The 72089-nt window shown below is 41.1% G+C and overlaps 1 protein-coding gene across 1 annotated transcript; it reads right to left on the reverse strand.

Moving 5' to 3' along the window:
- Positions 1-10181: 10181 nt before the first annotated feature.
- gal3st2 (galactose-3-O-sulfotransferase 2) lies at positions 10182-52050 on the reverse strand. Its single transcript, XM_078243262.1, has 4 exons — positions 51920-52050; positions 27684-27788; positions 13014-13653; positions 10182-11627 (listed from the first exon to the last, which is right to left on the reverse strand). Exons 1-4 carry the CDS (start codon positions 51973-51975, stop codon positions 10632-10634), a joined length of 1797 nt encoding a protein of 598 aa, XP_078099388.1. The 5' UTR covers positions 51976-52050; the 3' UTR covers positions 10182-10631.
- Between the last annotated feature and the right edge of the window lie 20039 nt (positions 52051-72089).

Consider the following 72089-nt stretch of genomic DNA (forward strand, 5'->3'; position numbering starts at 1 on the left):
ACATTGCCGCCAAAGTCAAATCACTTTTTGACTTGGAAAGCTCCGCTCTTGAGGATGAGATTCTGACATTGCAAAATGACATTGAGATCAAAGCCAGATCAACATCCGCTCAACCTGGAGAGCATGTAGTGTTCTGGAAACTACTGGTGGAGGAGAAGTATCCCAATCTCAGAAGATGTGCCTTGAACCTGACAGCTCGTTTTGGATCAACTTATTTGTGCGAGTCTGCTTTCTTGCACATGAAAATCATCAAGTCCAAGTACAGATCAACAATGACTGATGACCACCTTGCAGCCTGCCTACGCCTTGCAACCAGCGCCTACACTCCTGACTACGAGAAGCTAGCCTCCTCCTCCCAGTGCCAGGTCTCCCACTGAGGTAGAAAGTGATTTCCTTTTTTCAAACTCAGAGATCTACCTGTTTTGTATCTGCTTTATTTTTCTGTTTGGTTCATATTAAGGTCAGTTATAACTATTGCTCATCATGCAGATTGGCATGTGTGTGTGTGTGTGTGTGTGTGTGTGTGTGTGTGTGTCTGTGTGTGTGCGCGTGTGAAAAAGAGAGGAGCAGAGAGAGCGGGTTTGTGCTACTGCGCACTATGCAAACTGGCAAATGTGTGAGAGGAATTTGTGTGTGTGTGTGTGTGTGTGTGTGTGTGTGTGAGAGAGGGAGGGTTTGTGTTGTGATGTCTAGTAGTTGTGTGACAACAAGAAAAAGTGTTGTGAGGTTAGTTACTGCAGGCTGGAAACGATGTGTGTGAGTCTGCGATGTTGACACTGGACTGGTAGATCTCGGGAGGTTGGCTACTTGAAAAGTAGATCTTGGGTCAAAAAAGGTTGCGCACCCCTGCTCTAGAGTATTGCAACACACAGCTCCATCTGCCGCAGTTCAAAGGGTGTAAAGAGACGGTGGACTTCCTGAGAACTATTGATGCTGCCTTCGATGTCCTCAACAGCAAGAATCCTCTAGGGAAAGGATACAAAGCACCGCTGAGGACATCTAACAAAGACCGCACTGAAGAAATCCTTCTGAAGGCACAAAAGTCTCTCCTGGAACTGAAAGATCAGACAGGCAAACCGCTGCATGCTGGGAAACGAAAAACTTGTGTAATTGGTTTCATTGCCAGTTGCATAAGTGTATGGAATGTTTTCCAGGAAGCTGTGTGTAGGCCAAATGCCTAATGCCGTTACCTCCTCACTTACAAGCTGAGTCAAGATCATCTTGAACTGTTCTTTTCCTCTGTCAGAGCACGTGGTGTATTTAACAACAACCCTACTGCAAGACAGTTCACAGCTGCATACAAGCGTTGACTTCTGATTCCACTGTGCATCCCTTTGTTGTCCTGAAGACTCGTGGAGGTTTGCAGAAACCATCACCTTGGATAATTGCTGTTTGTTCAGAGGCAGAGCGTTGCTTTCAATGGGTTTTGAGATCAACATCTGGCAAGCTCCCCCAGGGATATGGCTTAACATCAGCCATCACATATCAAGTTCTGGATTACAGTGCAGACAAGATGTTGTTCCCAGAGTTGCATGACCACGTGTTTGAAACCAATGTTGAGGAAAATCATGTACATCTACTGGTGAAAATGGCATCCTCTATATACTGTAAAGTAAGGATGCACCACTTAGCCAGACGTGAAACTGAGAAAATGACAAAAGACATTGTCAGGCATAAATACACCAAGTTGGTCCATTTTCATCATCAGTAGTTACATGCTGCTACATGCTGAGGGTTGCTTAAATGAACAGCTTTCTTCTTCTGTGTTTTTATATAACTGTGTTATGTAATATACAACCTTCTGTATACTGTAGTTTTCACTGTATATACCTCTTATTTATTTATTCAAATTTATTTTTATTTTATTGTGCTCAATCTGTACTTTCTGTCTTGTGCTGCTGCAATACCTAAGTTCCCCTCTTGGGGTCATCATAGAATTGTCCTATCTCTAACTGTATTGTTTTAGCAACCCAACACATGGTTCTCAACAGTGGACAGACATATGTGAATGTGAACTGCAACATCCCAAGCTTTCTTCTAGTCAGTGTCAGTTTTGTGGTTTCTTTCTAAATGCAGTGGCTGACAGTTATAGTTGGTGCATATAGTGTTCGACATACTACATGGAGTATGCTTAACGCGGCACAAGTCCGTAATGAACATGTACAATGCATCAGAAAAATTTATTACAAATTCTTGTTTCAATTTTGCGCTAACTCACTGGAAATTAATATAGTTAATAGTTTGGTCTGTGCTTTCTATTGCTTCGAACTATATCTTGTTCAAAAGATAGCCTTTTTCAATTAAAAAACATCAAATAAATTTCGTACAAAAAAAATAATTTTGTAACTGTTGTTTCTGTTAAGATATTAAATATATTCCCACATTGTTTGCACTCAGTTTACGTGTTTTAACTAAGTTCCTCATACGTTCAGCAAACTTTCATGGTAAGGACAGATACATTAATGTATGACTTAATGCCTAAATAAGAACGAGAATAATTAATGTGGTACTACATGAACTATCAGGAATGTACAAGAACAAAGAGTATCTATTTCAGTGTTAGTAAGACAGGCCTTTTTTATGTTACCTAAGCTGTTCAACCAATCTCATGATAACTACCCTGCAATTGTAGAATGAATCCGGTTAAAATGGTGAATTTATGCGGTCACAATTTTCTCTTTTGCAACATGTTCTCCAGTTTCAACTGCTGGCCATGGTCTATTATCTGCTTGATGACTTCTCCCACTCAGACAGCGATGTCCTTGTCCGGTCCAAAGTTCATATTACTTGCCTGACTCTTTGTTTGATCCAAAGATGATTAAAAACTACTTTAAAATTTTAACTGTGCAAAAATGTAATTTGTTTTGATTTCTGATCCATTTTCTGGTATATAAAATATTACACACTTTCATATAGCCTACTGTATGTAATATATAAACATATGCTACTTATATGTAAAGTTACACGTTTTGCTATTTCTTAATAAACCCTTCTATCATTGTTGATGTTGTACCGTCTTTGTCTCATATTACGATATGAAAGGAAATTAAATGCTTTTATTATTATCACCAGGAGGTAAAACCGTCGTGTTACCGTTATCCCATGCTAGCTACCACTGATGTTAGCTACTAGCCGATAGCCCCAGCAGTTTTGGGAAATGCTAATGACATTACATCCACATAACAGGCCTTACAGCATACATACATACATCCCTCGGGTGTATCATGAGAGAATACAATGGATGTATTAGATAGAACACATGGTGAATTATAGCCATTAGCTGCTGGAGCTACATCCATTTTTACAGCTTCATATGAGCATGCACAGTGCAGGCGACGCGGGCGAGCGCAGTTCCGCGGGTCTGCTTGCGTCCATTATGCGCGTTCGTCATACCTAGTTTAATAACTCTGGATTCGGCTACTAGTGAAAGTTAAAAATGTTAAACATGACGTTTTAAACAAGGACCCTTTAAGTGTTCGGGCTTGTAAGTTGATGTACCCCCAAAAAAATTATCCGCTGAAATATAGAAGTTTCTTTCGCCATGCAAAGTCTATGTGAAAAGTCTTTCTGGGCCATGGGGTGCGCTCTTCCTGGGGGCTTGGTCTGCCCTCAGCATTGTCGGCAAACTTTTTTTTTCTTTTTACTTTATTGACAAATTGTCAAGTTTCCAGTTGACTGAAGATGTATAGTAAGTTATTGTTACATTATGTTGTTAATAAATGTTTTAAATTTGACAATGTAGTGTGGTACATTGCGAACAAAGGTCAGATATTATATTGCATAAAAGTCTAGGCTAAAAATGGCATAGCAACCTGTGCTTTAAAAAAATTTAAAAATTTAAAAATTTAAAAATTTAAAAATTTAAAAATCGAGAATCGAATCGAACCGTGACCTTAGAATCGAAAATGTAATCGAATCGAGGATTTGGAGAATTGTGACACTCCTATTCTTGACGCAAAAGCAATTGGTTGCTCTTCACCGGACAGCACATCAGAAATTACTGCTCCAACACCATATGGACTGGCGCCACAAGCAAGCCTGAGAGGCTTCTCTGGATCATAGTGTGCAAGGTACTTGCTATTCTGGAGATGCTGTTTACAGGCCTTGAATGCATTTTCACATTGTGGAGACCACTTCCATGGTGTTTCAGCTTATAGCAGCTGGTGAAGTGGGTGCAACAATGTGGACAGATTTCCCAAAAAATTATTAATAAGAAATCCCAAAAATGATCTTAACTCCGTAACATTCTGTGGAGCTGGTGTGTTTACTATGGCCTCGACCTTGCTTGTGGTTGGGTGCAGTCCCTGTGCATCTATTCTGTATCCTAGGTACTCCACTGAGTCTTGCGGGAATGCACACTTGGAAAGCTTGATTCTCACACCATACTTTTCCAGTCTTGCCATCACTTGATCCAAAATTGCTAGGTGTTCTCCATATCCATCTTTGAAGAGATCGTTGTGCTTTTCAAGCATTGCTTGCAGAGTGAGCTGTTCATTTTTCTTGCCGCCTTGAAGACTGAAGATCTTTCCCCAGTTCAGCTTTATCTTCAGTAACCAATTTATTCCCAGTAGTGGTGGTTTACTGCCTTTCACCACCACAAATGGCAGCTTCCACTCCTGTCCCTCATACTTCACCGGCACAAAGATTTTTCCAAGCACAGGAATGGTGTCTCCTGTGTATGAAGACAGATGAATGGCCACTGGCTGCAGAGAACAGTTCTTCAGATGCTCATGATAGAGAGACTCAGGAATCAATGACACGGATGCGCCTGTGTCAACTTGCATATTCACTGGTTTCCCAGCTAATTCTACTTTGACAAAAATTCCATCTTTTGTTCCTTGAGTGGTGTACACCGTAAACAGGTCAAGGACGTCATCCTTACAATCATCAGTTTCTCCAGTTGCAGACTCTTTTTTGGCATACAGTCACCAGAGGTGTTGAAGACTCTGTGACCTGCCCCTTTTGATTTATCAGCATGTTCTCTCAATTCTTTTGTGTCTTTGTAAGCCAACTCAAGAGCAAGTGCAATATCGCAGGCCTTTTTGAATGTAAGATCTTTTTCAGATAATAGTCGCTTATAATATCCCTCCCCTGAGAGGCCGCAAACAAACTGATCTCTGAGGGCATCATTGAGAAATTGTCCAAACTCACAAGTGCTCGCTAATTTCTTCAGTACAAGAATGTATTCAGTCACTGTTTCATCTTGCTTTTGCTGTCTTTTGTATAATCTGAATCGTTCTGCAATCAAAATAGGCTTAGGCTTAAAATGCAGGGACAGGGCATGTGTTATATCGTCATATGACACTTCCATAACCTTCTAAGGTGCAATCAAGTTTTTCAACAGTCCATATTCAGTGGGACCCAATACACTCTTCGCCATCTTTTAAATCGTTCCAAATATGAATCAAAATGTTCTTTCTTACTTTCAAATTCTGGGACTCTTCCTATCAATGCCATCTCTTCAGGTGTTTTCTTTATTTAATTTCCTTACAATCTCCCCTCTTCCAGCACATTTCTTCCTCTGGCTCCTTCTGTTAATCTCTGTTTTTCCTTTATAACTTGCTTTGTCTTGCGAGATGATTTTTTTCTGCAGTTACATTCAGGGATCTGTCCCTTTCCTAGCTCTAATGGCAAGCATAGCCGTTTCAGCAGCTAGCAGTTTCGGTTTCTTCTGAACCAGAAACAGGCGGAATGTTGCCTTTCCAAGGAGTTTCACTTGTCAGATATCTTCAGTATCCTTCACTGATGTGGATTCTTTAACTTTATTACCTCGTCATAGTATTTGTGGAGATATAACACACGCAGACATGGAGCCAAGGTGAGTGCCGTTTTTGCTTCGTAGTTCAGAACAGATACAGATAAGCCCAAGGTGAGAGTGGCCCATCCCATTACCGTATTTACTCTAGTACTGATACTATCATTACCATACTGTATAAACTACTACAAATGCTAATGCCAGTATTTTCTCCTTTTGAAATTTCCGGCCTGTGGCCCTTTGCTGCTTTTCATCCCCCATCTCTCTCCCACCTTTCCTGTCTATCCACTGTCACTATCAAAAAGAAATTTCCGTTCTGTGATGGAATTTCTTTTTTTGGCCTGTGTGTTGTTATCAACTGCCCAGTTTGACAGCCAGGCCGGGTTGCCAGATATACCTGTTAAAAACGTAAACCCAGCTCGCTACAGCTGTAACGTTGGTACCGCCATGAAAGCAGCAAACAAACAAACAAACAGGATCAACAGAGATAGATTCTACCCGACCTAAAAAAAACTGCATGTTTCAAACAGTTCCGTGACCAGAGACGCAACAAACCCCAGGTAAATATTGGAGATGTATTTGAAAGATGGAGACAGCTTAGAGCCCAAAAGGACACCAAGTTGGCTCATTTCCTCCTGAACAGGTAAGCATTAGCTTCAGGCTAATTTATCACGGCTACAAGGGACTAGGGTTGGGTACCGTTTCGATTTTTACAATTCCGATGCCGAACCGGTACTTTTAAAACGATTCCGATTCCTAACCGAGTCCTAAACCGATTCAAAGAAAGGCTCTTTTTTTAAAATAGAAAATTATTTAAATTCAACAATATATTAATGTTTTAAAGTACTTAAATATATAATAAGTAAACCTAAGTCACCTAACACATAACTACAATAATTTAACAAATAACAGTTACACTATTAACAAGTAACAACAAAATGAATGTTGTTGAGTTGGTATGCCAACCAGCTTCAAACTTTAGCAGTCTTTTTTTGCAGAAAAATGACCATATTTGCCTTCTCTGGCAAGATACAACACCTCTCCTGATGTATGGCATGTCCTGCACAGGAGAAAACTCTTTCAGATGGTGTCCAAGAGGCCTGTACACACAGGTATGAGTTTGAAAGGGCAGACAATTTGGGGAGGCTGTCCCGCTTCCCCCACCACCAGGCTACAGGGTTGGCAGAGCAAGTGTAATATGTTTACTAGTGATCACGTGCAGTGAATGGTTTATATGCTTTCACGTCTGTTTTGGTGAGCCCAGAGGGAAAATATGGCATTTTAAAAGTACCCTACATTTACGATAGCTATCTCACGGTAGACTACAGAGAAAATGTGATATTTTTACGTCCTTTTTGGAGCATGTACAAAAAGCCATCTATCAGCAGTGATTGCATGTCGGAGAATAGCACGGACACGCGCTTCACACCGCGAGCGGGCATGTGCGCCACTCGGTGGAACAGGGAGAAAGAAAAAAGAGTCTGCTGCTGTCTGGAGCGACAGAGGGAAAATAGTTCAGTTGGAACTGATATGAGGAACCAAAATTTGCATTCTAATCCGGTCCGAATACTACCGTTTGCGTAGGAACTTAGTAGGTTTCGGTGTCCAACCCTACAAGGGACGGGCATTTTATGTAATTTCAACATTTGTGTACCTACATTGAATTATATAGTACCCGAGTTGGTTACTCGCAAAAACAATTGAGACACAGCCAGTGAAGTGATTACGACTGTTCCTGGCTAACGCCACCATGCTAACCCTGCTAACTGCTCGCTAACGTTACTGAAGGACCAGGCAAGCGGGCCACGGCTGTTTACAATGTGTAGCCTGTGAGTTATTTTAAGCTAAGAGAGGGGGACTGTAAATCGGCAGTGTGTTTAGTGATTGTTGCCGTAATTCTAAACCAATAAAGTGTGTTCAATCGGGTTGAGAGGATGGCAAGGTAGTGTTGTTTTTAGAGGTTCTCACCGTAATTCTAAGTCAGGGAAGTGTGTCTGTCCGTCGAGTGGAGAGGACGGCGACGCTGTTGTGTTTTAGCGGTTCCTACCGTAATTCTAAGCCGAAAGAGTGTGCCTGTCAGTTGGGTACAGAGCTCCCCGTGAGCATGGGCTTTTATGACTGTCAATATAGCTAGCATCTAACGTTAGCTACTCCGCTGTGCTGTGAAGTAATGTCTGGCTATGTGAGACAAACATCTAGCAACATTGCTGTAGATGCTGCGGTCTCAGCCTGGCAACCTCTGTGAACTTCGAGTCTAGGGAGGAGGGGGCGGGGGAGACAACTCTCCAGTATTTAGAATTTGTACTGCAGTAACTATTTTAAACACTAGGTGTTAGTATTACATATTGCACCTTTAACAAAAACATCTATTTTATTGGTGTGAAGTCCGACTCGACAAGCTTTCATACATGCACACAAACACAGACAATATTCCCCCTAAAAAAAATATAATAAAATTATATTATAATAAATTGATTAATGTATGATTAGGTGAATAAGTGCCACATTACTTAAATCATGCCTACATGTGTGCTGACTTAGCTGAGATACTGTAACATTAAATGAGAAGTTATATTCCATTAAGTTTTTGTATTTAAAGTGCCCACATTATGAAAAAATCACTTTTTTCTGGGATTTGGGGTGTTATGTTGTGTCTCTGGTGCTTCCACACGCATACAAACTTTGAAAAAAAAACATCCATGCTGTTTTGAGTGAGATATGGGTTTATGAATGTGTCCTGACTTCAGTCTCCGGGTGGGCTTTCTACGTAACTAGCCGAAACGAGGGTGCTAGCATGCTGACCGTTAGCATGCTAGCGCTAGCATGCTAGCTCGTTCTCAATGGCAAAACACTGCTACAACACACACAAATTCACCCTAATCTACAAAATAAATTGTATAAAACTACTTACATACCCTGTTCTGCAGGTATTCCACGCAAAGTTGGAAGTGCGCCCTCATTTAAAATAAGTCTCCCAGCTAATCCTGCCTTGTACAGGCCGAAGTTGAAGAAAATGATAGCTAGCAATTGTGAGCTTACCTAGCTACTACGCATGTGCGACTGCCAACAAAGATCTTACAGAAGTTGAGAGGTCTCACTCTGTAGCTAAAACAGAGACCTGACACAGTGTGAAAAGAGGATCTGCAGCAATGGGCAGTACAACAAAAATATGGTGTTTTTTGAAAATTAATTAAGATACAAGATACAATCTCAAATTACAATTATGAACCTGAAAATGAGCATAATATGGCCACTTTAAAACTGTCACCTGTGTTTTCCTTTACATAAATATGACGTTTCCACCATAAATTGGTGAAGACAAATTCACCACAAGGCAGGAAATTAAGTGTAAAACGCTGAACATTTTCTGGTGAAAGTCCCCCAGACCCCCTTGCTTCATATGCGTACCAATATTGAAACGAAGCCTACCACACTATAGACCATAGGCTGTTATTTCAACCAGCAACCTTTTGGGCTACTAGTGTGTTGCCCATCTATGATTTCTACCAGCCCAGCCTAATAAAGCAGGCTAAAAGTGGCACTGAAACCATAGACTGTATAATATTAATGGACAAAGCATCCGGTTCGGCGAAGTGCTGCAAATGCGGAAGTGCCTTAAACCTGCATTCTATCTGAATTCCAGCAGGGGGCGACACGTGCGGTTGCAAAAGGAGGTCTGTTTCTGTAGAAGTCTATGAGAAAGTGACCCACTTCTACACTTGATTTATTACCTCAGTAAACATTTTCATAATGAGTTTTACGGTCTCAATCGCTAGTTTTAAGTCTTCTGCAACACAGAATGATGTTCATTTTTTTAATTATGGTCTTGTTGATTTTAAAATCAGCAATAAAGCAGGGGCTGTTTTAGGGCGTGGCTATGATGTGATTGCCAGTTAAAGTGTAACGGCAAACTCAACGACTAATAGCAGATTACCAATGGTTTGTGGAGATCATGCTCTGTCCATTAATATTATACAGTCTATGGCTGAAACACACCATTATGTATGTAACAAAGTTGGTTTAAGAAGCAGTCATGCACATTGTTGTTTTCTGATAGTGTAGATATTTATTTCCCTACACATTTCTTGCACTTTTGAAATGTACATTTTAAAAACCTATGAAGGATTTGCCATTGCCCTCTTTGAAATGTTCTCATTAATAATGAACTAATTTAAAGAAATCTACTTGAAATTCAATTTTATTTATGGTGTCAAATTATAACAGAAGTTATCTCAGAACACTTTACAGATAGAGTAGGTCTAGACCACACTTTATAATTAACAAAGAACCAACAACTCCCCCCAAAAGCATTAACATAGCTGTGCACTTGATTTGTTTAAGTTTTTTTTTAAACATTGCCATAGCAATGTGTACTCCTACAGTTCAATTCATTTGAAATTTTATGTAAAATTGTATGATTCAGGTATCGAAATCAGAACTGAGAAAAATGGATCCGTGCATCTCCAATCAAAATATGCTCATTTGGTGCAAGTCTGAATTTTTGTCTGGTGCCACCATCAGGCCAAATTTTCCACTTTATACAAAAGAAATATATTTTTCTGACTACCACAAAACATACATTCATGTTATTGAAAGGATGAACCCTTTACATTTATAACACTATGACAGTCCCTTTACCCCCACCTTAAGAAAACCTCTACCTTTTTATCGTCACTAATAGCAAGGCTATTAGAACAGCCAAACCATGTTTTTTTTTTTTTTTTATATATCAACATGTAGGTTTCATTATGTAGGTTATAATGGACACTGCAATGGCAGTGTAATTATAGAAAGTGAGTATTAGACGGAAGAGCTGCTTCCATACCTCACAGTACAAACAAAACATTGTCCCGTGACTATTAGTCACAGTTACCAGTCATAGCATACTTGTTTTGTTGTTAGCTTCTGTGTGTGTTAACAGGGCACTTGTGGAGGCCTTTTGGTGCTTTAGATTTGAGAATTTGCTTCTTATAATTTGTCTGTGATGGGCTTCCCTGGCCCAGGCCATTCCCATCATACCAGTTCTGTCTGAGCGTTGACGTTGTGGAGCAACCATCCTTGTTTCTTGTCTATGCTTAGCAGCTAGCTCTGGGAACTGCTGGGTGTATAGACGGTCTGTGTACTGCAATTCTGGAGTTATAAGTCTTTGACATTTTATTTTGGTTTGTCTGTCTATGTGTGGGTTTAGGTTATAGCCCTGAATTACAGCTGCTCCATACTGGAACGGCTTTAGCCCGGCATCTTTAATCTGGGACGGGTCGACTGCCCCGCCATCTTTCAGGCAGCTGTTTGCTAGCTTGGCCTGTAGCTCTCTCAACTGAGATACTTCCCTCTTTATCTGCTCTTGCCCAACGAGACTATCCACCTTGTGCCAGAAGGTGGTGTTAAAGTGCAGGTAGATCCTCCAGTCCAAAGCATTCCACCTCTTGATTTTCTCTGCAGTGTTTGGTAAAAGTGGGTGACGAGTTTGTTCACTGCGACCGTTGAGCTTAAAGGAAACCACGTCTTCCAGGGACCAGCAGAGGGCATGCTTGAGCAAGATCATGGACTCATCAAAGTATTCAGAAATAAGAATAAGGTGGAAGTCCCGCTCAATGGCTGCAATAGCCATGCTGGCTCTCTCCTCCAGGTCTTCAGTATCAGCTGCAGCATTGTTGTCAAAGCCAAAGTCGAAAGCCAGGATATTATGAGCGTAGTGGTTGTTTTTCACTGATGAGTTGTAGTTTCTCCAGCTGTCTAAAAAGCTGTCCAGGCTGTGAGTCTTGTGGAAGGCTGGGATGCTCTTGTAGTAGATAAAGATGGACTCCATCATGGCCACAGGATGCCTCAAGATGGAAAAGTAGAAGGTATCCTCAGGCATCACTTTTGCCACCTGGGACATAACATATGAAAAACAAATAGTTTGAGTGGGTAAGTGCTCCGGTATTTAAGACTACTTTGGACAAAAAAGGGTAAAAGTGGTTCCAGCTGTCATTACTAATTTATATTGTACCATACCATATGTTGGGCCCATACCTTAAGTGGGGAACTTGTCATATGTACCTAAAATACAGCACACCCAGCCCCCACATGGAAGCTTTTGGACTTCACTGAGGTTGCCTAAATGAGGCCCAAATACCAGTCCATCACTCACTAAAGAGGGTTCCACATAGACATGTTGGCAGGACTATCTGTAATCTGGCTACTCAGGTCTCTTTTGTTTCTCTACAACCCTTTGACAATCACTGTTACAGGTAATCACCAAGCCAGTATGTCCATTGGGGCCCCTCAAGGCTGAGTAATGCATTACCATTAAACCCCATTAGGGCAACCTTAATTTGGACCCATTCAAAATAATTTGACACATTAAAAGTACAGTAGGGGCTCCACTAATGTGTCTCCAACATGTGTTGGGCTGCAAGTCAAATTCAAACACGGGACGTTGCCAAGGACTTAGCCTACATGGAGCCCACACTCTACCCGGTGCTAGAGGTCGCTCCTGTTCCTATATTTTTTGTTATGAATTACAGACACTGTACAGGAGTTTTTTATTTTGCTTAATTGTAACTTGCTTCTAATAGCGATGGCCAAATTAAGCATTATAAAGCTTCGTGAACCGTTTTATTTTCTGAGGCCACTAGATGGAGCTCTTGGATTCAAGAAAATGGCTCACAGAATGGCAATGCAGTGTGATTTAACCCTTTGTTGGCTCTTACTCTTTAACAGAAAGGTCGACCTCCTTAGAAATCCTTACCATAATGTTGTCAGACACTTAGAATATTAATCTGAGCCTGTCAGTGGCAAAATGAGCACTTTTGTGAACCTACATACAAGCTGCACAATTACCCTTTTAACTTACATTGTAGCTTGTTTTGCCGTTGCCAACTGTAGCGATTTTGCTTAATACTGGATACACCATCAAAATGTCAAAGAGTGTTGTTCTTATCAGTCACTTAGACACAAAAACATAGGAAAATAGGGTCCAGGTAAAAAAAAAAAAACGTTTTTCAATTTAGTTGACTACCATATTCATAAAAATGATATTAACTGGAATAATTGAGCAGTTGACAAAATGTGTTTCCAAAAGGCATCATATTTCATCCGGGTGTTATTCCAGACCCACACAGTTTCATCGTACCCACATTTCACAATTTGTTTCCACATTTAGCCCATATGAAGTCCATGTGGACATGTACTGTATACAGGGCTATAAATTCATACATATTAGTACAAAACAGGGTACAACTACCCAACTTTTACATTCTCTGATGAAGCTCACCTCAGATTTTGCAAACCTCATGTGGTTGCACATGATGTGGAACTCCCTTACACTTCGGCTGCTGACACCTTCCACAAAATGTGAAGCAAAGAAGAATGGGTAAAACAACTGGCTGTGTTTGTTCAGAGGTAGGGCAAAGGTCAAGTTCCTGCTTTCACCATAGCGATACAGGATATTTAAGATGGTACTGCTTGCTGTTTTGTGTGTCTTGAGAAAAAGAATGTGATACTTTGGGTGGCAGGTAGATTTCATATGAACACTGTTGATGTGAGCCTTTAAAAAACTTGATGGAGTGGGAGTGTCTGCAGTTAAACCTTTTCTAGTACTGCCTAGAAGTCCAAGGCTTGTTACATGTTTAGGTAGAAGCAGCGTCACAAGTGAAACTTTTCTTGCCTCCATCTGAGAGCCTGTAGCAAGGTTATCCACATGTCTTGACTGGATATAAGCCGATTGCTTTTGATATCCCTCATTTTGATGATGACGATCTGCAGTTCTGTCTGTCTGTAGTGACCTCAGGTCTGTCTTTACTGCCTGTGAAGACTCAGAATGGACGATTTCCCAGACATTTTGTGCAGTAGAAAACAGGTGCTGTTCGTTGACAGTCAATCTCAGATGTGGGAGTCCTGTCAGCTTGTCATTCCTGGGAAAAGTCATTGAAATATTTTACAACATAGTTTTTTTAGGTCCTCAAATACTCATTAAACCAGCAAATTAACTATTATCTTGTTATCGTGTTAGGTTGTCATGTGAATTAGAATGTTGCTTAAAGATAACACAAAAAAGATGATATATTATAAACGTAAAGTCCTGACAAGGATTGAAGGATTTCCTGTGATTATGAATTCTTGACTTGCCCTGAATACATCACTCCAAAGATTCCTGGGATTTCTCGCCCTAAAAAAAATGTGATTTTAAACACAAAACTGTGAATAATTTATCATACAATGATGAAGGAACATTTGGGAAAATCTGTTGCATGTAGCCGTTCTGTTTCTGTTTCATTGGATTTTGAAATTAAAAAGAATGAATTTCTAGCACTAAATATTTATGCATTGAAATTATGTATCTGTATTTTTTTGCCTCTAAAATTTTACTCTTCAAATTTTCAACAACAAATTCTCACCTCTATTTTTCTAAGTTCATGAATTGAGAATCCAAAATTCAACATAACTCAAAAATTCAAATATTCAATATACCAAAGTCAGACGCAAAATACAATGTATGTAAATTCAACTAATATATTTTCAACTTCCTCAAATTCAACAGGCCAAATTCAGCTGATAAATGTAATGATTAGAGAGAAATCAACGGTGTACAGTTTGAAATTGATGGCCAATTGCACATTTGCTCCGATGTTGTCGGACGTGAGAAGCTCCAGTCTGACGTGACAGCCAGCTGGTGGTGGCCGGGATCGCTCACTCCCTGGCCGACCAGTGATGCTCACAGACCTTGCTGTCTGCTGGAAGTCTATCAATGGACAAAATAACGAAACACAATTATCCATTATAAGATAAATGGCAACCTGTTGTTATCTGCCTTTCGCAAAAGCTCCACAAGCGATTGTGGGTGTAACTTTTAACGAGCTGGTCGGCTGAGAGAGAGACACACACACACAGGCGAGGGAGAGCAGAGAGATATGTCTCTCTTTAACATACTTTTATTTAACAAGGGTTGTAAAAAAAAATCTGCTCAAACTTTTTTTATTGACATGAACAAAACAGTTATTTTTAAGAGTCGTGTCATTCAGGTCTGATAATGCCTCTCTGAACACTGGTCTGTCCTACAGGTGTACATTAGTGTTATGTGGAAATATATTTTTTTTATATAGCCTAGCAGTGCACTTATAGCCTACATGCCCAGAGGCAACAGATGGGAATTATCTTTACATCTGGCGCAATACATTTATTGTTCCTGTTTTATGCCAATGAATGAAAATTATAAGCTTTGGTGTCTCCCCTTAAAGGACAATTCCAGGCGCAAAACGAACCTAGGGGTAAATAACAGATGTGTACCCACTCGATCGCTCTGAGACATGTTTTCATGCTAATCGAATGTGTTTGTAGCTTGAAAGAAGCTAGCGCGGACCGCTGATTATCTTACAACGCTAGTATTCGGGGCACAGGGAAAGTAAAAACAATTAGCTATTTTGTACCACTAAAAAGGCTCAAAATATCACCAAACTTCAACGGTAGCATAATGAGGATCCCTAAATGTTAACTGAAGCATTGAGAACATTGTAAGTGTACAGATATATTGAGCAAATTGCTTTTGATTTTAGTTTGCATCGCCAGCTGTAAGTCATGACTGGTTTTCAAGACGGCGGCCGCATGTAAACATGAACGCGAGTGTCTTTATAATCTCTCTTTTCAATAAACTGTCTGTACATTTACAAAGTTCTCAATGCTTCGGTTAACATTTAGGGACCCTCGTTAGGCTACCGTTGAAGTGTGGTGATATTTTGAGCCTTTTTAGTGGTACAAAATTGCGATTTGTTTTTACTTTCCCTGTGCCCCGAATATTAGCGTTGTAAGCTAATCAGCGGTCTGCGCTAGCTTCTTTCAAGCTACAAACACATTTGATTAGCATGAAAACATGTCCCAGAGAATGATCGAGTGGGTACACATCTGTTATTAATCCCCTAGGTTCATTTTGCGCTGATTTGTCCTTTAAGTCTAAATAACATATGCCATAATTTATTATTTGCACATAGGCTATGTTAAAGAGAGACCTATCTCTCTGCCCTTTCAGGCGCTGCTACTCCTCTGACTCCTGCTCTGGCTGCTCAGCGAGCTCAGTAAATGTTATGCCGCAATTGCTTGTGGAGCTTTTTAACTCGAAAGGCAGCTAACCACAGGTTGCTGTTTATCTTCTAATCAGTGTTGGGAGTAACGTGTTACAAAAAGTAACGCAATTACAGTAATGTATTCCTTTTTGTTGTAAACGCAGTAATATAATGCATTACTAATTAAATTTTGGTAATATTATACTCGTTACAATCTCAGTTGTACTGCTGAGTTACAACGCATTTTAACGCAACATTTAGTTTAGAATTCACCAACACCGCAAAACATTTCTTCACAGGAGAAAAAAAAGCCATTAGTGTTATTTCCTGTTGCTGTATTCGATGGTTGAGATGACTGCAGAGACAGATACATTTGCGAGATGGTCATTATTTTTTTTAGGAGTTATTACGCTGCGTTGAAGTGGTCAGAGCCAGAACTAGAGACGGTACGGACAACATCTGTGTCCCAACAGGTGAAGGTACGTCAGCGCGGACAGCAGTGTGTCCGAGCTGCTGACAGATAGAAACATGTCGGGAATTAATGTTTAGGCTTGCTATGTAATATCATTGCATTTTATCAGCCGTGGAGTGTAATTATGCCTGTAGTGGAATGGCTTCAAATGACGACCAAAAACGCTTGTCTTTTACTGTGACCATTTACTGTTCAATATGTTGCAGTTTAACAAGAAAGTGAGCAACTTTAGCTTATCGGACATGTTTTGCATCTAGCGTCTCACGTTCATCTCAGTAAGCTAACAAGAGTACACAACAGACAACTTCCGTGTAGGCTACTTCAAAATAAAAGCACTTCCTGTGACGGTTCGCAGTAAAACTAAATTACTGTTAAACAAATAAGGTTGTGTACCTTTTCACATATCAGCTGTAAATCAAGTACTGTACACTATAATTGACCATTTCCTTTAGACTGTTGTAAACTAAACAACATGAATTTCTTATTTAAGTGCTTTAAACAAACATTTTACAACAATGCTGTACTTCAATACAACTGTAAGGTACTTTTAATTGAGTATTTCCATTTTCTCCTATTTGCCTGTTGTACGTTTTACTTATCTATTTTATAGCTTTAGTTACTTTGCATATTCATATTAATTATACAAAATATTATGAATAATCTATGATGTATTAAAGTGGATAAAGAGGAGACTTATTGATCCGGTGGTGAAATTCACAACCTAGCTGCCAAGTCAAACTTCCGCTGTTATTTTGGTGAAAGTAACTCAAAAGTAATGCAAAAAGTAGTGCAACACATTACAATTCAGAGACAGTAATATTGTAATATAACTGATTACTCTCAAATGACAATAACTACTAATGTATTACATTTTGGAAGTAACTTGCCCAACACTGCTTATAATAGATAATTGTGTTTTGTAATTTAAAGAAATTGTCAACAAACTTGTCCACGAGTCTATTGAGAGACTTCCAGCTGACAGCAAGGTCTGTGAGCATCAATGGCCGTCCGGCCTGCGATTGATCCCGGCTGCCACTAACTGGCTGTCACGTCAGACTGGAGCTTCTCAAGTCCGACAACATCAGAGCAAATATGCAATTCGCCATCAATATTTGTAAAAATGCCCACATTCGAACTCTGCATAGTTGATTTCTCACATAAAAAACTCTCATAAGTGAATTTAGTGGTGAAATAGCAGACGGAAATTGTAAAAGGTTTCCAGTTGTTGGCTGCTGCTACTATGGCAAACTACCGTTCTAGAATCGATTGCTTTTACTTGGGTTCCCAGACATTAATACTGAATTTTAAACATTACATTTTGCAGCTGAATTTGGCCTGTTGAATTTTAGCAAGTTGAAAATTAGTTGAATTTTAAACATTGTATTTTGCATCTGAGTTTGTTATATTGAATTTTTTTACGATGAATTTTTGATTCTGAATTTATGAACTTTAAAAAAAAAAATCAAAGGTGAAATTCAGATACATAATTGTAATGCATAAATATTTAGTGTTAGAAATTCAATGGCTTTTTTTATTTCAAAATCTGATGAAACAGATTTACTTCCATATGAAGGCCTGCATGTCTAGATTATATAATTAATTAGCTTAATAACTGTGTTTCAAGCTATGACAGTAATGAGGTTTGGAGAAAGCATTTAGGTTTCAGTAAATATGCCCTGAGTTTGGACACACATACACACTCTAAAGTTCCTGGCTTCCTGCAGGTTTTGGTCCCTGGAAATGCAAGCAGATTTTGGCAAGAATTCCCAGTAAATATTGGGATCTTATTCAACCCTATTCCTGACCCATGGTTTAAAATCTGATAAGATATGCTAGACATGACATTTGAATTGTTTTATTTTATTATAGTTTCAGTCAGCCAACATGGAACAGAATATTATGTGAATGTATAAAATGCACAGCGTTTGTTTGTTGCCAAGGCTCTGACCTTGTCACTCTCCACAAGTAACATTAAGCTCAGCGCAGCAGGTAGTGTGGAGTGACCATACTAACTTCTCCCCTAAGAGTCTAATACCTCTTTCAAACCAACAACCAGGGTTAGACCAGGGTTATCTGACCTATGTTTAACCCTTCTTTTGTCAATTCAAACCAGTCAACAGGGGTTGATCCCTGATCATGACAATTCAGATATGACCTGGGTCACATCTGGGGAGCAATGCATACCAATGACCTCACTGCTAGAAATTGGCAGGCTTTACACGTCAGCTAACGTTGTCACATAATCCAGTCCAGCTGTACACCAACAGAACTAATGTTTTGTACTTTAATTCCTCAGTGTAAAGTACGCTCTCGCCTACATTCCAATGCACAAATAAATGACCATCAAACACCCAACACATTGGGCCCTATTTTAACGATCTAAGGTGCGTTTAGGGCGTGAACGAATCTACTTTTGCAAGTTTAATGGCGGAAAAAAAGGGTCCATGCGCCACACACATGGTTCAAAAGGGTTGTACCTACTGTCTTAATTAATCATAGGTGTGTTTTGGGCATAACATGCAATAAACCATTCCCTTTAAAAGCCAGGTGCATTTGTAGCCGGGTTTGGTCAGTGGGTAGAGCAGGCGCACATATACTGAGAGGTTTATGCCTGGTAAGCAGGAAGGAGAGATTTTCAGGAGAAGAAACTGATCTCCTTGTGCGTGAAGTGAAAGTCTGCGAGCAGATTATATATGGCACGAGCACTATGCCACCAAAAAGCGCCACGAGGTGAAGCAGGCGTTAAAAAAAATAATGAAATGCTGCGTTATTGACTTAAGACCAGGTTTTTGTTGGTCAATGGCACGATCACTTTCCGCTGCCTCAAGATAGCAATACGCCAAGAATGCACCTGAACACACTTCACTGTAAGACCAGCACACCTATGGGCTCACAGATGGGCGCAGGTGCATTTGCTATTTAAACAACATGGGAGCTGGATGGGAAATTGAGACTTGCGTCGGACTATTAAATAAAAACAGAATACAATGATTTGCCAGTCCTTTTCAACCTATATTCAATTGAATACACAACAAAGACAAGATATCTAATGTTCAAACTGATAAACGTTTTTTTGCAAATATTCACTCATTTTGAATTTGATGCCTGGAACACGTTCCAAAAAAAGCTGGGACAGGGGCAACAAAAGACTGGGAAAAATTAATTTAAAAAAAACACCTGTTTGGAACATTCCACTGGTGAACAGGTTAATTAGATACAGGTGAGTGCCATGATTGGGATTCACAAGCAAGGACGGGGCAAGGTTCACCACTTTATGAACAACTGCGTGAGCAAATAGTCCAACAGTTCGAAAGGAATCTAGGGATTTCATCATCCACAGTCCATAATATCATCAAAAGATTCAAAGAATCTAGAGAAATCTCTGCACGTAAGGGCCAAAGCCAAAACCAACATTGAATGCCCGTGACCTTCGAACCCACTGCATTAAAAAACCAACCTCATTATGTAAAGGTTGGGCTCAGGAACACTTCAGAAAACTATTGTCAGTTAACACAGTTACCTACAAATGTAAGTTGAAACTCTAAAAAAATAAATCAACAACAACCAGAAACGCCACTGGCTTCTCTGGGCCTGAGCTCATCTGAGATGGACTGACGCAAAGTGGAAAAGTGTGCTATGGTCTGGCGACTCCACATTTCAAATTGTTTTTCTCAAAATCATGGGACGTCATATCCTCCGTGCCAAAGAGGAAAAGGACCAGATTGTTATCAGCGCAAAAAGTTCAAAAGCCAGCATCTGTGATGGTATGGGGGGTGTGTTAGTGCAACTTGCACAGCTGTGAAGGCACCATTAATGCTGAAAGGTATGTACAGGTTTTGGAGCAAAATATGTTGCCAAACAAGCAATGTCTTTTTCAGGGACATCCCTGCTTATTTCAGCAAAAACAATGCCAAGCCACATTTTGCAAGTGTAACAACAGCGTGGCTTTGTAGTAAAAGAGTGTGGGTACTAGACTGGCCTGACTGCAGTCCAGACCTGTCTCCCATTGAAAATGTGTGGTGCGGACGTCCGGTGTTGCAGTGTGATGGAGTTGTCTCGTTTTTCCCCTCGCTCCCACCCTCTTCATCTTTAACCCTCTTTACAGTCCAGCCAAAACGCTACAACTAGCCACTAATATTTAACTATATTCAGCAGCACTTTGCCACAACGAGAGGATGTCCAGCAAGTCGAAGAAAGATGACCAGAAGAGGGGTGATTTGCTGTCGAGCGTCTTGCTAACAGCTATGTTAGCCGAACACAAGGCCTCGCTCTTGGCTGAATTCAACACGGCGTTTTCCAAACTCAAGGCAAAGCTAGATAACATCCAGACCAGGTCTGTCGCGATATGCAATAAATCAATTAATTGCATGATAAATAAAAATTAGCTCGATAATTTTTCCCGCTGCGATAATTTCCATTTGCATGCTTGTTTGTTTGTTTTCCTCGTCTCTCTCTCCCAAAGAGACTGGATGACCTCTCCGGTGCATCGGTGACCACTCTCAGTTCCTTAGCGTAATGAGGAGTGAACCCTCGTGTCAGTCATTTGTAGAAAAAAAAAAAAGAAAAAAAAAAGTGTAGCGATTTTGATCAGTTGAAGAGTCAGTTTGGCTGTACAGAGAGAAGTGAAGGACAAACAAGGCAGCTAGATCATGATCATAGGTACAATTGGTGGGGCTAACTTTTCCATTATGAATATTAATGCCCCAAATGAAGATGATCCTAATTTTTCATCCATATTGGTGAAGGAAGCTAAAGGGATAATTATTGCTCCTCATGGCCTAATCCAATGCAAGGTTCTTCATAAAGTCCACTACTGTTAGGGGCTTGTTCTGACCCAGAACGCAGAGATTTCACACACAGACAATAAAAGCAGTCTGTAAATGTTTTAATGAACAAAATGGTACTCAGAGATACAGTGTGGATTTTGTCTGAGCGGGGAATCTCCTGGCTGGTCCGAGTACCGAGGCGAGCCGAGGGGGAAGGATCCAGGTCGTACGAGACTCGAGGCAAGGAAGAGTTCACAGAAGTTTCCACAGGAGGAGGATAAGGCTGGAAGCTTGTAGGCACAGCAGGTCTGAGTGGTCACACATGGGTGTAGATAACGAACTGGCGCCGAAGAGGTGATCAGCCTGGGTTTAAGTATTGCTGGAATGAATCTTGTAGATGAGCTGCAGCTGTGAGGAATGGCTGTGCAGTGTTGGTTCGGCCACGCCCCTTGACCTACTTTCCTTTGAACACACCTCCAGCACTCCAGGTGGAAAAACACAGATACACACAGACAAACAGAACAAAAACACCCAAAACAGGGCGGAGAGAGAGAGCTGCCCATAACAGGACCCCCCCCAACAGATTGTCAGGGTGAGCTTGATGGAAGTCCTTCACGAGTTGTGGATCCAAAATAAAACTTCTGGGAATCCAGGAACGCTCCTCTGGTCCATAACCCTCCCAGTCGACAAGGTACTGGAGCCCCCTGCCCCGCCGCCGAACATCCAAAAGACTTTGGACAGTGTAGGCCGGGTGGTTGTCAATCATGCATACAGGTGGTGGAGGATCTGCAGGCGGGCACAGAGGACTGGACGAGACAGGTTTCAGTTGCGACACATGAAAGGCAGGATGACACCTCATAGTCCTTGGCAACTTTAACCGCACAGCAGAGGGATTGATAATCAAATCAATAAGGAAAGGACCCAAAAACCGAGGTGCCAACTTGAGCGATTCAATCCGCATGGGAATGTTCTTCGAAGAAAGCCACACCTGTTGTCCAGGCTGGTACTGGGGAGCTGGGGTCCTGCGCCGATCTGCCGAACTCTTGTTCTGCTCTGTGGTCCTGAGCAACGCTTCAGGGGCGTCACGCCAAACCTGATGACAGCGACGTAAGCTTTCCTTAACAGAGGGAACCGCCAATTCCTTCTCTTGATCTGGAAACAGAGGAGGTTGATACCCCAGCGACACCTTGAAAGGGGATAGGCCGGTAGCACAGGTGGTTAGGGAGTTGTCGGCATACTCGATCCAAGGGAAGGCGTTTTGCCCAAGAAGATGGATGCTGAGCCGCCACACAGCGAAGAGACGCGTCCAGGTCCTGGTTGGCTCTCTCAGTCTGGCCGTTTGATTGTGGATGGAATCCTGAGGAGAGACAGTCGCGCCGAGAGCAGAACAAAAATCTTTCCAGACTTGAGAAATGAACTGTGGGCCTAAGACTAAGAGACTACCGCCTGCCTCACTGGCAGTCGGTAATGCTACATAGTGAGCAGATTTAGAGAATCTGTCCACAATGGTGAGTATTGTATCATTACCTTCGGACGCAGGGAGACCAGTGACAAAGTCCAGGGCTATGTGTGACCAGGGACGACTCGGGACCGGCAGGGGTTGCAGCAGACCCGAGGAAGACTGGTGGGATGCTTTACCCAGGGCACAGGTGGTACATGCTGCCACGAAAGCCCGGACATCAGCTTCTGCTGACGGCCACCAAAAATGTCTTCTCAGCAACGTAAGGGTACGTTGCATTCCTGGATGGCAGGCAAAATGGGAAGAATGGACCCACTGCAACACTTCAGACCGCACAGATACAGGGACATAGAGCCGGCCAGATGGTCCATCTGCTGGTCCAGGGTATGATACTTGAGCCATCTTGACCAGAGATTTGATCTCCCAGCGAACTGCGGCCACAACGCAGGTAGAGGGCAGGATGGACTCTGGTTCACCGGACTCCGAGATGGAAAACTGGCGGGACAAAGCATCAGGTTTTACATTGCGAGATCCTGGACGGTAAGTAAGAGTAAAGTTAAACCTACTGAAGAATATGGACCATCTGGCCTGGCAAGAGTTTAGTCTCTTTGAAGACTGGATGAAAGTTCTTGTGGTCGGTCCATACCACAAAAGGCTGTTCCTCCCCATCCAGCCAATGCCTCCATTCCTCCAGCGCCAGTTTCACGGCCAGCAACTCCCGGTTTCCCACGTCATAGTGTCTTTAGCTGGAGATAACTTCTTGGGAAAAAAAAGCACAAGGATGGAGTTTTTGATCCGTGGGGGAGCGTTGTGATAGAACCGCTCCAACACCGGAGTCTGAAGCATCCACTTCCACCACAAAAGGCAAAGAAGTATCAGGATGAATGAGCACAGGGGAGGTGGTACTCATGGCTAGATCAGCGTCAGGAGACCACACAAACGGAACTTTAGGGGAAGTGAGTTTGGTGAGGGGACCAACCACCTGACTAAAGCCCTGAATGAATCTCCTGTAGAAATTAGCAAACCCCAGAAAATGTTGTAGTTGTTTGCGAGTCTGGGGAATGGGCCATTCAGATACTGCCTTAATCTTGTCGGGGTCTGCTGAAACCTGTCCCTTTCCAACAATGAACCCAAGGAAGGGGACTGACTCACGGTGGAATGGACACTTCTCCGCTTTAACAAAAAGTTGGTTTTCCAACAGACGTTGCAGGACAAGACGGACGTGGGAAACGTGTTCTTTAAGGGACTTCGAATCAGAATATCGTCAAGGTAGACAAAAACAAAACGATTTAACACATCTCTTAGCACATCATTCACCATAGTTTGAAATATAGCTGGTGCATTTGTGAGTCCAAAGGCATTACCAGATATTCGAAGTGTCCAAGTGGTGTATTGAAGGCTGTTTTCCACTCATCTCCTTGCCGAATCCTGACGAGATGATAGGCATTGCGCAGATCCAGTTTAGAGAAGACAGTGGCGCCCTAAAGTGAAAATCTATACAGCGGCGCAGCGTCTTGTCCTTCTTGTCCACAAAGAAGAACCCTGCCCCCACAGGTGATGATGGACGAATGATACCCGCGTCCAGGGACTCTGCGATATATTTCTCCATAGCCTCTCTCTCAGGTCTGGACAAGTTGTAGAGTCGGCTAGCAGGCAAGGGAGCTCCTGGAAACAACTCAATCGCACATAGGGTTTATGGGGTAGCAGAGATAATGCTTTCTCCTTGCTGAACACTTCCGCTAAATCCAGATATTCTTTGGGAACTGATGACAGATCAGGCAGTTTCTCTGATACAGAAGGGGTGTTCACGTTGGGAGGAATAGCTGAACCGAGACATGAGGAATGACAAAAACTGCTCCAACTGCTGATAGTTTTGTGTTGCTAGTCTATTTGAGGGTTGTGTAACCTAAGCCATGGAAACCCGAGAATGAGAGGGGATGAGGAAGCTGACACTACTTTAAAAGTGATTTCCTCTCGATGGTTACCGGAGAGAACGAGTGTAACTGGGATGGTTTGTTGCGTAACTTTAGCCAGTAGCTGACTGTCAATGGTTGTGACATTGATAGGGGATGGGAATGATTCGAGGGGAAGGTCAGCCTGCTTAGCCAGATTAAAGTCTATGAAGTTATCTTCTGCCCCAGAATCAATAAGGGCAGATAACGGTAGTGACAGCGTACCCAATTGGAGAGTTGCAGGGAGCGACAGACGAGGGGATGTGGGCTCAGTTACAGGAATGGGGCTCACTAGTGTACCCACTCTCACTAACGAGCCTCCTCTTTTGGGCGTACAGGACAATTAGCGAGAAAATGGGAGGAGTTGCCACAGTACAGGCACTCACCTGCCTGTTGGCGGCGTAAGCATTCAGCTGGGGAAAGCCGAGCTCCACCCAATTGCATGGGGACGGGCAGGGAAGAGTTCACAGAAGTTTCCACAGGAGGAGGATAAGGCTGGACGGTGAGGCTGGAAGCTTGTAGGCACAGCAGAGGCGGCAGCAGGTCTGAGCGGTCACACATGGGTGTAGATAACAAACTGGCGCCAAAGAGGTGATCAGCCCGGGTTTAAGTATTGCTGGAATGAATCTTGTAGATGAGCTGCAGCTGTGAGGAACGGCTGTGCGGCGTTGATTCAGCCACGCCCCTTGACCTACTTTCCTCTGAACACACCTCCAGCACTCCAGGTGGAAAAACACAGATACACACAGACAAACAGAACAAAAACACCCAAAACAGGGCGGAGAGAGAGAGCTGCCCATAACAACTACACAAATGCAAAATTGTCTAAAATATACTCCACTGTCCGGGACGCCTGAAACAGGTGTAACCAGACTCCTGCCAACCATACTCATATGTTCTGGTCTTGCCCTAAATTAACAACTTTTTTTGACACCATGAGTAGAGCCTATGAGCACATTATCCCCCCTAACCCTTTGTAAGCCATTTTTGGAATTTCCCCTGACGCTAACCTCCCTGTTGCACTGAGGCGGGCCCTAGCGTTTACATCTCTGCTAGCGGAGACTGATCTTGCTCAACTTGAAGCTTTCCTGCCCACCTACACACGACTGTTGGATTAAAGAGGTGCTCGACAATTTGAAGCTTGAAAAGCTTAGATCTTCTTTGATAGGCTCTATCTTGACATTCCTAGTGACAGGAACCCTTTCCTAGAACTCGTTGACTCCCTCAGCATACTTCCTGACTTGGAGGACTGAGCTCCTTCTGGACTGCTGCATTTGACGCCAGGTGGGTAGGGGGACTTGAGGGGAAGTGACATATCAGTTCCACCATGCTATGTTCACTTTGTTCACTATGTTGTGACACTTTTTGTTAAAATTCAAAATTCGAATAAAAAAAGTTGGAAAAGAAAAAGAAAATGTGTGGCGCATTCTGAAGCATAAAATACAACAACAGAGACCCTGGACTGTTGAGCAACTGAAGTCGTACTTCAAGCAAGAATGGGAAAGAATTCCACCTCCAAAGGTGCAACAATTAGTTTCCTCAGTTCCCAAACGCTTATTGAGTGTTGTTAAAAGAAAAGTGGTAAACATGCCCCTGTCCCAGCTTTTTTTAAATGTGTTGCAGGCATTAAATTCTAAATGAGTAAATATTTGCAAAAAAATAAAATGTATCAGTTTAAACATTAAATATCTTTTCTTTATAGTGTATTCAATTGAATATAGATTTAAAAGGATTTGCATATCATTGTATTATGTTTTTATTTGTGTTTTACACAACCTCCCAACATTGGAATTGGGATTTGTACAACAAAGAAAGGCACCACCTTGTGGCGCTACTAAGCATTGCAGTTATATTTCTGTCTGTTAGGAGGACGAGGGGAGAGCATTTGTCTTTGTTTGATAACATTGAAAGTAAAGTTAGGCTTTTTAAAAAAGAACGAGAAAAAGAGGGCGTGAGCCAGCAGACACTGAACTGCAGGCTGCAGACCGATGTTTGTGTTCCTGAGTTTTCACAGGCAGCTTTTTTTCAAATGCAACTCCACTACAATTCTCCAAAGTTGACGGTGGACACCCGGGCACTTTCACCACTATCAGAGGTCTTTGCTCATACTGCTGTTCTCATAGGCCAGGGTATGCAACCTGTGGCTCCGGAGACACGTGGCTCTTTATCCGCTCTCCAGTGGCTTCCTGTGGCTTTGACAAAATGTTATATGGAGATGAGTAACGGTTATTTAATTTTCATTTATCATTTTGTAGGCCTTAATTCGCAATCGCGCCAATTCACGCAAATTCAACCAATCACTGTGACTTTAGTGTGACTCGCAATTCTGACCAATCACCGCAACTTTTCCACAAATTTGACCAATAACTGGAGTATCCCGCAACTTCAACCAATCCCAGCAGTCCCACGTGCCAGACTTTACGTCAATATAATGTGACTCTGAGTGCCACTGACCGAGCGGGAGTGAGAGAGAGATAGTTTCCGATATGAAGACGAGACTCGAACATCTCACATTTACTAACAAAATGTACAGCGAAAGACCATGCAAAACATTTCAGACCGTCCTGCCAAACTGAATAGATAGAATAGATTTTAAAATCAATGTACAATGAAAGGTTTTTTCACTCTTAAGTCAGCAGCTGCTGTTTCTATCCTGTTGCTCCAGTCCAATCCAGTTCCCCCCGCTTCTGACGCGCACACACACAAACACTGAGCCTTTTTGGTAAGGTTACTAGGAAAACTCAGCCCAGAGTAGTTTCATTCTGCCCAAAACAAGTTTCCTTTTGATTTTTAAGGAACTATACAAAAAAATTGCAACTTTTTTTGCAACTTTCACTGTCTCCCGCAACTTCATTGCAACAAACATACAAAAGACATCGCAACTTTTATCGCAATTATATGTCATAGGGAATTAATTGAACTCTGCCTGTGAAAACCCAGAGTACAGCACAGTGTGGTGTTGTTGTTTTTTTAAAGTCTGTGGCAACATGTGACGACTATGCTCCCCCCCACCACCCGATTTCCAACCAATGACATAGTTTGTCCGGCCCCATTTCTTAGCAACCCTGGTCATGCACAATTCACATTGAAATCGACCTGTGACCGACCCTCCTCGACTGGTTTAGTACCCTTTCAAACACACAGTCAACCCTGGTTCAACCCTGGTTGAGCCCTCGATATGAAATAGCTGTAGAAGTGGATACAGGGTGGAGGTGGGGCAGGGCAGCAGGAAACTTTACCTGGCCTGGTGGGCGACAAACGTCTGAATGGCAATACAGACCACGAGCAGGATTAGCAGTATCCAGAGAGAGTGACGCCTGCTGCACACCCCTCTCCTCACACACCTGCAGGGAGAGCACACACACACACACACACACACACACACACACACACACACACACACACACACACACACACACAAATTACTTTACTGCAAATTAGGCTTCAGCTAAGCATTCATCAACCGGCTTCATATAAAGCCACTGTTACCACTAGGTGTTGCACGTGCCACAGCAACTGCTCCAGAGTGAAACTGTAATGAGACTGAGAGTGCCCATAAATGTGAGTGTAGCGGCTCCAGACCACGTGCTGGCGGTAATGCACAAGCTGGTTTGCTACCCGCCCAACAAACACTTAACAAGCAAAATAAAGTGGCTCCACAATCAGCAGAATCTTTCACAAAAAAACATTTTACTTTTCTTCTTTTAAACATCAAAAGAAAACTGTTAAAATATCAAAATGTTATAAATAGGGCTCAATGATTTACAAAATAGCCTACAGGACATATCAATACAAATAGACTTTGAGCTATAGTACAACTTGAAAAACTACAACTGTCTATGAAGAACAGCAAACATATCAAAATGTATTAAATAGGCCTCACAGGTGGCCGGGTTGGGTCAGTGGGTAGCGCAGGTGCACATATATTGAGAGTTGAGGTTTATGCCTTGATGCAGAGGTCCAGGGTTTGAATCTGACCTGTGACAAATTCCTTCCCCTTTTCTCACCTAGCTCTCCTGTCAAAATTAAAGGTGGAAAAGACCCAAAAAATAATCTAAAAAAAAAAAAAAATAGGCCTCACTGAATGCAAAAATATAAAGGCATAAACTGATGGCTTAGGCTGATCAAACAGTGCAATCACAATGGAAAATGTAAAACTGTAAACCTCAACAATCAAAATGTCAGTGAAAAGTAAATGTCCGACTGCAGGAATGTGCAATATGAGAAATGCTTTAAATGGAAAAAACTGTAAAACATATAAATATATAACACTGCAAAACTGTGCAAAGAAGATAAAGTAATGGCATTTAATGAAGCCTGCATAGCATTGGTTTAGTCGAGGCTTCCTTAAGTTTATAAGTTCTTGGCCAAAAACGGCAGCATTTTTAGGGGTAACACCCACTTCGTGGAAATGGAGGAGAAAGACAGTCCAAAACTGCAGACAGTTCTCTTAAGTTGCGAACGTTTCACTGGATCACACACTGGAGAGAGAATAAATTTGAAGTTTGAGCATAGCAGCTTGAAAACACCACTTTGTGGGAGGAAATATGTAAGGATTACCAAGATGATGTGGAATCCTTCCAGAACAGCTGCCAGCAGCAGTGGATACAGTGCTTTGCGCATTCATTGCAGCTTGTTGTGAGAGACGGACCAAAGAAGACACAAATTCTGAACAGTGCAATAGCAAAGGTGACAAAATTCTGTAGTTTACTCCATTCTACGTGTGGACTGGAGGAAACATTTGTATGTAGCAGGAGTATGGAGCAAATCACATCATCCCCTTAGTTGTATCCACAAAATGGAACACAACTCTCTCTGCTTGTGGAGGCAGTCACTGACCTGGATCATCAAAGCCTAAATTCTCTCCTGGAAGCCCAAGGACATCAGCCAGAGAATGGAGTCAGCTGAAAGAGCTTGTGGAAATTTTAGTCCCATTTCTTCAAGCAATAGACCTCATACAAGGGGAGAAAGTGGTGACTGTTAGTGCGCCTCTCCCTTGTGTACTCTCACTCAACAGCCACCTCATTCATATGCTGAATGCATCTCGTCACCTGGTTGGTTTAGTAAAAGCACTGCAGAAGACAATGCTGTTTTCAGGGGATCTTTGCAAATGTCAAAATGGATGAAACAGCTCAACCCCCCATAGAGCTTTCCTTGTCTGCAGTACTAGACCCGTCCTTCTGCCTCTTTTGGCTAGAGCAAGATACACACATTATTTACCAGATTTAACAGATCATCTTTTTGAAATCTAACCATTCTGTTGCATAAACCTTTCTACCTCTTAGGCCACTGAAGGACACCTACAAGCCAGAAATGTGTTGTGGCCCATACCCACTGTGTTAAAAGAAGAGAAAGGTTAACTACTCTGATCTCATCATTTAGATTTTTTAGAATCTTTTTTTATGTTTCTAACCATTTTGTAAAAAGTTACATGTCATAAGTTGGTCATTTTCGGTATTTGTTCTTATGGCCCCACAGAGCCTACACAATTGAAGGAAAAGTTTGTCATTATGATTCAGCAACAGACATGCGAGTCCTTTTTTCTTTAGTCCCTCAATATTTAGTCTGTACTGTACTGTATGTTCATGTTACATGGTAAAATACAGTTATTAACTTAAAAGTAAAGCATTCTTGGTGTTTTTTGTAATAGCCTTTTTACACTGATTATATACCACATTGTGCAAAAGCTTTGGGGTGGCAGTAGCTCAGTCTGTACAGAGTGTGGACTGCACTAGAGAAAGTATTAATTCTCAAGAGATGTTGGGGTGTACTCATTTACACTGAGTACTGTATAATATAGATGATCAGGCTTTTTTTTTTATAGATTTGGAAAGGAAATTACAAGCTGTAAGGAACCACAATATTGTTCTAGGGGGCACTTATAATTTTATAAAGGATCCAGTCCTGCGCTACAGTGGGGTTGCACCACGCAGGGCCCCCAGAGCCTCTCTGGATTTGTAAGATTTAAGGCTTGGTTGATAGTTGGAGAATTTTTAACCCAGCTGGGAGAGACTATTAAATTTTTTCATCAGTGCACAAGATATTCTAGGGTAGACTTTTTTAATGTCCAAATCACTGGCTCCCTCTGCTATAGGATGTGTGATAGGAAATATCATAATCTCTGATCATGCATGGGTGTGCCTAGACGTGGGTGCTGCCTCAAAGTGAAAGAAGTTCTTATAGGTGGCGCCTTAACTCCTCCCTTTTACAGGAGCCAGAAAATATAGAATGGCTTAGGTCTGGTATACAACTTGCTTCATTTTGTAAGATGAATAGTGCTAAAGCACTGTTAGAATTAGAAAGTAAAATCAAACAAGCTGACACGGAGATTAAGCGAAGAATGTTGCAGGATGGTCTGAGAAAACTGGAGGGGGGGAGGACAACAAGAATAATAACTACAACTTGCAGGAAGAAACCCTGATCCCCCCTGCTGTCAGATCTTTTGGAAAGGTCCAAGACTGGGGCCTCTGCATAAAAAGTAGGCTCCACCTTCTGTCCCATCTTTTGTTCACCAGGAAAAGAACTGCAGCCAGGTAACTCAGACAAATGTATCTGTATCTCACAAATGCAAGCAGCTGCGCAGCACCAGACACATCTGTCGATAAATTAATTTGCATTGAAAACATTTCCACAATTCTTTACTCTGTCCATCAGTTGTTTTTTTATGTCATCTGCCATGCCATGAATGTGCCAGCTTACTCTGTCATTTGCCAGCGGAACATTGTGAAGTATGTTAGCTATTTGTTCATCATGCATAGCTCTTGTCATTGCTATGACTGCTGGGCGGATGAGGTTTCCGGTAATAGTACGAGGTGTTTTTGATTGACCTGCCAGATATGCTACTTTATATGAAGCTGCCAGGGCCTTAGCAGGGACTGTGAGTGCTTACTCACTGCTGTCTTTTGGCGCCATAGTTCTCCCTCTTTGCATCAGAAAAACTTTCATCAGAGTTTGTTGGACGTAGCGGTGTGTTTTGTTTTGAAATGTCTCTTAAATTTAATTGGTTTTAAATGGTTTTAATGCGCAAGCACTTCTTGTTGTGAGCTTGGGGCTCTGTTGGAAGAGGCAACCCTACATTTCACAGATGCTGTCGACTCACCTTGAGACACTTCCTGTTGCTCCGAATCTTGGTCTTGAGCTGGTCCACTTTGTTTGAGAAGCCATCAATCCATTGCCATCTCATACCATAACTAACAAGCTTACTGGCTGCTACTAGCTTCAGAGGCGGGACCGTTCATTAAAGTTTCTAGTGCCGCATGAAGCCAATTTCACAATTTTTGTAATGTCTAAGCACTCATACGCGCATATGACACACACTCAATAACATCTATTCTGTCACTAGTACATACAATTTAATGTATATACAATTCCCATGGTAAAATATGTAACTTTATTTTGAATATATAGATAATTAAAGCTGCAGTTGTTATTGATGCCATTGCTCCCATTAAGGTAAAAACTGTCTCTGATAAGAAAAGATCTCCATGGAGAAACGCCATTGCCTACTGGTAAGAACAGAAAAAAAGAGTGTCGAAAAGCAGAACACAGGTGGCGAAAAATTTATCTCCAGATCCACTACAACACCTATAAAGACAGACTTCACATTTATAATTTGGAACTGAGGAATGCAAGGCGGTCCTTCTTCTCGGACATTATTGCCAAAAACAATAATAATTCACGTGCTTTGTTTGCTACTGTCGATAGGTTAACAAACCCTCCAGTACCAGTAGCATCTGAACTTTTATCCACCTGGCCTGCAATGCCTGCAATGATTTTGCCACCTTCTTCAAAGACAAAATTCTGAAAATTAGACAAACAATCAGTGCTTCCATATCAAGTACAGGGTATGTGTTGTCAACAACAACAACATTTGAAAACCTCCTCCTGCTGATATTCTACCAACGGGCCTTTTCAAAAATGTTTCGAATTGTTTGGCTACAGATCTTCTACAGATTGTAAACACGTCTCTTCTCTCAGGTATCTTCCCACAGGCCCTGAAAACTGCAGTCATTAAGCCACTCTTAAAAAAGAACAATCTAGACATGTCATTAATGAGCAACTATAGGCCGATATCAAACCTTCCATTTTTAAGTAAAATCATTGAAAAAACGGTTTCTCAACAACTCAACCTTTTCTTGTTACTAAATAACAGTTTTGATGCCTTCCAGTCGGGTTTTTGACCACACCACAGCACTGAGACAGCTCTTGTTAAAGTCTTTAATGACATCCACAGATAGTGGCAAAATTTCAGTCTTAGTATTACTTGATCTCAGTGCTGCATTTGATACGGTCGACCATGACATATTACTAGACCGATTGGAAAACTGGGTTGTCATTTCTGGCTCAGTGCTAAAGTGGTTTGAGTCTTATTTAAAGAATAGGGACTACTTTGTGTCTATAGGGAATTATACATCTGAGCATACAAATATGACGTGCAGAGTTCCCCAAGGCTCCGTTCTGGGGCCTCTCCTATTTAACATCTAGATGCTTCCACTGGCTCAAATTATGGAAAACAATAAAATAAGTTACCATAGTTATGCGGATGACACACAAATTTATATAACCTTATCGCCAGGGGACTATAGTCCAATACAACAACTGACTAAGTGCATTGAACAAATTAACGAAGGGATGTGCCAGAATTTTCTTAAATTAAATGACGAAAAAACTGAGGTGGTTGTTTTTGGAGCGAAAGTGGCACGATTAAAAGTCAGCACTCAGCTTCAAATGACAATGTTAAAAACAACAGACAAAGCCAGAAATCTTGGTGTAGTCATGGACTCAGACCTGGATTTTAACAGCCACATTAAGACAATTACAAAGTCAGCCTATTACTACCTTAAAAATATATCAAGGGTTAAAGGACTTATGTCTCAGCAGGATTTGGAAAAACTTGTCCATGCTTTTATCTTCAGTAGACTTGACTACTGTTACGGTGTCTTTATAGGTCTCCCTAAAAAATTAATCAGACAGCTGCAGCTGATTCAGAACGCTGCTGCTCGAGTCCTCACTAAGACCAAGAAAGTGGATCACATCACTCCAGTACTGAAGTCTCTACACTGGCTTCCAGTGCCTCAAAGAACTGATTTCAAAATACTTTTGCTGGTTTATAAATCACTAAACGGTTTAGGGCCAAAATACATTTCTGATCTGCTGCTACACTATGTGTCTGGGACTTGTCTACTTGTTGTCCCCAGAGTCAGAACTAAACAGGGGGAAGCAGCATTCAGTTTTTACGCTCCACATATCTGGAACAAACTCCCAGAAAACTGCAGGTCCGCAGCAACTCTCAGTTCTTTTAAATCAAAGCTAAAGACCTATCTTTTTGATGTTGCCTTTCTTTAAATAACTGTTCATTTGTTATACTGAAGTTGCATTGATGACACTGTATGACATTCTATAACTGCCCTTTAATGTTTAATTTCTTATACTGCACTGTCAATTTTATTCTTGTCTTTTATGTTTTAATCTGCTTTGTTTAGTTTTTTTAATCGTTTTCTAACTGCTCTTAAATGTTTTATGTAAAGCACTTTGAATTGCCCTGTTGCTGAAATGTGTTATACAAATAAAGCTGCCTTGCCTTGCCCTGCAGTGTTGGATGGGCCTTCGCACCTCTGCGCGAGAGTTACTGGCGGGACGTCCCTCCATGTGCCCGTGCATTTTTAATTATAGCTGCTCCGCAGCGATGGTTGGGGCCGATCATTTTGAGCAGGAAAAGAAAAAGGCAGTGGATGGTGAAGAGAAAAATGGTAAATAAACGAAGATTCTGTCAGCAGAAGTGCCAAACAGAGACATTCCTGCTCATCTGTTGAGCATGCCCAAAGAACAGGCTTGGGATTAGAACTTCTAACCTTTCGAATTGAAAACCAGGATCAACTTTGTTGAGCTACAGCTCATCTAAGAAACCTCTGTCTCCAATCCCCAAAGCATAATGCCAGAGTACACATTGGCATTGGTTTATTGCAGATCAACATTGGGTTCAGACTGCACTTATTCATACAAGCAACATTGTTTTATATTTTCTTATTCATACAATAACATCAATAACAATAAGCAGCAACCAAGAACGTACAATTGTAATTATTTGGCGGATTCTGAATACAATTATGATGAGGCACCGTAGCAAATATCAAGACTAAGTTAAGAGACCAAAAAGCAAACCAGGAGTCAAAAGAGATAAGAAAAATTCCCTATGAAACCGCTAATCCTACATTATCAATATATGTGACCCCTCATCACTCCGCTTCCTCCCTCAGACCCCTTAAGTGTTCAAAAAAACGGTCCCCATGCCCTATCAAACACATTCTTCCTCCCTGCAATCATGAATCTGATCTTCTCCAAGTGGATGACTTCGCCCTGCTCTCTTAACCACATCTCAAATAAAGGGGCAGCATCGGACTTCAACGTTTTTTAGCTAGTACCGTACCCAGATACACTGGCCGTTTGTCCCTACCAGAGTTCAAAGCAGTGTCATTTGTTGACCCCAGAATGGCCACAAAGGGGTTGGGTATCCACTGCTTGTTGAAGGCTTTTGAGTAGAAAACAAATACAGAAGACCAGAATGAGTGGAGGTTAGGGCATGTCCAAAATTGGTGTGTGAGGGTGCCCTCTTGGTTCTTACACGTATTACAAAACGCTGATACACTGGGATACATCTTGCTTACTTTTACTTTTGAGTAATGCAACCTGTGTATTACTTTAAATTGTATTTGATTATGTCTCGCATTCACTGAGCACCTATGAATGTTCACAAGACATGAATCCCAAAATTCCTAAGTGAGGGGCATCCCCAATTCTGTCTCCCAATCAGTTCTTGACCTATCTGTGCTGGTTGGTTCATGGTTGATCAGTGTCTGGTATAATATTGCCACTGCTCTTTTGCTGCCTGGCCGAACATTAGTTATGTTTTCGAGTGTGTATTGCTGTGGTACGTCTGCAAGTGTAGACAAGCAAGACTTTATAAAATGCCTGATTTGCAGATATCGGAAAAGATGTGAGGCTGGGAGACTATATTTGTTCATTAACTGCTCAAAGGACATAGTGCCCCCCCTGATAAAAGTCCTTCAAACATTCCACTCCTTTTTCCCTCCATAGAGCAAACACAGGATCCGTCCCTGAAGGTTTAAAGGTATGGTTGTCGCAGATAGGGCTGTCTATGAACATATCTGGGGCTTTCAAGTACAATTTAATCTGCTTCCAGACTTTCAAAGAATTGTGTACTAGAAAGTTCCCTCCGTATAAAGATTTGTTTCTTAACAAACGTTCAGTAGGGCCGGGAGAGAGGTCCCGCAGCAGGCTGATTGTTCTATAGAAAGCCAGGCTGGAGGATCTCCAACAATGCTCTCAGTGGATTTACCACTCCTCCAGAAAGCCAGCGTGTTTAAATGTGCAGCCCAGTACTAGCATCTGAAATCTGGGATACCAAAGTCACCCTCTTTTTTTGTTTTACATAGGTGTTTCTTGTTTATACGCACCACTTTATACTGCCAGACAAATGGAATTATAATAGTCTAATTTCTTAAAGCTTTGTGGAATGCATGATGGGATCGACTGAAACAGATGTAAGAATCGTGGGAGAACCACCATCTTAAAGGAGAATTCTGGTCGATTTCAACCCGTGGCTCGGTTTGTAAATTTGGAGTGCTGTCAGTAGCGAGAAAAACGAAAACAATTGGTGCTGTATTGTGTTCAGCGTATAGTACATTGAATAGACGTCGTAAATTGGAGTGAATGTGTCTGTTGGGAATAAAGCCTGTTTGATCAGGGTGCACAATTGTGTGGATATAACTTTTCAAACGATTGGCCAGAATTTTGCTTATCAGCTTTGGTTCGTTAGGGAGCAATGACACAGGTCTATAAGAGGAGGCATCTAGCTCATTGCGGTCCTTTTTCAAAATTAAAGAAATGTTTGCCTTATAAAGCGTTTGAGGCAGTTGACCATTAGGTGCTGCATGTTTAAACATCCGCAATAGTAGTGGAGACAGCTCCTTAGAGAAACACTTATAGAACTCTATAGTGTACCCGTCAGGTCCAGGTGCTTTGTTATTTGGGAATTCCGCAATTGCTTCTACTAACTCCGCAACAGAGATGTCCTTGTCTAACTCCACCAATGCTTCAGAGAAATCACCTAATTACGTCTGTGTCATGATTACAGTTTGACTTGTACAGTTCTGAATAGAACTCCATAAAACGTGCGTTTATTTCTTTAGGATCAGTAAGAACAGTCCCAATGTCAGATTTTATGCTCAGTATGGCCGAGAGGCTTGGGCCTTTCTCAACTGCCGTGCCAACAGTTTCTGAGGTTTATCTCCTATTTCAAATTACATCTGTTTATTTTTGCTCATCTGTTTACAAACCTGAGCAAATCAAATTTTATTGTACTCATCTCTATGGGAGACAATGGATTTCAATGTATCTGGATCTGCCGAGGCTTTGTAAGAATGCTCTAATTGAGACATAGATACATTTAACTCCACTAACCTCTTTTCTGCTTTTCTCCTAATAGCTACATAGGATATAATGCTCCCTCTAAGCACCGCTTTGATTGATTCCCACAGTACTGAATCATCCACATCCCCAGTGTCATTGGTGGCAATTATGTCTTGCAGCCTAGCTGACATATAATCCAGAAAACTTTTGTCTTTCAAAATTGTGTTATCAAATTTCCAGGTGCGTTCACCTCTATGAATGTTAAATCTAATGTCCAGTGACTCGGGAGCATGATTACTTATCAAGATGTTATGGTATTGTGTAGTCACAACACTGTAGATTAGTTTAGAGTCAATCCTAGAATAGGATTTATGAACTGGAGAAAAAAAGGAGTAATCTCTGGTGTTGGGGTTAAGGAGCATCCAGATGTCAACTAAATTTAGATTGTGCATAGCATTTTTTATCTGATCACTAGATTTGCTATTAGTAGTAGACCTTGATGTTTGTTTATCCAATAAAGTGTCAAGAATGCAGTTAAAATCCCCTCCCATAATGATGTTTGTCTCACCAACCTCTGGAAATCTACGCAAAACCTTTTGGAAAAATGCAGGGTCGTTGAAATTTGGACCACATACGTTTATCAGTGTGACAGGAACACAGTTGAGCGTCCCTGATACCATTTAAAAACCTGCCATCTGAATCCCAGACTGTACACCGATGATCAAACAGCACATTCTTCTTAATAATTATGGCTACCCCTCGGGCTCTGGCGCCAAAGTTTGACTGATATATTTGTGATCCCCATCCCGTGCTTAGTTTGTTTTAGCTGTATTCCTGATGTCTCCTGGAGAAATATAACATCAGCTTTCCAGCTTTTTAAATGTGCCATAATTTTTCCTCTTAACTGGGTGATTTAATCCTTGCACATTCCAGCTCACTATCCTTGCGACATCCCCATACTCAATGGCATGGTATATCCACATGCTTATGCAACAGCTTGAAATTGTCCAAAGATGTACGTAAACAGTCCGCCATAATGTCAAATTGTAAAAACATGTATATAGCTGCATTTGAACATAACTTAACAGTAACACCCTGCGTTGTCCACAAGTCCAAATCTTCCGAGCTCGTAACATACCGTCAAGTCTGCTTCCTCCTATCCTGTATGTCCTGTATATCCTGAATGTGAGAAGCGAGTAAAACTGTGCAGGTTGGAACGCTGCAAGTGAGTTAGTCCGTATTATCGTGACATGAAAGTTGTCTTTTTTTTTCCTTTTTATTTTTTTTATTTTAACTATGGTCCGCTAGTTTATTGCGGCATGTTTTTGTTGTCCAGGAACTTCTCAGCGTCCTTTGGGTTGTTAAATGTGCGTTTGTCCGCTCCAACCGAGACAACAAATGTCACAGGATGCCGGAACCCGCATCTGGTCCTGATGTTGTCAAATCGCTGTCGCTGTTTCATTACGGCTGGGCCCAGGTCGGGGAAACTAAAGATGCGTGATCCCTCATGTTGAAAAGGGAATTTCTGTGAAGCGAGCCTCAGTATTTGTTCCTTTACTGAGTCGTGATGAATCCTTGCGATAAGTTGACGAGGGGACCGTCAGACCCTGTGAGCATGATCCACTTTAACAGGCTTATTGCCGAAGTTTCCTTCTCCCAGCAGTGATGGAATAAATTTCTAAACGAAATATGTTGGGTTGCTTTTTTCCATACCTTCTTTAACACCTATAATCCGAATGGTTTGCCGTCTAGATTTAGACACCAGGTCGTCCACTCGCTCGCTGAGCGACCTAGCCTCCCCTGCCCATCTTGAAAACTGATCCTCCAGTTTTTTAATTTGGGCCTCGTGTTCTTTCAGCCCTCCTTCATTTGAGATAACGCTTTGCTCCACGGCGTCCAGTGGCTGTTTCAGACCAGCGATGGATGCATTGAGCGACTCAAACTTAGAGTCGACATTCTGATTCAGCCTGTTGATGCCAGTCAAGACGTCCTTCATTGTCGCCGCCTCGTCCATCGCGGCATCCTGAATGTTACTAGCTGCTAGCAGGTTAGCTTTCGTCTCATTGCTCGTTTCTTCGGTTGTAGTTAGTTTTTCGGTGTTTTTGGCTTTATTCGGCTTCACCATGGCTCCACTGCACGTTAACAGCAACCACCGTCGAGATTCACAACTATCTCACAAAAAAATATATAGTCTTCATTGCCTTTATTTGGAGGAGGAAGCGGAGCCTCTCAAAACGTGACTATTCCATCACACGCTCAGCCGGAAGTCCACATTGGCACATTAACCTGCGACACAAACTAATGAGCTGGGGCCCGTTTCAGGAATGAGGTTTAACAAACTCTGAGTCTAACTCTGAACTCTGAGTTGATTTACCCTGAGATGGGAAACAAAGAGTTTTCGGTTCCAGAAGAGCTGATTTGAGTTGGTTCACTCAGAGTTAAGCACATGCACCACCACTATAAAAAGGCAGCATGACTGGAGCCATGATACTACGATTCACCATGGTAACAACCACAAACAAACTGGTCGGCGGAAATACTCATGCGCACAGTGAGTTTGAACATGTATAAAGCAATACAGCGGCTGCTGCAAAAGAGAGAGAATTTGTGTGGGAGAAAGTTGCTGTTTGAGTAAATGCGTAAGTTCCAATATAATGTATTAATTTCATATTTAATCATAAGTATAATATTACCGGTGAAATGGTATTGAACCTACAATCTATTACATTTAGGTGCAATCCTGCCGGCGAAAAAGTACTAGGCCTACTAATCCCATTCTGAGGCTGCAGCACCATCATTAACAGAATTATAATTCATAATCTTTTATTTCAAAGGGTTTACATAATTCACTTGCAATACTGTGGAACATCTTTTTAATGGCTCTTACTGGTTTGTGTCCAGGGAACACTACAAAAACATTTAAAAAAAAAACGTTTCAGAGCGAGTCACATTCTTCTGACGGCGCTTTGCTTTACTAATATGCTCCGCATCACCAATGTTGTAAAGAGAACTGCTGTTTGCAAAAAAACGTAATGTGACACAAAGAATCTGCTGGGATGTAGAGCATGTTCTCGATGGGTGACGTTAGTGTTATGAGGACGGATAAGGTTATGTAGGCTACATAACTGATAGACTGGGAAGAAAAACGATACCGCTCAAATAGGTAGGCTAGTATCTGGAAATAAAATGCGTCTATAGTCGGGGCCTCAATATCATCTCCTGACATATTTTTAACTCTCCACGAAGTAATACAGCTTGCTCAGCAACAGGATCGTCGACAAAAGGAAATGCCATGTTTTGAGAAAAAAAAAAAGTTTTATAGTCTGCCTAACACGGTTCATAAACCAACACTGTTTTTTTAATTCATGCAGATAACAAACTGTGCCTGATACAGACTGAATGAATGAATTAGGAAATGAAAGAGTGCTGTGTCAGAGAGAGGAGACTGAGAGAAACTCAAGGTTTATTGAAGAGAACCTGTTCCTGACCAGGTTAGGTTCACAGGCTCAGTTACCATAGTAACTAACTCTGAGGTTAAGTTACCTCTCTTTCTGAAACGGGCTGGAGTTACCCCTCTCTCTCAGGTTTGATTAACCTCCCTTTCTGAAACAGAAAACCCAGAGGTTCCCTCATCTCAGGGTTAACAAACTCAGAGTTTTCACTAAACCTGCTTTCTGAAACAGGCCTCAGATCATTTCAGACAGGTGTGTTGATGCTGAGAAACATCTAAAATTTTCAGGGAATGTGTACCAAAGCACAATGGCTGAATAAGTATAAGATGATCACCTTGTAACTCTTAGGGCTTGAACTCAGTTGAGTCTGAAGGAAAGCTGATCTCAGTTAGCTATTGTCCAGGTGATGGTACCTCTAGCTATCGGGGCTATATTTTATTGAGTCAGCCTGGGTTGCCTCAATAACATGACTTTCCTAAACTGGACGGATTGTATATCTGAATCAGGTGTGTTAATACAGACACATGTAAAATATGCAGGGAAATCTTACACAGCACAATGCCTGATTAGATGTGTGTGTGTGTATATATATATATATAGTATATATATATATATATATATATATATATATATATATATATATATATATATATATATATATATATATATATATATATATATATATATATATATATATATATATATATATATATGTATATATATATGATCATCATCCTGCAACACCAGGGGTTTGAACTCAGAACCTTTGATTATATTGGTCCATATATTTGTGGAGAACAGTCTGGAAATGAAGTTCCCAAAATTTGGTGTCAATTGAAACAAACAACAATATGCACTAATTTCGCACAGTTAACTCAAAATGGCGGACTTCTGGTTCGGTTTAGGGTGTGGCTCCAAGAGGCTTTTTTGTACGTCTTGACATGATACATACTGTATGTATACAAATTTTCATTAGTCTACGTGAAATGTACTGCAGGGGCTTAATTTTTGAAGTTTTGTTGGGGGCGCTAGCAAACCAATTCCGCACGGCCATCTACAAAAACCCATAAAATATCAAATTCTTTACATGATGCATGTGCAAATTTTGGTGAGTTTTCAAGCATGTTAAGCAACTCAAAAATGTGATTCCTTGAGGAAAAAAATAAACAAAGCAGTTTCAATAGGGCCTTCGCCGTCATTGTTGGCACTCAGGCCCTAATTATATATTCTCCACAACAATCTGGCAGCCCCCAGAAATAGGGTTGGGACCTCCAGGTTGAGAATCACTGCCCTAGATAATAGGTTATAGTCTCACACCACATGAGACCAGACAGGTCTTGGGTTGTGTAAAAGCTGCCCAAGTGTGTCAGGCCCAACCAAATCCCGCTGCTGTGTAATGAAAGCCATAACCACACCTCAGCAGAAAGTTTGTTTTAGCATATCGCACAATTAGCCCAAGAGTATCGGTGTCTGCCTTCAAAAACCCAAAAGTCCAGGTTTTTAAAACCTAGAAAGGAATTGCTGGGGGCCAGTTCATGGTCATGTTCGTTTCCACAGAAGAGAGAAGTGGCCATTGGTTTCGTCATGTTCTGTTGGTTTGATGTTTTAGCACAGCCAGAGTTTTCTATAAACAGAGTTCAGCAGCCAGCCACAGCTCCAACCACAGCTCCAGATGGAAAAGACTGTCTGTGGCTCTCAGCCACACTGTGGTTCAGCTCAGACCATTGGTAAGGTTTAAAAACAGCTCACAAATATAGTTCCAATTTGGTCATGCTCAGTATTTAAAAAAACAGCTCTCACTGTAGTTTTTTTTTTTTTTAAAGATGACTTTTTGGCCTTTAATGGATAGGACAACTAAAAACAAGGAAAAAAGTAAAGGGGGGGGGTGACCTGCAATAAAGGGCCGTGGGTTGGAATCAAAACTGTGCCGCTGCAGTTAGGACTCAGCCTTGGTACATGGGGAGCACACTCAAGCAGGTGAGCTACCAGGGTGCCCCCTCTCACTGTAGTTTTTAACAAAACTACTACTTAAGGTGGAGGAAATAGCATTTGTTGGGAATTGTTTTCAGCAGCAGATGAATCCCTTTTGGTAGCGAGTATTTGGAGCAGCAGGATGGTGTATGTTAGCCTGGTCCTACCAGACTCGCGTACATTTCATGGCCACTCTCCATTGACAAGTGTTCACTTCCTTGAAGGCAGGTACTGTTGAAGTTTAAAACTATTGGATCTGCCCAGAGCCACTCTGGATCTGCCATAACCAGTCGCTAACATTTGGTTGTGACGTATGTCATGCGCATGTGCAACAAGAGGGGAGACTAACAACTATCGGCTTATAGTTAGCATTAGCATCGCTAGCGTTAGCCTTAGCCAACTCCTTCACCACTAACAGAGCGAGCTGGAAAATCTTAACTTTTCCCGAACCCCGTGGGGAGTAGGGCCACAAAATCATGGCCACCAACACAACTCAACAAATATTGTTCTTGCTCTGGCTTTAACTTCTGGATATTCGGCAGCGTTGCTGCCACAACAGACCGAATGGCTTCGCTCGCATCTTTCTCGCCCACGTCCTAATGTCATCATTCTCAGCCACTCCCTCTGTTCGCTGATTGGACCGCCAAATATTTGGCCGGAGAAAAACCAAGAATATACCGCGAACCCAGATGGAGTACTGAAGGGAAATGAAAATTGAGCGGAAGTACGTAGGAGGGTGGAGCCAGGCTAAGTGTATGTGGGATGGAGTCAAAATAAAGAGTGGGATGGAGTCAAAATAAAGTGTGTCAATGGTAATGAAGGGACATGTCTCCCAGTTCAACAGTGTGGCTCATAGATGTGTTTTTAATAGTTTTAATAGCACTGTAAGTACATTTAAGTAAATAAAATCAATCAATGTAGTTTGTATATGCTTAACAAGTGAATAGCTCTGCAATGCATTAACAAAAAAAGCCTGCATCCACGCTGTTCTTAATTATTATTTTACCATATAACAAAGTAAACAAAACGTAATATATTTTTATGCAGCGCTTATCACAATTCAACTTTGTGCAGCATGGGTTTTATTTTTTTGATTTTTTTGAACTAAATAACCAAGTACACAAACTAAAACGTCTTCACATATAGCTCTTATTACAAACCCCAATTCCAGTGAAGTTAGGACGTGTAAAATGTAAATAAAAACAGAATACGATTTGCAAACCTATATTCAATTGAATACATTACAAAGACAAGATATTTAATGTTCAAACTGATAAACTATATTTATTAATATTCTCTCTTTTTGAATTTGATGCCTGCAACAAAAAAGCTGGGACAGGGGCATGTTTACATGTGGAATTCTTTCCCATTCTTGCTTGATGTGCGACTTCAGTTGCAGACAGTCCGTCGTATTTTGAGCTTCATAATGCACCACACATTTTCAGTGTGAGACAGGTCTGGACTAGTGTGGCTATCACCAGACCAAGCTCAATCTTTTAAGATTCAACATTAGTCTGGGAGTCTGCGCTGTATTTTCTATTGTACAATAGGCGTGTTCAACGGGCATAGTTCAAATGACTCTGTACGCAATTGGATAGTCCTTCAACCAATCAGACCAACGATCCGGGTGACATAGCAGTGACAGCGGCACCAACGGGTTGCTGCGCTTCAGTGGCCTCTATGTTGAATGTAAACAAGAAGCTGCTTGGTATCTTCTCTATTGTCATCGTGTTAAACCCACCAATAGCACACCAGGTGGATAAGCCAGTTTGTGATTGGTCCCCGCAAAATTGTAACAGAAGCAGAATAGATAAACGTGATAATGGCTTTTGAACTTTGCGCTGATAACAATCTGGATGGTCCTTTTCCTCCTTGGCCTGGAGGACATGACGTCCATAATTTCCAAAAACTATTTGAAATGTGGACTCGTCAGACCACAGCACACTTTTCCACTTTGCGTCAGTCCATCTCAGATGAGCTCGGGCCCAGAGAAGTTGGCGGCATTTCTGGGTGTTGTTGATATATGGCTTTTGCTTTGCATGGTAGAGTTTCAACTTGCACTTAAAGATGTAGTGACGAACTGTGTTAACTGCCAATGTTTTTCTGAAGTGTTCCTGAGCCCATGTGGTAATATCCTTTACATAATGATATCGGTTTTAATGCAGTGCCATCTGAGGGATCGAAGGTCACGGGCATTCAATGTTGGTTTTCAGCCTTGCTGCTTACGTGCAGTGATTTCTCCAGATTCTCTGAATCTTTTGATGATATTATGGACTGTAGGTGAGGAAATCCCTGAATTCCTTGCAATGTACGTTGAGAAACATTCTTAATCTGTTGGTCTATTTGCTCACGCAGTTGTTCACAAAGTGGTGAACCCCGCCCCATCCTTGCTTGTGAACGACTGAGCCTTTTGGGGATGCTCCTTTTATACCCAATCATGACACTTTAACCTGTTCACTTGTGGAGTGTTCCAAACAATGTCCCAACTTCATTGGAATTGGGGTTTGTAATTTCGGTACGGCCTTTGATCAAGTGAACTCAATATATTCCGCTGAGCTTTAATTTGTTTAGGTGCTGTATCCAATTGGTAGCAGCAGTGCTGCCTTGCATTCCATTATCTATATTAAGGGGGGGCACAGGTTTCCCCGGGCTACAACAACATCTGGAACCCGGGCCTCTCTTTGCAGTCTTCACAAACCTGAACTTTTAACCTCTGTGTATGAGTAAGAGGTAGCTTTAGGTAGTCAACTCTGTCTTTTTAAAAAACTCCAGGCATCTCTCTGGCAGCAGTGGGCTGGAGCTCAGTCAGTGTGAGTGCAGATCAATGTGTCCTCCTAACTCACTCTGGATCACAATTACTGTTTTCCATCTGACCTCACTTAAAGGCAGCTTTATTTCACAGGAGAGAGAGAGAGAGAGAGAGACAATAGACGAGCGAGTGCTTTGTTGTTGCAGGAAACATTCAGCTATTACAAAAACTCCCAGGCAGTTCAGTGCTTGTGTTTCATTTTTTACCCTCATAGTGTTTTAAAACTTTCTTGTTTAAAGTGCTTGGAATCTTAGAAATCTACAATTGCACGAGAATAGGGAAAACTCCCTCTGCTGAAGATCATGTGGCACAATCAAAAGCTCCAAAACAGCTACTTAATGGATTGTTATGAGATTGTTCGTTGATTAAAGATTCTTTATATGAGAGAACAGAAACTCAGAGCAGCAGAGTTATTATATTTCATAATTCATCAACATGAAACATGAAAGTCCAGTGTTTCTCTAATATGCATTCAGCAGCGCCACTGCTAAATGATTAGTGGCATTAGCTCTACTGCTAAATGATTAACACCATTAGCTCCACTGCTAAATGATTAGCGCCATTAGCGCCACTGCTAAATGATTAGAGCTATATAAAAAACTCTGCAACTTCATATGTCTACTTTAAGGTCTTTACACACTGGGGACATTTCTTTGTGCGATTCATTTACATGTTAATATACTTTTTTATATATAATTTTTTTGTCATCAGTACTTTCACACGGAAGGCGAATATTACGTGGCGATAAAGGGACGTAATTGTTTTTTCGGAACGAGGCTGATTTTTCTGAGCTTTCACACCGAAAATAGGCAACGACCAATCATGTTGTGTTTACATAGGAGGATCATAATACAACAACAGAAGGCTGTATAGAACTTTGACAAAGGCAGCATTTACCAGAGACACTTTTACCGTTCTTACCTTTCACAATAACATCTCTAAACATGTGCTACACTGTTTACCAGAGGGAATTCAACTGAATTGAACTACAGTAGCAAATATTGAATCAAATTTGTAGTTTATTAATAAAAGTAACGTAAGGCCTATGCCTAGATGGTGTAGGTTTTTACTAGGCTATGTTTTCTGTTATGATTTGAATTGAGAAACACAAGGCATTGTGCGCTAACGTTACGTACCGAGTAACGTTAGTACAGGGGAGAGTGACAGGCTGCGGCTGGAAATCGGAAGGATGGGAAATAGTTTTAACATGACTTTAAAATCGACATCCACTGAGCCAAAATGCTTGTGTTAACAATAGTTAGCTCGTTCTGGTTTTCTAACTGCGTCGCAAGTTATAGGAGCTTAGCTGGGAGCTTCATAGAGACACTAAAGACTATGTTAGCTGCCCTACAGCTGTCAGAGTTAGCTTCGACTTCATATATTACATTCTAACAGCTGTATTCTCAGTAACGTGAGAATCTGCAAGAAACGGGTTACTTTTAAATCACTAAAATAGTAGTGACAGCACCGTTTGGCTTAGTTATCAATGCTGTTAGCATCGTCACTGACACTATTGTTAGTGTTACTTAGTTTATGACACATGATGTCATTGTGCTAACCGAGCAACGTTAGCCTTTACAACAGAGCCGCTTCAATACACCTGTTAGATAATGTTTCATTACAGAGTTCTCCGTTTTGTGTTTGTCGCTGTGTGCGTGTTGGAAAATAATGTAAACAGAGAGTGGCGTACCAGAAATGCAATGCGCCATGACGTAGATCCTCTTCAAAGCCAGGCTGATGTAGGAAGTCCCTCTAGTGGACAAACGTGTAACAACAACCACATGCTTATAGGAGCATTGACAATGCATAAGCCTGAGTAGTGTAGTACTTATATTTATAACAGGCTGCATATGAGCATTATATATTTGAATATTATTTGAATATTTAAAAAAATAACAAATAGAATTTGAATGGTATTATAGAAGAAGACTGCTCTAGTACATACTGTAATTAACAAATCAGTCTAGGTGAGAAAATGACATTCCATCTAACTAAAGGGAAAACATCACTGAACAGTCCAGTCCAGAGTATCACATTGGCAACCAGTGCTAGATGACACGAAGGCAACCTGAAATGTTGGTTCTGCTTTTGACATGTTCCAAAACAAACTCTTTATGTCAAGCCTGTAGCCCTGTCTGCCCTTGGACTGGACTCAAGGTAACAACAGCAACCTGGAATACTGTTACACTTATCAGGTCTATCAGCAGATTGTAATCTGATGCTGACACGCTACCATGTCACACCGGCTGGTACCTGATATCATTATCAGCACCGAGCTGAGAGACGTTAGCCTGCAGAAAGTGATTTGGCCTTTTGATTTGGGTGCTGTTCACATCATTGTTTGTTGTTCCTTTTAAAAAGAAAACTTAATTTTTTAAATATTTGAATAATTAAGAAAGCTTATATAAAGAGGATTTCAACAGAAGATGATATGATGACACATGTACCCTATATTTTATTCTGACACACTTCCTGACAGTAATTTTGCTTCACAGGAAATTACCCTAATTTTGCTTCACAGGAAATTACCCTAATATATTTAATTGAGTTGGTATTTATTGCCAAGGGGTAATTAGGCTTTTTTTCAACCTGGACCCTATTTTCCCATGCATTAGTGTCGAAGTGACTAATGTGAACCATCAGCTGTGAACATGGCTGCAATGTAATCCTATAGGACAAATGTTCAGGGATGTTTTATGTTAAGAATAGGATCTTACTCTTTAACACCTTTACCTTCCTAGCGATCCTTTCCTTAATGTTATCAGACACTTTTAGCACTAATCTGAGAATTTCAGGGAACAAGCACTTTAGTGGACGTAAATTGAAGGTGTGCAATTGCCCAATAACTTATAGTACATTGTAGCTTGTTTTGCGGCTGCCGACTGTACCAATCTTTAATACTGGACAAATTTCAGAGATTGTTGTTCCCATCAGTCACTTAGTCACTTTTACATTGTAAAAATAGGGTTTAATAAACCAAGACAGTCTGAGTCAGGTGATACACTGTAGCTCAGTCTTTACAGGTCTACACCACCAGCAGCAGTACAAGTCCTTTTTTCTGTACTTCTGAGGTTTATACTCTCCATCTGCCTCAAAAACACATTTCTCTCCTGTGATAATTATGACGTAGCACAGAATCAAATAAGGGCTTGTAGTCAACTAGCTACTACTATGAGTCAAAGACCAAACAAACAAACAAACATTCAATACAGAATATAGAATGGGCATTGAATGAGTTTTATTGTGACCTTCCATTAGTACAGTCCACATTTTGAAATGTGATAGGAACCGAAAACAACATAATTTTATATTTAGCAAATATATCTTTACACCTATTTGTGCATAAAAGTACATCAAATGAGGATAATTGGTACTGACACACTGGCCCCTAGATTCATAGTGATAAACTGCAAATAACAGCCTATAATTGGTGGCTATTTTATCAGCTGATTCTAGTATTTTTAGACTTAAAACATGAATAGAGGCTTCAGCATTTTTGCCTAAAAAATTTACTATGCTGTGGCGAGGTTTTGAAACATCATTTGGACCCACAAACTGTACAAAATAATCAACAAAGCTTCCGGGTCTGAAAAGTGACGCCAATGCTGTCTCCCATTTATTTTGAAACAGACAATAAAGCAGGGGATGCTTTAGGACCTGTCAATCAGGACAGAGGCTTAGCAATGCTAACCATGCTAACACTCAAATAGACCTCAACTTGTTTTTGGCTGTTTTCATCTTAACCTTTGACTCTCTCTCTCTGTGTGTTTCTAAAATGCTAATCCTGCATAGCCAGACCACTGCACCCTATGATAGATACAGAAACGTCTGAAGACAGGACACAAAAACAGATTTATAATGTCAGATTATATGGAGCTCACTGCTCATATGGTGCATATTCCCAAACAACCTTGAGATACATGTTCCAAACACAGCCTCAAACTAATACACTGAAATTTGGGGCCATGTAGAACTATTTAGGCACACACGTACTGGTTGGTCTCTCAATAGTGAAGCTTCCTCATCACAGGAACAGGAGGTGGGGAGGTTAGTACGGGCAACAGCAAAACAATTTCCTGAGCTCGTTGCAGTCAGCCATGCCAATATATTATTTAGACTATCTTTATTTTGTCACTGATCTGTATGTAATACTGTATATTTGATCATCAACTTGCACTGATGTCGGGGACATTTTATTTTTGTCATGTTGTTTGATATCCCTTTTTTATCATGCTACATTTAGTTTAAAGGTCCAATATGTAATATATTTACTGTAATGAATCCAAAAATGACCCCAATGCGTCATCAGATATTAAGGAAACATGCTAAGTTGAAATACTAAATCTTTTCTGACAACAATGCTAATGCCAGTATTTTCTCCTTTTGAAATTTCCGTTTCATGACGGAATTTCTGTTTGTGTTTTGGCCTGTGTATTGTTAACAACTGCCCAGTTTGACAGCCAGGCCGGGTTGCCAGATATACCTGTAAAAACGTAAACCCAGCGCGCTGCAGCTGGATGTTTCTAACAGTTGCGTGACTAGAGACGTAACAAACCCCGGGTAAATATTGAAGATGTATTTGAAAGATGGAGACAGCTTAGACCGGCTACACACTGGCTGCGTGGCGTGAGCGTGTCAGCTGCGTGGCGTGTCCGTTTATATTTCAGCTCCCATGTTAACAGGTTAGAGATTACACACTGCCTGCGTGACACACACGTCTCAGGCACGGCTCGAGCCGCACCGAACACGCGTGCATGCTAGAAATAGGACCGACGCCTATTTTTCACACAACACGCAAGTGTGTTGGAAGCGTTTCCAGGCAAAATAGAATAGGAAAAGATGTTTATATGTCATTTTGACACAAATACATATCAATAAATGACATGTTGATGTTTGAAAGTCTCTAGGTTTTCATATAAATGCAGATATAAATGTAATAAAAAAAAAGGTAATATTGCACCTGTCAATACAGAACAAAATATTCTGTAGCCTATTTTGCCGTCAATACTGCCGACTTGTCTTTGCTGTAATCAAATCAGTATATATTTATGTTTAACATGGTATTTCATTTTATCAATGGGAAACATACATGTGTACAGACAAGGCTAGCAGCAGATGCGCCGCGTCAGACACGTTTCTGGTGTGTAAAGACAGAAAAATCCACGCAGCCGCCACGCAGCTGACACGCAACAGAAACGCCACGCTCACGCCACGCAGTCAGTGTGTAGCAGGCCTTACAGCCAAAAAGGACGCAGAGTTGGCTAATTTCCTCCTGAACAGGTAAGCATTAGCTTCCGGCTAATTTATCACAGCTATTAGGGATGGGCATTTGATGTCATTTCAACATCTGTGTAGCTACTCACATTGAATTATTTAGCTAGAGTACCCGAGTTGGTTACTCGCAAAAACAATTGAGACACAGCCAGTAAAGTGATCCCAACTGGTCCTGGTTAACGCCGCCATGCTAACCCTGCTAACTGCTAATGTTACCGGAGGACCAGGCAAGCAGGCCACAGCTGTTGCTGTGTACACAACGTGTAGCCTGTTCAGCTGTTTTATGTCAATATAGCCAGCATCTAACGTTAGCTACTCTGCTGTGCTGTGAAGTAATGTCTGGCTATGTGAGACGTCTAACAACATTGTTGTGGATGCTCCGGTCTCAGCCTGGCAACCAACGTGAACTTCGAGTCTGGGGAGGAGGGGGCGGGGGAGACGACTCTCTCCAGTATTTTGAATTTGTACTGCAGTAACTATTTTAAACACTAGCTGTCAGTATTACATATTTCACCTTTACGTTTTTTGTGGGCTGGAAATGGTAAGTAGGTCAAATTTTAAAATGGTGGTTATAATTTTATCAACAGAGATCTAATATGGTTCATTTGTTTCAACTGAATCAAATGCAATTGTTTATAATATTACCTCTTCACTGATATTCAGGCCACAATTAACAATTATTTTCATTATTGATAATTTCACTATTTTTATGATTAATTGATAATCTAGTGTATTTAAAGTCAGAAAACAATGAAAAACAGCCCAGAGACCAAGGTAACAAATTGTTCCAACCAACAGAGAAAAGCAGCAAATCCTGGCTTGTGACAAAGTGGAGCCAGAGAAAAGTTTCTCCACCTTAAATGATATGAACTGTTCATTTACTGACAATCAACTAATCAATTTAACAACATAGCATTTCAGCACTAGAGCTCATGTCTCACTGTTTAGGTTACACTAGACAATGAGCATGCATGTCTGTAGCCTACCAAAAATGATAGAAATCCCAATTTTTTTTTTCTGAGTTGGATATTTTCTACAATTAAAATCAGTAGTCCTTAGTGACCAAAGATTACAAAAAACACTTTAAACTAATTTCAGTTCAAATGCTGATTTAATAATAATAATAATAATAATAATAATAATAATAATAATAATAATAATAATAATATTTAATGCTGATATAAACCTGTGGATCATCATACCAAAGCCAACATTGATGAATGACATTTAAATTCAGTTTTTAGTGTTTCAGCAAAATATAGGCTAACATCGACATCAAGTTGTTGTGTTCTTAGTGTCGGCAGGCTACAGGAGGCCACCACGGACCGACGGTCGGCTGGTTAACGTTACTCCCTGCAGGAGGAGGTGTTCTTTTACAGCGGGCTGTCTGTCAGTCACTGTTTCAACTGTTTTTTTTTTACTAGAAACAAACATGATTACTTAAGATAGGCTACTCTGTGTGTGTCGTACGGACTACTGAGGCTGTAACTAAATGATAAGTTAGAGAACAGCTGAATATGCAGAACATGAGTGGACTTACGAGGTTACAGCGCTCGGACACTGGTCTCTGATCCATCTCCTCGGTGGGGACAGCATCTCCCAGAAACCCCAACAAAAAACCCGACAAACTCCAGCTGCGACTGTCTCCGCGATCCTTCCTGTCTGCAGTCTTCTCTCTCCTCTGTCTTTGTGTGTGTGTGTGTGTGTGTGTGTGCCTCTCTCTCTCCCTCTCTCTCTCTCTTTCTCTTTCTCTCCTCCCCCCCCCCTCTCTCTCTGTCTCCCTTTCCCTCTCTCTGGCTCCTGCTGAACTGAGCTCAGTATAGCAAAGGAAGTTATAAGGTTACAGTGTAAGTAGGCCTATAATAAAATATAAGTTAAGAAGATGCTTTATTGTCATTACATGTTTAACACAACAACATTTAGTTTGACAGCATTCCACTTAGCTTAGCAGCATATACTGTAAGTACAAAAATAAATAGTAATTTATACAGTATCTATAGAAATATAAGGAGTTGTATACATAGACCTACACTAAGTGTATTTCAATTACAGAGTGCTCAATTCAACATTTACAGACAGAACAAAACCACAGATACATAAATAGTGGCTAAAATTGTGGAAGATTATGTGGGGTTATGTGTTGAGCAGCCTGTCCACAGCTCTGGGAAAAGTTAGTCTGTGCGAGTATGATCCACTGCCTGAAGGGGAGGGTGATAGAGACTGTCACTACCCGATGTGAGTCGAGTGCAGATGTGAGTTGCGCATGCGTCACTTTGCGACAGCCCCACACAGGTAGGCTAGACCAGATTTCACACAGATCTGTTTTGCTGTTAGCCACAGAATAATGAGATAGGTACATTACATAGCAGTGATTTATTATTTAGCGTAAGGCATCACATTTTCACGGCATGATCCCTGATCAGTTCTAGATTAGAGGCTGAAGTAGCCTACAATAACCTGCTAACGAGAGACTTCTGTAATGTCAATCCAATAAAAATGGACCTACATAACGAAGTTCGTTCACTGCTGGCTACAAGTTAGCAATCACTTGAATGGCGTTTTGAGCTAACATTAGCAATCAAACAATCATAGATAGCTAATTGCTTGCAGTAGGATCCGGATCCCTTGGCGTTATGCCGTAAACTGTTTAAATCTGAGCATGCGCAACTCACATCTGCACTCGACTCACATCAGGTAGTGACAGAGACCATTTGTAGAGACGGCTGGAGGGGGATATCTGACTGGTTTGGGAATGGGGAGCCATAAGTGGGGAGTGAGGTTGAGGTTTGGGCAGGCTAATGAGGGGCACAATGCTTTTTGGGAGCCTTCCAGAAAGCTTAGGTACTTTCCCCATTTTCTCGTGTAGACATCCAATTTGGCAAACCGTTTATATGACATTTTTTTAAACGCTGCCACCCCAGCCATCTCACAAGCCCACTCCTGGATTGACGGCACCCCTTCATTCTTCCATCCCCTTAAAATAATCTTTCTGGCTATCATTAAACTAGTCTGAACCCAGCTTCTTATGTGCTTATCTATCCCACTTAAGATTGACCCATCTCCCAAGAAATAACCTTGGGCTGAACAGAACTTCCTGGACCTTATCACAGGACCATAGGACATGAAGTAATTGGCTGTCTTCTGTCTTAAATTTCCAATAATTTGGTGTGTCTTTAAGACCAATTCTAAACAATCTGGAGGGAGTCCAATAGAAGCAATGAACAAATGAGGCGCACCCTAACATCGCATGACATAGTTTTAATATTCCTACTTCCTACTCCTATTCTGTCCCACTCCTCATAATCCAGTGTAATACTCAGAGCCATTTCCCATGTCTTTTTGAGGGCTGTCCAAACTCCATCTTAATTAATTGGTTGGAAACGCACACAGATGCACATTTTCTTTTACCATGGATTGCGCTTAAGATATGCGAGTAAGATGAATGGAATGTTTTGGTCTCTCAACAAGCCAGACTGAAGCACGGTCACACACCTGTTGTGTGAGTTCCATCATAGGCACAAACTAACTGAGAAATCAGTTAGACCTACTCCAGTCTTTGTCACAAGTGTAAAACTACCACTAGCCCATCTCCAGCTCACCTTAATTATTTTCCACACATTGACATTTTAAAAACTAGCCAAGTCTTGCCTTAAAGTGGACATATTATGCTTCTTCGTATTTTCTGTCACATCTACAATGTTATAATGTCGAATTTTCATGTTAAATGTCTGAACGCTCCGGTTTTAACAGTTTTTTCTACTCTCGGCTAAGTGTTATGCAACTCTAAGCCGGACTGCTATGATTGGTCATCTGTTCAAGGTAGGCAGGACTGGAGTGTTTTTCTTACTACACTACTGCGGTGGTGTTAACATTGTTGCATGTAGTTACATGCTAACGGCAGTAAAACGTCATCTTGACTGCTAGTGTTGTTAAATTCTCCCCAATTTCGGGTCGCATTCCTGCTGAAACATGTCCGATTGGGTAGTGTTTGGTTCAGAAGCCTTTATCTGCTAAATATTTTTCACGGTACAAAGCCCACGTTATACTCTGTTACAGAAGCTCCAGCTTCAACTAGTGATACAACAGCGAGGCTGCAGCGAACTCAAATTCCAGGAACACTCTGGCCAATTGGAGCAGACTGGATTTTGTTGGGAGTGGGGCTTAAAGAGACAGGTGCTCCCACAGAGCATCTCATATAGAGGGTGAATACAGGAGCAGCAGCCATGGGCAGTATGAGAAAAATACAGTTTTTGTTTTTTTTAACACTAAAACATGTAACCATGTTCTAGTAGAAACACAAAATACAAGTAAAACCCTGAAAATGCTATATAATAGTTGCCCTTTAAATAACCCGACGGGCCGGTCGGGACGAAATTTCCCGCCACTATCCTCGGGCCGGGCCGTGCCGGGCCCTTGAGCAAGCATTTGTGTTTTTTTAATAATTACTTTATTAGCTTAATTGGGTGGGGAGAAAGCTATGCCATAATCATGGCAGAAAAGATGATAGTCAGCCTTCAATGTCCTCTTTTGTTACTTCTCCAAGCATACCCCTTCTAAACAGATTTTTGCAGTTCAAACAACTCGGAATTGTGCTTGAGAACATCGTATAACGGCCCACGTATTAAAAAATTGTCGGGTTTAAATTGGGCTCAGGCTCATATTTACAGTTAATGTGTCGGGCCTAGCCGGGCCAGGCTCGGACACAACGTGCATGGGCTCGGATAGGGTCGGGCTTGATCTTTTGGGCCCAATCTAAACTTTAGGCCACAGCCACAGAATTTTTGGGTACGCTCAAGCCTACTTTACCCGCCGCCCCTGCACTGAGCTGTTTGAACTCCCCGCTGCAGGTTCTGTCTGCAGCGGATAGTTAAAATGTCTGTCAGGATACTCTCAGTGGTGCAGTTGGTCAGCAGTTTTTGGGGGAGTCTGTTGAGCCTCAGGGTCAAAAACAGGCGGTGGTGTTCAAGCTCCAGGTCAGGGCCTCAGGTATAATAGTTCAGAATGTAAGAAAAAATTATCACCAGTGGTTTGCTCATTACCTACACTTAAAAACACAAACTATACTTGCCTACACTATACCTGTAGCTACATTCCGTCATATCATATCGGCCAAGGCTAGTAAAATGATTTATTAATATACTTGCTGTGATGGTAATAAACAAAAGGTTGAGTCTGATTTTGAAGGAGCTCTGTAGTTTCCCCTCAGGCTCTGACACATTCTTCTGCTTCCATTTCAATGTCAGTTTTCCTGCAGTAACGAACGGATTTTGTTTTGGTCTGAGTGTGTCTAATAATCTATAATGCTCTGCTCCTGGCGAAGCCGTCTCAGCGGCGGGTAGTGAGACTGGAGGACCGCGGCTGTGCACTAGCTGGTTAGCCCCGGAACGAGGTGAATCTGCCAAGCTCATGTTGTATTTGCTCTGGCAGACAGTGATATGCTGTTGATGCCACGCTACTAGCTATAGTTGCTTTGGTCTGGTCTAAATCTGTGAGATTCATTGCCCTTTCATTTAAATATAAGACATGGAATTATAAAGAGTGAAATAAATGTGGCCTGAGAAAATAAAAATCCCCTATTTACTGAACTATGTTGACTCATTTATACATTTATTGCCTCATTTATTAGGGGCCTAGCAGCAAAGCTGCATGGACCCTATTGTTTATTATTATTATTATTATTATTCATAAGAAATCCATGTTCCCATGCATGGAAATGCACACAAAAGTCCAATCCTATGCCAAACTTAATCAGTGTGAGTTGTGTGCTAATAGTCCTGATGGTGGTGCTACAGCAGCCATCTAAAATCCTAAACTTTAAAATGTCATAACAAATCAACCGTACATGCAACAACGTCGCAACTTAGGCCAAACTGTAGCCCCAATAGAGCAGAAACTATAGTCTGCTTTTACCCAGTGGCAATTTTGAAGTCCATCACTCTACTTTTTGCAAAAACTGCAAAACTTACAAAAATTGAATTGTGTCCTCATCTACGCATTGCAGTCAATGCAAAATAAAGCATCTCTAACATCAGTTTGTCATTTATTGATCTTTGTGAAAGTTAATTACAGGCATCTCTATGTTGTCTTAACCAAGTACACACATTGTCAGAATTTTCCAATGAGAAATGAATTTTTTACAGTAGTTTAAAATTCTGCATTTTCATGCAATTCCTTGTCTACTAGTTGTTGTGTTGCAACTTGTGACATCACCCAGATAATAGCTCCCTGAGATCAGCACCGTCAAAGGTTCTGAGTTCAAGCCCCTGGTGTTGCAAGATGATCATACATATATCTAATCAGGCATTGTGCTGTGGTCAACTGCCCTGCATGTTTTAAATACGTGTCTGCATTAACACACTTGATTCTGATTAACAATCCAGTTTAGGAAAGTCAGTCAATTACAGGCATCTATATTTTGTCTAGACAAAGAACAAATTCTAAGAATTTATTAGTGATTCATAATTTTTTACAGTATCTTAAAATCCTGCATTTGCATTGCAATTACATTGACCCGGATTGACTCAATAAAATAAATGACAGACCTTACTAGACAAAGTACACAAATTCTCAGAATTTTTCTTAAGATTAATACATTTTCATAGCCATATTTATTTCATGGGCATACTTACTACATACTAATTATGTATTTATTTGTTTAATATTGAATGACATTACATACACTGCACAGGACTATACTGCACTGCCCTCAAGTTATTGGCCAGACAATCAGCATTTTCTCTGTTGAAATCAAGTAATCAAACAGTACTAATTATCATGTCCCAAATTAATTCCACGTTTTTCAAGAATGGAACAATATCACAGTCGTTTTCATGGAAATTAAGCTTAAGCGGAAGTTCAGTCAGGAAGACTCTTTACTCTCTTTCATTACAAATCACTTTCACTCTTTGTTGATGTCTTGTTTTTTAATTCGCAGTATATACAGTAGAGACTATTAATTGTTCTGCTATAGAAATAAAACGACTGTAAGTGGTTAGTCTATAAACTGTAGCACCCTGATGGATTTTCCAGTCTCTGGTACCCAGTGAATAAACCTCTACGTGAAAGTCAGTGTAAACCATTTTATAGACGTGTCACTGCAGGCTGATTCTCCACAAATAGCCTTTTATTTGTCAGTAATGACTAATAACTGAATTTAGCTACACTAAGCAGTCTACCTAGCACTAACTGACTGTATACAGACTTCCTATACTCTGACCTATTTTACTTTCACCTGGGATACATGCACACAGGCTATCACTGCATGATAACACTTAAGCCAAATTCAATGTCAACAAACTACGCTGATGAAGAGCAATGAAGGACAGTGAATATTGAATTAAAGGGACTCTCAGCAGGGCAAAACTATCTGTACCAATACTTGCTTTAAAAACTGCCCACAGTGATGTCTGTTGATGGTCCAGAGTAGCACTGTAACACTGTTCATTTCCAAATGTTATTTTCCAGTGCTCTAAGTATATTTTGTGAAATGTTTTAGGAAAACTAATAATAGGGTTTGTAATTGTGCTAGATATAAATGAATAAATGATTCAGGAGTCATCTAAACATATCTAAAACTTCTTAATAATTAGAAGAGAAAAAGAAGAGAGTTTTAAAAGTGTAGTTAGTGGGGTTTATAAGCAGTGGTTAATTTCCAGATAAATTTTTCTTGGAGAACTAAAGCCTGCTGAAAACATATTGAGGACGTAGCTCAGAGAATGTTTAATAACTATGTGTACTAGTTCATATTTTATATATTGAGACTTCCTTTTTGATCAGTCAACACATCACCTCTGTTTCACAAAAAACCTGGCTACATACTTAATTCCAGTCACCTCCTGTGCCAAATAGGATGGTTGACTTATGTTTACTGCTACTTTTTATTTGTATCCTATGTAAAGCTTCTTTGAGGACTTTGAAAAGTGCTACATAAATCCAAAGTATTATTATTATTATTAGGGCCCGAGCACCGACAGCTGCGAAGGCCCTATTGGAACAAATTAATTGCCTTTTTGAGGGGCTTAACATATTCAAAAACTCACCAAAATTGTTGCATCAAATCTGGTGAAAATGTACATATTTTAAGGGTTTTGGGAATAGGCGCACAAAAATAGCTTGCTAGCGCCCCCTACAAAGAAATTAAATTAAAGAAATTGAGCCCCTGCAGTGCGTTTAATGTAGACTTACGAAACTTGGTAAACATATGTAGCATGTCAAGACGTACAAAAAAACGTCATTGGAGCCATACCCTAAACCCAACAGGAAGTCCGCCATTTTTATTTAAAAGTTCAAAATTAGTGCGATTTTGGCCATTTCCACATGTTGTACTTTAACAAACTCCTCCTAGAGATTTTATCCAATCAACTTCAAATTTGGTCTGTGCCATCTTAAGACGTTAAAGATGAAAAGTTATTAAAAGAAAAACTTTTCGTCATAGGGCATGGCCGTGGCGGGGCAGCCATTTTGTGTGTTTCGCCATCGAAACAGGAAGTGGGTGTAACTTGAGTGTACATTGTCCAACTGGCTCGAAACTTTTTAGGATTCATAAGAGTCCAGCCCTGAGGACAAATAAAGGCCGATATTTACTTAAAGTCATAGCGCCCCCTAGTGGCAACAGGAAGTAGGCCTAAAATTCAAGGTGCTATACTTTAACGAACTCCTCCTAGAGATTTCATCCGATGGACTTCAAATTTGGTCTGTACCATCTCAACACCTTAAAGATGAAAAGTTATTAAAAGAAAAACTTTTCGTCAAATGGTGTGGGCGTGGTGTGGCGGCCATTTTGAGTGTTTAGCGATGAACGAGAGTGTCTGTAACTACAGTGTACATTGTCATATCTGCTTGAAATTTCCCACAATCAGCAAGAGTCCAGGCCTGAGGACATACAGGCCAATATTGACTTTTGGTCATAGCGCCCCCCGCTGGCAACAGGAAATCAGCCTTATATGACAAACATCCGATTTAAATGAAACTTATAATGTGTGGTCTACATGTGATACTGAGCCGCCCCCTATACGTTAACCACGCCCCTTTCTCAGGTCACGCCCCCTTTCATAACATTTGAACCGTTTAAGGTAGAGTATTGTGTGAGGTATCACTGAACTCAGCAGAGAGTGCCTTCTTCATTGGTGATGGTTTGACTGGCCCCTTAAGCTTTAGCCACGCCCCCTTTTATAACTAATGACCTGTTTAATGTAGACCCTTGTGTGAGGTATCATTGAACTCAGCAGAGACTTCCTTCTTCATTAGTGATGGTTTGACCCGCCCCCTATGCTTTAGCCACGCGCCTTTTCAGTTACACTTTTCAATTACAGCTAATTAACTGTATGACGTACAGTCTTGTGTGAGGTATCGTTTAACTCAGCAGGGAGTTCCCTTTTCATTGTTGACAATTTGCAATAAGTGTCGAATTTGTCAAATGCACGGTCGCAAGGAGCGGAGTCTGCCAGTAACCCTGACGCGCGCAGAGGCACGAGGGCCCGTCCATCGCTGCTTGCAGCTTTAATTATTATTATTATTGTTTCCTGGGCCACCTACATAGTGAGGAAGGAGCAGATCTTTTTTTTTTAAAGATTATTTTTTGGGCATTTTAGGCCTTTATTTTGACAGGACAGCTGAAGACATGAAAGGGATAAGAGTGGGGGAATGACATGCAGCGCCCGAAGGAGCAGATCTTCCTGATATTGTACAGGATGATCTACAAGAGCAGTCTACTGCTGTCTTGTTTGCTAAGATTGACAGGCCATCGTCAAAGGTCCCACCAAGGTTTCTTGTTACTGAATTTGCATCACCATAATGTTGTCATGGCAATGGACAGATCTTGAAGTTTATCTTTATTGTGACTGTTATTGCCCCTATTCATCAGACCCCCAACCGGCACCGTCAGACACCGCCTACCAAGAGCCTGGGTCTGTCCAAGGTTTCTTCCTAAAAGGGAGCATTTTCCTCACCACTGTCGCACTAAATGCTTGCTCTTGGGGGATTTACTAAAACTGTTGGGTCCTTGTATGTTATAGAGTGTGGTCTGTAAAGTGTCTTGAGAAAACTCTTGTTATGATTTGATACTATAAATAAAATCGAATTGAATTGAAGCAGGCATCCATTTCTCTGAGGGAATACAGGTTTAATGTTGTCATTGTTGAGTTTTAGGTGGTGTCCTGACATCCAGATACATTTCTGGTAAGCATCGCTGCTTGCCTCCACCTGAACATCAAATAGGTGAAATGAGAGGAATAGCTGGGTGTCATCAGCATACCAGTGGTAGGAGAAGCCATGTGAATGTAATGTTAGTTTACTTGCTGTGCGGTAATCAATAACCACCCAGTACATCTGGGGCGGGGCTGTTTTCCAGCGAAGAAAATCTGCACACAATGCACAAAGAATGGGAGGAATGGGGGATTAATAGGGTCCTGGGCCCTTAGGTTAATATGGCCATAGAACTCGGTACAGTAGTCATTTAAAAATGTCATTTGGCTGGTGTGTGCCTATTCTATGAAGAGTTTAAGACATGGGGCGCCCTGGTAGTTCACCTGTTTGGTATATGTGTTGTCTCATCCGGATATTGTTTTTTTTAATGACAGGCCAGTTAATCACCCTAATAATTGTGAATCTATGTGATTGATATGAGTCATACTGTGGAGTTACAGCCTGTAGGCATGTTTTATTAAGTTGATTTTTCTTCTAAGTGGTGACCTGTGTCGCTGTGAGTCCTTAAGTTACAATCAGTGTTCACAGTTTTATAAATCCTCAACTTAATTCTCCTCTCGTACAATACACATTCTTAAACAATGCACCAGTGGAGTCTCAGGCCAGTGTTCACATGGTATTTAAGACCTGGTCAGAGAAAGTAGCCCTTTCTTTTCAGAGTAGTAGCCGTTTTTGTATAAAATGTTTTTCTTGGTGCCAAGCCTACCCATATAATCTGCTATCTGTGCGTCACTTGTGCTGCTATAAGGGGGGTAAAGACTCAAAGATTGAGGGGTGTTGGGAGGTGCGGTGTGTGTGTGTGTGGGGTGGGGGGGGTTGACAAAAGACTTCTTTGTCTCGGTGAACAGAGAGGTAAAATGAGCCTGCACCAGTCACCCTTACAGGGGTGAACATGGCATTGTGTAGGTCCTGCATCTCTGTCCACACACTCTGAATGTGTGTGTGTGTGTGTGTGTGTGTACACAGGGGGACGTGGTGTGGCAGGTGGTGATGAGGCTAAACAGAGATGAAACAGGGTTTCACTGTTAAGGATTAAACACATGTTCTATTTTATCCATCATCATTCCAATTCCAATTCCAAAAAATATTTTCTGCCATTCCATCTAGTGGTATCTCTTCATGCCGATTGTTCGATTTTATTTGTCCAAGTTTGAATTGAATTTTGTGTGTGGAGCTCACGGCACTGACATTGTAAAAATTCAGAAGCAACTTTTTTACACTTTTACTACTTTTACACAGCCTGCTCAGGATGGGACTGTTGTGTTTTGAAGCTAACACGCTGTCTGTGTGAAAGTTACAAAGACGGAACGGAGGGACAGAGTTGTTGCGCCTTTAAGCCGTCAGCTGAGGAAGTCACAGAGCCAAACCGACATGGTGCGGATCGGCTAACACACACAGATGCTGATGCTGTTGTGTTACACGTCATGTCTCTTTTGCTTCCAGAATGCTGGCATGCTATATGAAATCACAAAATGTGTTGCCTTTGCTTGGTTCTGTGTGAATAAACATGCAGTCCTAATGGTGACCATTCATTACGACACTATTGTGGAACCTCTGTGTGTGTCAATAATACATTGATTAACCTGTGAAATATAATATTGTATAATGTCTTCCGTGGCTCTGGTAAAGCATTGTCAAATCTGAGAAAACAAGCCTAATTATATCATAGCAATGATGTCAGGATAATCATGACCTGGTCTTATAGACTACAAATATTTAATAGAAAGTGTCACAACTTCAGCCAGGCTTTAGTTTTTCATTATATGTTTCTTGTTTTTGCCTCATTATCTCTCGACGGAAGGTGTCTGATCATGTTACACCTCGTCGAGAGACTATGCGTGGACTGTTTAACCTGCTCAGGGGAGAGTAACCGATTACTCCATTGAGTTCCAGACACTCGCAGCAGAGAGTGGTGGGAACTCTTCTTCCCTGACTGATGCCTTCTACAATGGGCTTTCTAATGACATCAAGGACAAGCTGGCAGCTCGGGACTGTCCGAAAGAGTTAGACACTCTCATCCCTCACCTCCCAGAAGGTAGCCTTTCGATGGTCCCTTGCTGCAGAAAGGGTGTTCAGTGAGGTAAAATCACATTTTTCTTCTGCTTCCATTCTCTTCCTTCCAGATCCAGTATGTCAGTTTCTTGTGGAAGTGGATGCATCCGACTCTGGGGTGGGGGAGTCCTATCTCAGCAGTCAGCGGAGGACCAAAAGTTACATCCATTTGCTTTATTCTCCCGCAAGTTGTCCCCAGCAGAAATAAATTGTTGAAATTTATGTTGGAAACCATGAGTTGTTGGCTGCCAAGATGGCTCTTGAGTAGTGGAGGCACTGGTTGGAGGAGACGAAGCATCCTTTTTTGGTGTGGACAGACCACAAAAACCTGGAATACATCCAGTCAGCAAAGCGTTGAATTCCCTTCAGGCCTGATGGGCATTATTCTTTAACTATTTCGATTTTACCCTGTCCTATTGCCCAGGTTCAAGAAACATCAAACCAGATCCTTTCCCGTCAGTTCCAGTATGACAACTGTCCCACACAACCTGAGAGTATCCTCCCTGCTAAGATGGTCATCGGCGCAGTGACATGGGACATTGTGGACAAGGTCAAACTCAGGCCGACCACCCGGCTCCAGTGCTTGCCCTGATAATCGTCTGTTTGTGCTGGTTAATCTCAGTTCTCAGGTTCGCCTGTTTCCCGGGTGTAAGGTGCACCCTAGAGGACACCAAGGAGTTTTTCACTGCTTGCCAGATTAGCTCTCAGCACAAGACCGCTCGCCATTCCCCTTCAGGCCTTCTTCAGCCACTGCCAACTCCTCATTGTCCATGGTCACACATCTCACTCGACTTTGTCATCAGACTGCCTCCAGCAGAGGGTAACACCACCATTCCATATTGTGGATAGATTTTCTTAATCTGTTTAGTTTGTTCCATGTGCCCAAATTACCATCTGCACCATGTTTTTTGTCTGCATGGCCTCCCCTGTGACATTGTCTCAGACCGGGGGTCACAGTTCACTTCTTGTTTCAGGACAGTTTCTCCAGCTGCTGGGGGTCACAGTCAGTCTATCCTCTGGTTTCCATCCTCAATCTAATGCAGTGATTCCCAAAGTGTGGTGCGCACATCCCTTGGGGTGCCTCTAGGGGGTGCGCGAGAGGAAAAATGTAATGGTGTAATAACTACACCGATACTTTTTAGTGGGATTTTTCATGAAATAAAAACCTAAAATTTAAAACTTTGCTTTATCAATTTTCAATTAAAAGCTTACATTTTAATAAATGAAAAAATTTACCCAAAATGCACTTCATTTCCTGCACGTGTAGTGTAACATTACCAGCTTTAACGTTACCTATGTAGGCATACTAGCTAACCTACTAGCTGAAATAGTTTATTTACGCAAATATGCACAACTGGCTAAAATCAGGGAAACTGTCGGGACATCTAAAGTTATAAGTCATGAAAGAGGAGCGCGAAAGAGAGAGACTGAGGAATTGGAGGCGAGAGAAACGGAAAGATGCGGTTGGCCAGAAGAACCAGGATGTACAAGGGGGGTGCGTTGCCTAAAAAGTTTGGCGACCACTAATCTAACGGACAGACTAAACGAATTAATCAGTAAATGGAGACTGCTTTGCGGTGCATCGCATCCCTGAAAGCCTGCGTTAAAAACAGGAGCAGGGCTCAAGTTACGTGGTAGCCAATGGGAGTTGAGCTCCCATAAGGAGGGGTCTAAGCTCCCATAAAGGCAGTAAAATCATTCATCTGTGTGGGTCTTCAATCTAATACATTGCCAACAACCATTATTTTAATCACAAACAATGCATTTATTAACATTTAGTACAAACCCCAATTCCAATGAAGTTGGGACGTTGTGTAAAACGTAAATAAAAACAGAATACAATGATTTGCAAATCCTTTTCAACCTATATTCAATTGAATACACTAATGAGACAAGATATTTAATGTTTAAACTGATCAACTTTAATAAAAAGCTTGGACAGGGGCATGTTTACCACTGTGTTACATCACCTTTTCTTTTAACGACACTCAATAAGCATTTGGGAACTGAGGACACTAATTGTTGAAGCTTTGTAGGTGGAATTCTTTCCCATTCTTGCTTGATGTACGACTTGAGTTGCTCAACATTCCTGGGTCCCTGTTGTCGTATTTTGCGCTTCATAATGCGCCACGCATTTTCAATGGGAGACAGGTCTGGACTGTAGACAGGCCAGTCTAGTTAGTCTTTTACTACAAAGCCACACTGTTGTAATACGTGCAGAATGTGGCTTGGCCTTGTCTTGCTGAAATTAGCAGGGACGTCCCTGAAAAAGACTTTGCTTGGATGGCAACATATGTTGCTCCAAATTGTGTATGTGTCACACGGCAGAGTTTTTGTTTTTGTGCATGTTTTGGTTAACTGTAATTTATTTATTTCTGATTCATGTGTTTTGCATGTTTTTTTTTATTTGTTTGCTGTGTTTTAATTGATTCAATTTCTTTTTGCATGGTTTATTTTGTTGTTCGCTTTGGGCTTGGCATGCTTTTATTTTGCAGTGTTTGATTTGTGCTGTGTGCCGTCACTTGACTTCCTTTACCTGTGTGCTTAATTAGTATTGATGTGAGACAACTGGGGGAAAGACCGTGGCTGTTTCTCAATCTCAAGAATGCAAAGAACAGACTTGTGTTCTTGGGGAGAACATTCTTGCTGGTTGTTCTTGGAAGAATGAACTCGCAAGTTCACAAGCACAGGAAACGCTGTTAACAGTTTGAGACGATGCGTTCTTCCTGTTATTGTGCAACACACCCAGCACAGAGGCCAGCAGCATTGCCACAATGGACCGAATGGCTTCTCTCAAACTAGCGCACAACCTCAACGTCATCATTCTCAGCCACTCCCTCTTTTCGCTGACTGGACCGCCAAAGATTTGGCCAGAGAAAACCCAAGAATATACCGCAAACCCAGACGGTGTACTGAAGGAAAATGAAAATTGAGAGGAAGTAAGTAGGAGGGCGGAGCCAGGCTACGCCAAAATAACAGCTAGAAATAAAAACCACAACAATATAACCAAACGTTACAACTATTGCAATAATATTGAAAAATCAAACCGATTGAGCTTTAATTATTTGGTTTATGGTTTAGCTCAAACACCCCTTATTTATTCAAAAGAGTGGAACGCAATCTATTATGAGGCGCTAGCTGGCTGTCAGTCACGTTATGGAGCTTCTCAACTCTGAAAACTCTGGAGCAATTTGTCAATTCGGCATAGATTTTCGTAGATATTTATTCGAAATCTACACAGTTCATTTCTCGCCTAAAACGTTCTCAGAAGTGAATTGAGTGATGAATAAAATGGCGAAAATTGTCCTGTTGTTGGTCTGTCTATGTACCAGAAACCCGACCCTCACTGAATACCGAAATTAATGTTGGGATACGGGTGCTGCCAAGTTCATACAAGTTACCAACCAATGCATCCTCGATAAAATTGGAGTGTCATGAACATTTCCGGGATTTATTTTTTTTAAGATTATTTTTTGGGTTTTTCCACCTTTAATTTTTTTTTTGACAGGACAGCTAGGTGAGAAAGGGGAGAGAGAGAAGGAAGACATGCAGGAAATTGTCACAGGTCGGATTCAAATCCTGGACCTCTGCGTCGAGGTATAAACCTCTCAGTATGTGTGCTTGCTCTACCACTGAGCCAACCCGGCCACACCATTTCCGGGAATTTTAACTGTTCTTGGCGAAATGTGAACTTCTGTACTGGGAAAGTACTTTGGCCACAGAAGATGACGTTTCACAGGGACACAAGAACACAAGTCTATAGAAGAACACAGATTGAGAAACGCCCCATGCTTTAAAAGAAGTTGAGGAGAGTTGACCATGAGTACTGAACAGAGCACACTGAAAAGGTAGAACTGAAAAGAAGGGACTGGTGAAAGAAGAGAAACTCAATGACGAGAAGGAAAAAGAGAGATGGCTAAAGCGAGGAGCACACTGACGGGGAACGGGACTGGCAAGACAAAGCAAACCCGCTGACCAGATACCGCTGCCGTAGCCGGCCACTGGGAAGGTGGTGATGGCTGGAGAGAGCCGCTGGACACCAGATGAGCGTGCCATGACGGGAAGTGTCTGATGCCTAGGGGTTCCGGAGCAGCTGAAGAGGCAAGTGTTGCACTGTGACGACCGAGGCTGAGAGCCACTGGACACCAGACAAGTGTGCCATTATGGGAAGTATTGGACGCCTGGGGGTTCCAAAGTCAAGTGTTAAAAAGTGTCAGTAGTGTTTTTTTTTCAGTCTGTCGCCAGTGTCTTCTCCTCAGTAGTTACCGAAGAGGAAGCAGGGAGAACTAATGCAGGACATCTTTTAATCTTTTTCATGGTTTTTTTTTTATATATATTGTCCTCTTAAGTTGTGTTTTAGTAGCAGACGTTTAACACCTGAATAACGCAGTTTTAAGGGGATTTTGTCATTTTATAATGTATAGTTTTAGTTTTTTTAAGCAGTTACTTTTAATGAAAAATAAAGACCACAGCACACTTTTCCACTTTACAGCAGTGTTTGATTTTGAACACAGGTAAAAACCTGTGTTCAAAATCAAACACTGCTCTCAAATCATAAACAAAGTGATCAAAATGATATACACTATCAAGCAGTCAGTAAACAATACACCAAACAAATAGAAAACACATTGTTCAAAACATATAGTTGTACAAAGTACATTTTTAATCTCAAAACAAATTTCATATTTTTCATATGTATAAATTTCATACAAGAACATGGTCTATGACTGTTGCTCGAATTTCATCAGATATTTCCACTCTTTGTCTTCCTCTTTCTTGCCCTCCTTCTCCTCTTCCTCCTCGTCGCCCACCTCGCATACGCACTCGTCCTCTCATATTGTTTCTTCTATCCATTCTCTCTTTCTCCTTCCCTTCGGCTTACATTGGTTGTGTCACATCATTTGAAACAAGTGAAATCAATTTTGAGTGGTTGTGTTCAATCAATGACATGTGTTCTCTATTTGTATTTGATTGTTGCTACTTGTGTTAACCAGAATGGATGACATGTGCATTAGAGTGCAGAATGTGTTTTGAGAATGTGTTTAGAGTTTTGCTGAAAGGTCTAAGTGAGATCTGCAAATTGTGTTTTACCATGTGAAATGGTTTAAGGTATTGACAACAGACTGCACAATTAGCTAAATGAGTTCAGGAAACGAGAACTTTGTTCAGCCAATGAGTTTTAGTGTTTTAGCAATTGAGAAAAACTGTTACTAGAAATATGCTAAAAGAAACATGTTTTCCCATACTTCAAACCCTATTTTTTTTTTTAATTTACGTTAATATAGAGACCCTCACAAAGATCTGATTATAACTCAAACCTTGAACAGGAGGCTGAGCTTAAAGATGTGGGCTTTTACCAGTCAGAGAGGGTTTAATGTTAGCTACTATCCTTTTGCGTTGTGGTAAGTATGGGATCCAGGGGTTTGGGAACATGGCCCATATAGACACTAAAGGGCAAACCACACATAGCCTTTTTAAATTCTGCATCTATTTTATCATAACAATCCACACTGACTCTGAGATGTGTGTGGTGTGTCACTACGCTGACTTTATTAAAGTACAATAATTAATCACTGGTATACCACTTTAGATTTCTCCGTTTTCATGAACAATATGGAAACAAAGTGGCTGTCTTGGAAAAAAATGGTGATGAAAAGTACATGTTATCTGTAGTATTTGGACTATTAAACACATTTAAGTTAGGAAAATTGAAAAAAAAAGGTTAAGATTCTATTGTCAGCAGAACAAGAAAGCAAGCTGAACATGACACCTTCTGGAACCCAGCTCAGGCTGTGGGTACATAAATGCTTTTGCCTTGCATTTTTAAATGCCCTGTCTCTGGCTATTTAGACTCTAACCTGCCTGACAAACACACACACTGAGAGGTGGCTCAAGTCAGAACAATAACTCTCTGTTTCCTGCCTCACATGTTGCCTTTCTTTTCTCCTATTCCCATTCTCTCTGCTGCAAGAGAGAACTTCTTCCTCTCTATCTCTCATTAGAGTAATTTTACACTTTCATGAATTTACCTCTCCCTCACCACATACTCTGTTACCACACACACATGTAAAATGGCTCGCACACAGTTTCTCCACATTGCTGCAGATTACAAACTCCAGCAGTCATCAGTAGAAATGTCAGGCCTTTAGTTTGTCAGCAGAGACAGACTGGCCTAATGTGATTCCTCTTTGTCGACTCTTGGGGATACATATTCATTATGAACTTCTCTTGTCCTCAAAGAGCCACTGGAAATCTGTCTCTCTATGTCTTCCTCACTATTAGAGAGACATAGTCAGGAAGATGCTAAAAAACTGGAGCTGCTCTCAATGACAAGCATAGCTTCACAACTCAGAAATGGATCATTCATCTCAAGGCCAAATGGGCAGAGACAGAGTTTGAATGGAGACACTTTCTGCTTCCTTTATTCTATATGTATTGGAACTGACTGAAGATATGTGCTGGCAGTGCCTGAGGATGGGGATGAAGATCAATTAGTAGGTCAGTCACTTTGACTGGTCCAACATTTTGGTCCACTTTGAGATATCTCTACTGCAGAACTAAACTAAGAAACTAAGAAGAGATAAGACATAAGAGGTACTTTATTGTCATTCATCTTTATACAGTGTAGCACAGCGTATAGAGAAACAAAATTGTATTTCTTCTGGTCCCCGGTGCCAAACAAAAATAATGAACGATGCAACATTCTGTGGGAATGAAGCAAACATTCAGACTACACATAAGACTACACATACGGTGCAAGGTACAACAAAATGACACAAACAGGTACAAAACACAATACAAAACAAGTACCAACATGTAGATCAATATGGACGACAAATATACAAGAATGTGGTATAAAAGAATAGAAAGTATACAGGGCTCCAGACTGCGACCAAATGGTCGCGTTTTGCAACCAAAATTTGAGAGTGTGCGACTGAATTTTACATCCAGTCGCACATGTGCGACCAGTAAATTTGTCCCCTTTTATACACGTTAAACGTCGAAATTTCGGTACCTGAGAGCACGTAAGCTCAAACCTATCTGTCCTCTCTGAAAATTGACAGAGAGCGGAGCTCTGACACAAACACACACACACACGCATAGCTGCGGACGGTGCAAACTACGTCGGCTCTGCAGTTTTGTTGAAGTCACAGTGAGTCACGGAAATGCCGATAAAGTGGTTTCAAGTGTGGTTACAGTTTTTCAAAACTTCACGCAGACAGCGCTTGCTGCGATATGATATTAATGGAGAGCCAAAAGCAGTCGCGGTGCTGTTGACGTAACACTTCCTAAGCAGGCACAACAGTGGTTTCTGTGCCCTGGTGACTGACTGACAGGCTGAGGTTGTAAGGCAAGGCAAAATAACATAATGTTCTAAGTACATAGGATAAATAGGTTTGACAATAATTTTTACAACTGAAATAATTGTTTTGTAATTATAGAGGGAAAGTATAAAAAAAAGGTACCGTTGGTTAACTGAAGCGAATTTCAGGTATCGGTACCAATATTGGTTCAGTAGTAGCCTTAAACAATGCATGTTTAATTTGAACTTGAATTCATTGTAATTGTAGACTAGAGCTGGTTATATATATTTTTTGTTTTTCTAAAAAATTCTAAAATTTTCAGTTGGGGGCCACTGTGCTCCTAGTGAAAAAATGGTATAAATATAAATGAGTATAAGAAAAGCATAAATATAGGAGCAAAGAAAAGAGTAGCATGCCATTGTTATAAAGGCACAAAATGTAGGAAGGAGGTGAATGGTGGAGCTTCAAACTATCTTTGATAAAGCTTATAGTTAGTGCTGACTCAGGTTTGCCTTGGACCAGCTCTCAATATGCTGCTATAGGTTTAGTGTGTGAGTGTGAGTGTGAGAGAGAGAGAGAGAGAGAGACAGAGAGAGAGAGAGAGAAGCTGAGTGCCTCAGGGGTTGGTTAGAGGGGATATTATATTGGAGTGGTATTTATGGGTAGTCATTCACTGGCATCACACAGAGGTCCAATAAAAAAGGAAGGAAGGCAGAATGTTGTGAAATCCAAATATATTCTTTCTTGCAACACAATGCATAAAAGTAAATAATAAAAGTAAAAAAAAGTAAAACAAGAATTCCAGATTCAAATGGGAAGTAAAAGAAGGAGTGATGTTTGGAAGTCCTAACTGCCTCATGGTAGCTTGGCAGTAAAACTGTCTTGTTGGAAGGCATGGCTGTGTAAATCACCAGTATGAGCTCATTAAAACATCAAATAAAAAGTAGACGAGGTGGTGAGTGTGTGTCCTCTGTGGGAGTTGGTGTTTCACAAGCTGGAAAGGATTTGGTGACCAGCTTCCCTTGTCTTCCCTATCAGTTAGCTCTCAGCTTTCCCCTGAAAACAATCATGTTTTTATGAAGCCAAAGTGGCCTGTCATTTCCCAGAGAGCAACCTGAAATTTGACCCCACTGTACCAACAACCACACACACACACACACACGCAAGACGTTCTTTTCTTCACAGTAACACATAATATATCTTGATCGTAACAGTCTTACCCCATTATAAAGTCCATCAAGCTGTTGTGGAGCACTTTTTGCTCATTCGGTTTTGTTTTACTTTTCAAAATTTACCCACATCATATACAGTTCACATACACAAAACTAAATCTTACGACTACCACATCCAACTCACAAGATTATTTGTTTTCTTACGATTATTAATTTATTCCATTCCATCTAGAAACAAAAAAACAAGCCAATTTTTCCCTCTTTTTTTGGGGCTTGAAAAAAGGAAAATGACTGCATGTTATCTGTTTTTGGATGGATGTAATGGGAGCAGAAGTCCTTCTGGTGGAGGACCCTGGGTGCTGTGAATGATGTTGACTGGAGGTGAATGGGGTGGAGGAGGGTTGCTTGATTTGCCTGAAATGACAACTTACAGCGGCAGAGAGAAGAACAGATTTAAAGCGAGGATGCAACGAGGTGATTGGCTCATGGAAATCATGGCAAATTCTGGTTGGTTTAACTGAAGGGGGAACGCCCAGAATCAGATCATCAGATTAGGAAAGAGAGAGAGGATAATGAAAACATTGAAGTAGAATGAAATTACGCTGAGCTTCCTGCACATGAGCAGTGTGATCAGTCTGTTTGATTGCAAATGTGTTTCAACTATTGTAAATGTTTGTTAACTAAACAATGGGTGGAGGTAGCGTTTGATAACTGTTAAAAGTGCATACTGCTTCAGAGTTTTGTAGCAAACATGGTGAGATAAAGGGCTGATATGAGCTAATTTATAATGCTTTTGATGTTATGTATGGTGTTGGTTTAACTAATTGCACTTTAAATATGATAAATGGGTATGATAAAATGTTTTACTACTTTAAGATATGGGTAAAAAAGTACTATAAAAAATGTTAAATTGGGTTTAAAAAATGGTTGAAAAATATGATAAAAATTGTCCTCACCAATGACAAAGGAACTCTCTGCT

The sequence above is a fragment of the Sander vitreus genome, chromosome 3, assembly GCF_031162955.1.
Source record: "Sander vitreus isolate 19-12246 chromosome 3, sanVit1, whole genome shotgun sequence".
Lineage (NCBI taxonomy): Eukaryota > Metazoa > Chordata > Actinopteri > Perciformes > Percidae > Sander > Sander vitreus.

Coding starts and splice junctions, on each gene's coding strand:
- gal3st2 (XM_078243262.1), bottom strand. CDS start 51,975: ATGCTGTCCCCACCGAGGAGATGGATCAGAGACCAGTGTCCGAGCGCT. Junction 27,789..51,919: donor TGTCCGAGCGCTGTAACCTC/GTAAGTCCACTC, acceptor CTCTCCCTGCAG/GTGTGTGAGGAGAGGGGTGT. Junction 11,628..13,013: donor TGAGGTTTGCAAAATCTGAG/GTGAGCTTCATC, acceptor GTTATGTCCCAG/GTGGCAAAAGTGATGCCTGA.